Here is a 72,089-nt window from a genome sequence, read left to right as displayed (position 1 = left end):
TCATCCTCTTTTGCACATTGGATGTTTGTCAGTCTTTGCTGTGTGTGGTTTGTCGTGCATTCTATTGTGTTTCTTTGTTTTGGAGGCATCTGCAAAACGATGAATCTCCAAGTTGTTTATGGTGGTTGCACATCTCTTGACAATAAATTTACTTTGAACTTTGAGCTAGGAAAGTGGCCAAAGGAGTGGCTGATGGAATTGAATTCTCCCATTTTAGAGGGCCGGGAAAGGCAGTGTTTTCCACACAGAGCAGTGTGTATGTGGAAAAGGCTGCCAGAAGAAATGCTTGAGGTGGGTAAAAATACACTATTTAAAATAGATTTGGACAAGTTCATGGCAGGACAACTTTAGAAGGATGTGAGCCAAATGCAGTGAAATGGGAGAAGCTCAGGAAGACACCGTGGAATTGGGCTGAAGCTCCTGTTTCCATAACCTGTAACTCTCTGACTCTGCAGCATCCTCTCTAAACTGGAACACACTTTTGAAAGGTTAAATTCAGAATTCTATTCCATTGCATTGGTGTGACAGCTTTTGGAATAGCAACTAATCAGTCAATTTCAAAGTTTAAAGTACATATATTAGCAAAGTATGTACAGTATTCTATATACAGCCTTGAGGTTTGTCCCCTGACAGACAACCACAAAGCAACAAAACCGAATAAAACCCATGAAATAAACGGTCAAACACACAATGTGTAGGAGGAAAAAAACTGATGCAAAACATAAAAGTAAGCAAATTATATTCAGAACTGAAATTCATGAAAGTGAGTCACAGACACAAAACTAGTCATCACTGCAGCCAATTCAGGACCCCGTTGATTCCAGGTCGCAGACTCAGTTCAGGACAGAGATAAGTCAGCCTTGCGGAGTTTCAAGCTGAACACAGGCCTGTCTCTTGCTTATGTTATGTACCCGTGACACGTGACAGTGGTGTACTTGTCACGTGACAGGTGTTGAAGCTATACTGGACTTGAGGTAATGGTCTTGTGATGGTGGAGTGACGTCATTTTCCCACCAGTAGAGGTCATGTGACAGGTTTTTTTTACAGAGTATAAAAGGAGGACCCCTCCCTGTGAGGAGGGGCAGTTCGTGGCTGGATTTGCCATGCTGAATTCATGCCACTGCGTGATTTAATGTTATGACGCAGTTTAGTTGAAAGATGAAGTTTTATTTAATGCCTAAAGTTTAAAAGGTCATTGCCAGCTGTTTCTTTATAATACTGCTAGTTGAAAATCAGTGGAGAGTGAAGATCGGAGTTCGGGAGTTAAAAGATCGAGGAAAATCAATTTCGACGGTGAAACAGGTTCGACCTTGTTTGATCCTCATTCGGAAGGAATTCATTGACTGTACTTGTGTTAATCCCTGTGAGTAGCAGAAAGGATTGAGTACAGCTTTGTAAAGGAAAGGTCAGTACCTTTAAGCCGTTTCATTCTTCATCTTCCTAAATTCTTCGTGGGAAAAGTAGTTCGACTGGGAACTGCAACAACACGACGTGAAGGAGAATTTAAATCGTCTTAAAAAGTCTCTCCCTTAAATGGACTGTAAGCATTTTGAACTTTTGCAATACTACTTTGAAGAACTGTTTTTACAACATTGCTTTAAGAACTGTTTAAGCTTCATTGCTTTAAGAACTGTTTAAGCTGCCGCACAGCAGCTAATTTCCAGTTACGTGAGTGTTTTGTTTACTTTTGGGGGTTTGTTTTTCAGTGTTTAATAAACATGTTATTTGTTATAAAAAACCCCTGCCTCACTCATATATTTACTGTTGCTGAATCCGTAACACATACAACATGCAATTCTGTACTCAAGAAATTCTAAAGCTAATTATGACCGTAAGACATCAGAGCAGAATTAGACCATTTGCCCCATACAGTCTGTTCTGCCATTCCATCATGGCTCGTTTATTAGTCCTCTCAACCCAAAACACCTGCCAACTCCCACAACATTTCACACTCTTACTAATTAACAAATTATCGAGCTTTACTTTACTTTAAATATATCTTCTTCAGTGACAAATTAAGCAAACTACTGAATAAGTTAATCCTCCATTTCTTCATCCCTCATTATTACTTCTTCAGCATCATCACCCAGTTATCTGATATCCACTCTTGCTTCTCATTTACTATTCATATATCTGAAATTATTTTATATTGTTGGCTAGTTTTACTTCATATTTCATCTTTTCGCTCCTTATGGTTTTTCTTGCTGCCTTCTATTGTTTTTGAAACGCTTCCTTAACAAAAATTTTTGCTGTATCTGATGTCCTTCCTTCTGCTTTTATGACAGTGTCACTGTCTCACAACTCAACAAGCATTCCAGCATCTTCAATGCAGAAGCTAGCTGTATGAATGGAATGCTCTCGATCTGTCTGGATGTGCAAGTCCAACTGTGTTTAAGATGCTCCACGTGTTCCTGGAAGGAGGGACAGGCGTATCTGTTCACTACCCTTCATTTCTACCCCATGGAGGCTGCAATGTGCAGCTTCTACAAATACAAAGAAATTCCTTACCCTCACTAGAAGTATAAGAGCAGCAGTAACAGAGAAGCAAAAAGAAATATTTAAGTCTATCCTCTCTTGAAATTTGAACTTACCGGTGCCATTGATTTTCGGTTCATAATGACAGAACTCTCCATTGTTGAAGATTGTCACATCTACCATTCCACTGGATTTTTTTCCAAGGCTGTTCGAGGCTCTGCAGTAATACTGATGGGTCTGGAGGTCTGAGGGTTGACAAGGTAGAACCAGTTCATTGGTGTCTGAGATCTTTCGGTCCACAGTTGAGTTTTTTACATGCCATGTGTACTGAATTGGAAGGGATCCTTGGAGAGACTCACAGGACACTAACGCTGAGACCCCGAGATGTGAGACATTTGCTGGTGACAGATATCGAAGCACAGGAACAGACACGGGTTCTGTGGAAAGTAATTCAACAATCAGACACTAAATGAACATCTAAAAATCAAATTCTCTTCTGACTCTTTATTAGGCCCACCTGTTCACCTGCTTGTTAATGCAAATACCTAATTAGTCTATCATCTGGCAGCAACACAGTCCATAAAAGCATGCAGACATCATCAGGAGGTTCAGATATTGTTCAGGCAAAACATCAGAATGTGGAGGAAATGTGACCTTAGTGTCTTTGACCGTGGAATGATACTTGGTGCCAGAAGGGGAGATTTGAGTATCTCAGAAACTATTGATCTCCTGGGATTGTCATGTACAACAGTCTCTAGAGTTTACAGAGAATGGTGTGAGAAACAAAAACATATTCAGTGAGCAGCAATTATGTGAACAAAATACCTTGGTAATGAGAGAGGTCAGAGAAGAATGGCCAAACTGGTTCAAGCTGACAGAAAGATGACTGGAAATCAAATAACCATGTTTTATGACAGTGGTATGTAGAAGAGCATCTGAACACTCAACACATTGAACCTTGAAATGAATCGGCCATAGCAGCAGAAGACCATAAAGATACACTCAGTGGCCACTTTGTTAGGCAAAGGAGGTTCCTAAGGAAATGACCACTGAGTGTTTAAAGACACAACTTGTGAGTTATCCGTCACATGTTTGGAGGCTTTCAGGAGAAAATGAAATCATGACTGGGTTCAGTAACCTGCCGTAGAGAGAGAAACATTTGGCACTGATATTAATGCAGAGAGAGTGAAGGATGGACAGGGTCTGGATGAAGATCTTGTAATCTGTGCTGAGACAGAGCAGAAGGAGGAGGAGGCTGCTGTTCTTCAGACACATCCACGAGATTGGCATTTCTCCACTGTACAAGCTTAACCCTGAGATCAGCACATCATCACTAACCAGGACATCTAATGCACTGACCCTTCCCAGAGGAAACATGGATGAGACATTTACTTTATGGAAGGCAGAAAGTCAATCACTGAGAAACTTACCATCAGATACTTGTAAATGTACATTAAACATCGGATTGGCACCTGTTGTTTTAATTCCACAGCTGTACCACCCTGTATCTCCAGAGCGAAGATCCTCCATAGTAACATTAAATATTCTCCATTCCGGGTTATCTGTGATTGACACTCGTCCACTCCATCTGTGTTGCCCTTTTGTTTCCACTAAAACTGAACATTGACGAGTCCATCCACGGCACCAATACTTTGTGTGCGAGCAGTACTTTGCTTCATAGTGACAATCGATTGTGATCGCTCTTCCCACAACTCCTCTTACAGATTTAGTTGCCCACAATGCACCTGAAACTGAAGGAGGAATTTTCAGATTTCAGCTGAAAGCAACAACTTAATGCAAACAGATATCTTTGAACACAACTGTAAAAACATGTCCCTGTCACATCCAACACATGTGGCCCAAGATGCCACAGCCAATGATTTTGGTCTGAAGTGCAGTCAGTGCTGTTACTGTGTCAGAGCTCTCTCCCCTGTCTCAGTACCTTGTGGGTTCACTTCCCACTCCAGAGTCTTGAGCAGAAACCCAGGGCTGACCTTCCAGTACAGTCTGAGGGAGAGCCGCAATTTTGCGTTTTCAGTTAACACTGATCATGTTAGTCTTTCATATGTACACAAAAATACCAGTCAACTTATTTGGGATAGATGGAGCTGCTGTACATAAAGGTTTGTGTGTGTATGATTCTTGTATTCCAGGGTTGAGTCGGAGGTTGGTAGGATCATTTGAGGTTATGTTTCAATTCTCTCCATGACGCCAATGACCTGAATCTTCCTCAGTTACAGACAAGTTTATAAGCTCCAGAAAGAAACCCGTCACAATGTTTGAAACTGAACCCTCTGGTTCTGATGGGAAGTTTAAATTTTGTACCTGTCAAGTATTTCTATGTGTAGTTAGAAGGTGATGCAATAGTGGTCGTAACCTCTTTAGTGTCTAGAAAACCAGGTGTGATTTCAGTTTCTGCTGGGATAAATTGAGAATTTAAATCTAATTAATTATTTCTGGAATTAAAAGCCACATGTCAATAATGATAATAATTGAATACCAGACTGTCAAAATCTCATCAAGATCAGAAAGGCCTTTAAACACAGACATCTCTCACCCCTCCCCACCCTGGTTTACCTTTGGCTGCATGTCTAGTAATGTTCTTTACTAATTGCCCCACTGAAATGGCCCAGGAAAAACACTGATATCAAGAGAATAATGTCAATTTTCATAGTGATTCTTGCAGAGTGAGATCAGATTCCAGCAATGGTAGTCCTGATGTTTCCACTTAACAGCCTCCAGGACTTTTCTCCACCTGGACATATTCTTCCTGTTGCATGGACGTGGTGGTGCATTGAACCCAAGGCTGAACTGGAGGGGGGGAATGGCTGAGGAGGGAGACACTGCTGACGTAGCGAGTGTGGGAAGGGTTCCAAGGGGGATTTTTCCCAGAGTCTTGGTCTTGGTAGATTATTCCAGAACAAGGCGAGACTTAGAACTGATTGCTCTAAACACCATGGAGTGAGGTTACTTGTACACAAGTTGATCAACAAACTGGCACCTTCTAGTACTGGTCACAGGACTCTTATACTACTGTTTGATGGAATGCAGGTGTTCGTAATTATTGGAACCTGGGAATAGATTGGGAACTAACAAGGTCTTAAAGGCCAAATTCCTGACTAAGCCAACCAGGTGCCAGAAGGGACCATGACACTTACCCCACTTGGCTCCACACTATTCCCCTTTTCTCCTTATTTTCTTCCACCTCTCACCCACCTCCAAACTCCACCCCGTTTTCTCCTCATTCTGTTTGCCCGTCGTGCTTCACCCCTCCTCAGTCCTGACCACCTAGTGGACCCAGTCTCACGCCTCCCCCTCTCCTACTTACACTGTCACCCTCTCCACTCACACCTGATTCAGGGTCTTGACCCAAACGATTGACAATTCCACTCCCACTGACAGAAGCTGCTAGACCCACTGAGTTCCTCCAGGAGTGTACTCGCAACTCCAGTTTCTGACATCTTTCATGTCCACAGATATTCAAGTACTGTTCTGAAAATAGTGTACGATCCCCAAAGCAACACTGATTATGCAAATGTCCAGCACAATTTGTCACTCACCAGGCAGGAAACCAATCAGAATAATCGAAGTCCAAATTGTTTTATTCAGAGAGTCCCAGCCAGGACCTGTCTGTCCTCAGAGAGAAATAACTGTGAAATAAAAATGAGGAAGAAGGCAGCAGGAAGTTTGAACAAAAAACCAAGGGTGACACAACCAGTGTGTGGTACATGAGAATCTGGAAAGCTTTTGGCTGTATTTATCAAGATAGAAATACTTGAACAATATCTAAAGACTGAATGAAATGGTGAAAAGAGTTGAAATATTGGACACAAGCAACAGCAGATGTTCTAATCTGAAAGAACAGTAAAAGGCTGGAGGCATCCTGAAACGGGATTAATCTGAAATGTTGACCACTCTGCCTCCACAGATCCCACATGCCTCCTGAAGTTCATCCAGAAGTTTTATTTTTGCTTAAATTAAAATATACTCACTGGAGTTTAGCAGAATGAGGGGGGATGTCATTGAACTTGATTGAATATTGAAAGGCCTAGTGAGAGTGGATGTGGAGAGGATGTTTCTTGCAGTAAGTGAGTCTACTAGCAAATGGCACAGTCTCAGAGTACATGAACTTTCCTATAGAATGGAAATAAGGAAGAATTTCTTTAAACATAGGGTTGTGAATCTGTGGAAATCACTGACACAGATGGCTGTGAAGGCCAAGTCATTGGATATATTTAAAGTGGAGGTTGATAGGTTTTTGATTCGTAAATGCATCAAAGGATACAGGGGAAGGCAGGAGAATGGGGTTGAGAATGTGTAATTCTGAGCGTATGCCTTTTGGGTCTTAAGGTCTTCTAATACAGGCACCTGTCTGGTGAATCTCTTCTGCGACTTGAATTCTTGAATGCTCATTGATCGTCCTATACCAGACACCCCCCTTAACACCTACTTTACCATGTCCCTCTGTTCTGCATCTTGGGGAGTTATGGACTTGCACCCCAGGATTTGTACATCGTTCTCGACTTGCCTTGATAATGCAATCAAACATGAGGAAGACATGACGTGAGTCCTGATGAAGTGATTCAGCCTGAAAGGTCGATTGTTTACTCTTTTCTACGGATTCTGCCTGGTTGGTTGAAATCCACCAGTGATTTCCCTGTGTTGCCATAATTTTTGGGAACTTGCAGCTGAGAAGCGAGCAAAGTGGGAAATGCATGTGATGTAGAAGGGGCTTTTCATGCAAACTGAACATTCATACTTGGCTTCATTCTCTCTCCTCTTTGAACCTTGAAAGCTCATCTCTTCTGAATTGTATTCCATCTGTCAGTGCAATTTCGAGACCTCTAATGGGATTTCACTTTGCTTCAGTTAGATGTGATGGCAAAACCCACTGAATGGAATTACACATTCACACTGGTGTAAAATCCACATCAAATCCACTCTTAACGGAAATCAACTCCATTCGACAGTAAATGATCTGTGTGAGTAGCCAACTCCTGTAGTTTTTATTTCCCACAGAATAATAGAGCACTGTAAATAACACACACAAAATGCTGGTGGAACACAGCAGGCCAGGCAGCATCTATAGGGAGAAGCACTGTCGACGTTTTGGGCCGAGACCCTTCGTCAGGACTGTAAACAGACAGCTCACACTTGTCAAAGGAGAGAACATTTCTATCTTTCCTATCTCACTCCCATGGTCTCTCTGCCACCTGAAACTGCTCACCTTTGCTCACCTTCTCAGTTGCCAGCTTCACAATATCTCTGTTCACCTGGTTAGATCTTTCAATGTTACTCTAAGTGTGATCTATCCAGGTTTACGCTGTACGATTCCCTGGGGCAGATGAAGTCTGAGTAGGGCTTCAGTACAAGGGAAAACAAGTCTCACGTCACACATATTGGAGAAGTAATTCAGAATCAAATCTATGAAACCTTGACTATCTAAATCAATTCCATTGATGCTGCCTGACCTGCTGATTTTCTCCAGCATTTTCTGTGTGTTGCTTTTGATTTCATTGTAGTGTGAGGATTGAAGTGATCCAAGAGTGTGGCTGATTTATTTTAGTTGCTGACTTTGCTTTTGTTTATAAATGCTTAATTTCACATTGTATAAAATAGATAAATGATAAAATAATTCAGTATGCATGGAGAGCTTTTGTTAGACTTGTTTTAGGGGAAAACAGTGCAGTATATCAGCCGTGAATGTATATCTGCTTAAATTCTGTACATGTATAGTATGAGTGCTATTTCTATTGTGTTAGTCACTGCTGCCATCTGTTTAATGTTCACCTTTAGCAAAGGATGTGGTTATAACTTCTGTCTTCTTTATATGTCTTACCAAACATAATATAGAGAAGTATAAACAGATGTCACACATTGAGGGATCATTCCTGTCTCTACATTCAGACATGGCCCATGTGAGGAGCGAGAGCCACTGAAGTGGGTCGATAGTTCACAGACTTTTATGTGAACAGAGATAGAGGATAAAAAACAATAAACACAAAGCCAAGCAGGACTGTTAGCTAAAACTCTCAAATGAGAAACAAAGACAACACTGCGCTGAAAGGAATAACTGAGTGTAAAACGTATACTGCTTGTCTTCAGAGTCAGTTGACCCGATAGTCCAATTTCTCTGGCTAGGCCGAATGGAAGCAGGCAACGAAACGTTGCTGTGCTTTTCTCACGTCTCAACAAGCACTACGATGAAAAGAATGGACTTAAATGCCATCACAATTAAATGATAATTAACTGACACGTGCATATTCACCAGCACCACTGCTATCTCTGCTACGATGCTGAATCCATGTTGTGACAGTTCTGGTCTCTTCCTGCATTGCCCCATCTTGGAAAACTTCTCAACAATATGCTGATGAGAACAAGGGCAGAGATATCTCTGCCAACACAGATGCCTTGTGCAGGAAGGCACAGAGTCGAATGTACTTTCTAAGAAGGTTGGCGTCATTCAATGTCTGTAGTGAGATGCTGAAGATGTTCTATAGGTCAGTTGTGGAGAGCACCCTTTTCTTTGTGGTGGCGTGTTGGGGAGGAAGCATTAAGAAGAGGGATGCCTCACGTCTTAATAAGCTGGTAAGGAAGGCGGGCTCTGTCGTGGGCAAAGTACTGGAGAGTTTAACATCGGTAGCTGAGCGAAGGGCGCTGAGTAGGCTACGGTCAATTATGGATAACTCTGAACATCCTCTACATAGCACCATCCAGAGACAGAGAAGCAGTTTCAGTGACAGGTTACTATCGATGCAATGCTCCTCAGACAGGATGAAGAGGTCAATACTCCCCAATGCCATTAGGCTTTACAATTCTACCGCCAGGACTTAAGAACTTTTTAAAAGCAATTATTAATGCTTTTTGAGACGGTGATTTAGATGCATATCATATTTTTTTACTGAGTTAAGTATTGTATGTAATTAGTTTTGCTACAACAAGTGTATGGGACAATGGAAAAAAAGTTGAATTTCCCCATGGGGATGAATAAAGTATCTATCTATCTATCTATCTATCTATCTATCTATCTATCTATCTATCTATCTATCTATCTATCTATCTATCTATCTATCTATCATATAAAGCATCTTCAGCAATACATTTTTGTTTCAGCAACTAGATCAATAAACAATAACAATATAGCAAAAAGAAGTGAAAAGGCCATTGTGTTTAATCCTAATTCCAGTCCATTTCACACCTGTAAATACAACGGTGGGATTGAAAAACGTTTTCCATTCTGTTGTTGAGAAGTTATCCAAGAGCTGTAGTGTTTTAGGTTATTGACCGGACTGGACTTGGGATATGGTGAACTGTATTGAGCCCCTTCTCTTCGAAAGGATGTGCTGTAAATGGAGAGGGTCCAGAGCAGTTTCCCAAGAACAACCCAGAAAGGGTTAATGTATCAGGAGTGTTTGACGGCTCTTGGCCTGTATTAGCTGAAGTTTAGAAGAATCGCAGGGAGGGGAGGGTTCTCATTGAAGCCGCTTGAATAGTAAAGGGACAAAAACCTCGATATAGTGTAGGGAGAGGATGTTTCCCATAGCGGGAGAGTCCCTGACAGGAGGCTGCTGATATGTGGAATTCATTGTCACAACGTTTGTGGAGGTGGTGGGGGGCAAGTCATTTGGTACTTTGAAAGTGCAGGTTTATAGGTTTTTGATGAGTAAATATATGTCAAATTTGTGGGGACAATAGGATTGAGGGGCATAATAAATCAGCCATTATACAATGAGGAGCAGACTCAGTGGGCTGAATGGCCTAATTCTCCCCCTATATCTTATGGTCTGAAGTGATTGGACCATGCAGAGGGAGAGTGGAGCAGTGTGTTTACATGAGGCATACATTGGTACTTCCATTTATTCTGGTTTGTAAGACAAGTAAAGAGCACAGAAATTCTTATGGTACCCTTTGAGAATTGCTTTGGGATTTCCTGGCACAGGGAAAGTTTCTCTTTCAGAATTAGAATCAGGTTTATTTTCACTGTCTTCTGATGTGAAATTTGTTGTTTTGTAGCGGAGAAACACAAAGCAAGTTCCTTCCCTCAGAACATTAATGAGCTCAGGTTTCACAAGTCAGATCACTGCTTCTGGCGTTATCTGCAGCTGATCAACACCCATCAGATAACCCTGAACTGAAGAGGTCAAGAGCTCCAAGCAGACTCTGGTGTTACTGCTTCACATCCTCAGAGGGCAGGTGAAGGATATTATGTGACGTTCCTCCTTGTGAAGGGGGCATTTCAAAATCCAATATTGAAATTAAATTTATTATCAAAGTCCATATATCTCGCCATATACAACCCTGATTTAAATTGCAAAAATGCAGTTCACGTTCTCTGATTTTCAAGACCCTTTATTGTACATTCATGGGTGACAGTCACAGATCGGTACTGAGAAAAGTTACTCCTTCTATTTGCAGATTCACACCCTGATGACCGATGCAAGCTGCAATAGTTTGCAGCTCACTCATTTTATTCAGCACCAACTTTTATTTCCATTGCTTGACTCCTTTACGACCTTTGTACAGTGACCGGAAAATGTCATTCTAGAGTCTCGTTCTCACTCCATTTCTACAAAATGCATTGTGATAGGTCAGTAATCATGCACCTTATCAATGTTCAAAATCTACCTGGTAAGTTTATAATCAACTACATTAATGTCAGCATATCCTCCCCTGGGATTCATTTCCTTGCAGACATTCACAGTGAGACAAGGAAATACAACAGAATCAATGAAAACGACACACAGATATGGAGAAACAAACAATGTGCAAAAGAAGACAAACTGCACAAATACGATAAATAAATAAATATATAAAACCGCAAGCGTGAGTTGTAGAATCCTTAAAGGTGAGTCCAGAGGTTGTGTTCAGTGATCATTTCAGTGTTGGGGTGACTGAAGTTATCCACCCTAGTTCAGGAGCCTGATGATCCTGAACGCATTGACATGGGACCTGAGGATTCTGTCCCTCCTTCCCATTGGCAGCACTGACAAGAGAGCATGTTTGGATGATGTGGGTCCTTGATGATGGATTCTGCTCTCTTGTGGCAGGACTCCTTTGTAGATGTGCTCACTGGTGAGCTGGGCTTTACCTATCAACTGATCAGATCAGTCTTAACCAACCTCCACACAGACCGTCCCTGAGTAATGAATAGGTCTGTTTATACAGGTGCCTATAGTCAATTTTGCTCGTAAGTCAGAAAACACAATGGATATCACTCTGTATATTATCCATACCTCCATAGTATTGTAATGGAAGGCATCAACTGCATATAAAACTGAGACAAAAGGGTCATTCTGAAAAGTGGAGAGAAAGAAAACTAGTTCTGTTACTTGTAGGAACATAGAACATAGAACAGTATAGCACAGTACAGGCCCTTCAGCTCACAGTGTTGTGCTAATCTATACCCCATGATCAGTCTAGTCCTTCACTCCTACACAGCACATGACCCTGTATTTCCATACATTTATGTAGGTGCATATCTAATAGCCTCAAAATGTCCTTATCGTATCAGCGTCTAGTACCATGCCTGCAGTGTGTTCCAGGAACCCACCACTCTCTGTGTAAAAAAACTTATCTCTTACATCTCCCCTAACATCTCCTCCACTCACCTTAAATGGATCTCCTCTGGCATTGGTCATTGTCACCGTGAGAAAGAAGTGCTGCCTGTCCACTCAATCTATGCCTTATACACCTCTTCTGCATCACTCTATCAAATTATCTCCCACCTTCCTTTGCTCCAGAGAGAAAATCCCTTGCTCACTCAACATTTACTTTTCCTCATAAGACATGTTCTCTGATCAAGGAAGCATCTTGGTAAACCTCCACTGCACCGTCTTTGTTTCATTTCCCAATACCAAATCAAGTACAGCCTCTTGTACTTGTAGGCTTATCTACATAAGATGAATTGTGAGAAGGGAATGGCATTTTTACAAGTAACAGAGTGTGAAGAGGTATATTCCAGGTAGCTGTGAATATCCCTGGGATTATAATAGACATCGGTAGTAAAACTGTCACCAGAGATAGAGAGATTGAGAAAGGCGAGAGAAGTGTTGGAAATTATCCAGGTAAATTTGAGAGCAGCGTGGAAATTGGAGTCAAAGTTGATGATGTCGTCAAGCTCTGCATGGATGCAGGAAGCAGCACCAATGAAGTCACCGATGTAGTGTAGGAAAAGTGGAGGATGGACACCAGTGTAGGCTTGGAACATAGACTGTTCCACGTAGCCAACAAAAGGGCAAACATAGCTGGGACCCATGTGAGTGCCATGGAAACACATTTTGTTTGAAGGAAGTGGGAAGAGCCAAAGGAGAAATTATTAAGAGTGAGATTCAAGTTCCGTTAGACAGTGGAGAGTGGGGCTGGAGGGGAATGGTTGGGTCTGGTGTCCAGAAAGAAAGAGAGAGTTTCTGGACCATCCTGTGAGGGGAAGGATGTACAGTATATAGGGACTGGACAGCCAGAGTGAAACTAAGATGATGGGGGCCAGGGAACTTGAAATCATTCAAAGGATCCAGAGCATATGAAGTGCCACAGATGTAGGTAGGAAGGGACTGAACTAGAGGGGATAATGCAGACTTGAAGTATGCAGATTTGAGCTCAGTGGGGCTGGAACAATCTGAAACAATGGGTCCGTATGGACAAGCAGATTTGTGGATCTTGGATAGGAGGTGGCAACAGGAGATTTGGAGTGCAGGAGCTATGAGATTGGTGGCAGTGGATAGGAGATCGCCAGAGTTAATAAGGTCAATGATGGTGTGGGCTCCATAGTGGGATCTTGTTCAAGGGGTATGTAAAAGGAGGTGTCTGTGAAATTTTGCCCTTAAGTCAGAAAACGTAACAAATATCACTGAATATGGTATCCATACTTCCATGATATTGTAATTAAAGACATCAACTGCAAATAAAACTGAGAAGAAAGAGTAATTCTGAGAAGTGGAGAGAAAGAAAACTAGTTTTGTTATTTGTAGAAAGACAGAACATAGAACAGTACAGCACAGTACGGGCCCTTCCCTTCTATATTGCCTATAACATTCTATATTTGTACTAGACTCCAACACTTTGCCAACTATTGAGGTTAGGCTAACTGACCTATGATTTCCTTTCTTTTGCCTCCTCCTTCTGAAAGAGTGGAGTGAAATTTGCATTCTTTCAGTTCTCCAAGACCATGTCAGAATCAAGTGATCCTTGAAAGATCATGACAAATGCATTTGTTAACACTTCAGCAAATTCTCTCAGGTCTCTGGGATGTAGGCCATTTATTTCAGGTGATTTATCCACCTTAACACTTCTGAATTTGCCTTGCAATTTTCCTTTGTACTAGCAATGGCACTCAGTCCTGCTCCCTGACACTCACGGACCTCTGGCACACTGTTAGTGTCTTTCACAGTTAAGACTGATGTAAAGTAACCATTAAATTCATCTGCCATTTCTTTTTTCCCCATTACTACCTCAGCAGCATCATTTTCCAGTGGTTCAATATCAACTCTCACCTCCGTTTTACTCGATATAACTGAAGAAACTTACAGTACCCTGCTTTATATTATTGGGAACTTTGCCCTCATTTTTCAGCTTCTCCCTTCTTATAAGTTTTTCAGTTGCATTTTGTTGGGTTTTAATAACTTGCCAATCATCCAACTGCCCACTCAATTTTGCTACCTTTGCTTTTATGCAGTCCTTAACTTCCCTTGTCAGCCAAGCTTGTCTACCCCTGACATTTAAGAACTTCTGTGGGACATATCTATCACGCACCTTGTGAACTATTCCCAGAAACTTCAGCCACCTCTGCTCTGCTGTCATCCCTGCCAATATCACCTTCCAATCCACCTGTACAAGCTCCTCTCTCATGCCTCTGTAATTCCCTTTATTCCATTGCAATACTGATAGAGAAATGCTTCTCCCTCTCAAATTGCAGTATGATTTCAATCATATTATGATCCTAAGGGTTCCTTTGCCTTAAGTTCCTGATAAAATCTGGATTATTACACAGCACCCAAACGAAGATAGCATTTCCCCCGAGTAAGCTCAACCACCAGCTTCTCTAAAAAGCCGTCTCTTAGGGATTCAAGAAACTCCCCCTCTTGCAATCCAACATCAAACTACTTTTGCCAATGCATTTGTATATTGAAGTTCTTTTGCATATTGAAGGCTTTTTTTACCCTTGCAGTTTGTTAACGACACTCATAAAGTTTCAACATTTTCTGACCCTGTCACGTGTTTCTAAAGAAGTAATTCCATCTCTTACCAACAAAGTCAGAGAGCATTTAACTGGAGTAAGGAGAAATATGAGGCTCTCAGGCGGGAGCTTGGAAGCATAAACTGGAAACAGATGTTCTCTGGGAAACGTATGGAAGAAGTGTGGCAAATATACAGGGGATATTTACATGGAGTTCAGCATAGGTATGTTCCAAAGAGACAGGGAAAGGATGTTTGGGTACAGGAACTGTGGTGTACAAAGGCTGTTGTAAATCTAGTCAAGAAGAAGAGCTTACAAAAGGTTCAAAAAACTAGGTAATGATAGAGATCTAGAAGAGTGGTTGTAGATGGGTCATATTTTACATGGAGGTCGGTGACCAGTGGAGTGCCTCAGGGATCTCTTCTTGGACCCCTACACTTCATGATTTTTATAAATGAACTGGATGAGGAAGTGGAGAGAAGGGTTAGTAAATTTGCTGATGACACAAAGGTTGGGGTTCTTGTGGGTAGTGTGGAGGGCTGTCAGAGGTTACAGTGGGACATTGATAAAATGAAAAAACTGGGCTGAGAAGTGGCAGATGAAGTTCAACCCAGATAAGTGTGAGGTGGTTCATTTTAGTAGGTCAAATATGATGGCAGAATATAGTATTAATGGTAAGACACTTGGCAGTGTGGAGGATCAGCGGGATCATGGGGTTCTAATCCATAGGACTCTCAAAACTGCTGCACAGGTTGACTCTGTGGTTAAGAAGGCATGCGGTGCATTGGCCTTCAACAATCATAGGATTGAGTTTACGAGCTGAGAGGTAATGTTGCAGCTACATAGGACCCTGGTCAGATCCCACGTGGAGTACTGTGCTCAGTTCTTGTCGCCTTACTACAGGAAGGGTGTAGAAACCATAAAAAGGGTGCAGAGGAGATTTACAAGGATGTTACCTGGATTGTGGGGCATGCATCTGAGAATACATGGAGTGAACGCAGCCTTTTCTCCTTGGAGCGATGGAGGATAAGAGGTAACCTGATAGAGGTAAATAAGATGATGAAAGATATTGAACATGTGGTTAGTCAGAGGCTTTTACCCAGGGCTGAAATGGCTAGCACAAAAGGGCACAATTTTGAGGTGATTGGAAGTAGGTACAGAGGAGATGTCAAAGGTAAGTTTTTTATGCAGAGAGTGGTGAGTGCATGGAATGGGCTGCCGGCGACAGTGGTGGTGGCGGATACGATAGCGTCTATTAAGAGACTCCTATCTATGAACATGGAGCTTAGAAAAATAGAGGACTATGGGTAACTCTAGGTAATTTCTAAGGTAAGGACATGTTCGGCACAGCTTTGTGGGCCAAAGGGTCTGTATTGTACTGTAGGTTTTCTATATTTCTATGTTTCTAGACCACCAGCTATGCCTCCCTGCCTGTCTGTTCGATACAAAATATATCCTTTGATATGAAGTTCCCAACTATAACCTTCTTTCAGCCACACCTCAGTGATGCCCACAATGTCATTCCGACCAGTCTCTAATTGCAGCATGAGTTCATCCACATTTTTTCGAATACTACCTGCATTTAATTCCAGTACCTTCAGTCCTGCATTCTTCACCCTTTTGAATTTTGACTCTGTGGTACAATTTAACTTGTTGCACTCTCTGCATTTGTACTGAATCATTGGCTTGTCCTTCCTCACATTCATATTACATCCATCATCCACTTGTAAACTTGCTGACTCATCCTCAGGTCTATCATACTGTTTCTCATCCCCTGCCACATTAGTTTAAACCACTCCCAACAGCTTTAGAAAACATGCCTGAAAAAATATTGGTCCACCTCGGATTCAAGTGCAACACATCCCTTTTGTACAGTCACACCTGCCCCAGAAGAGGTCTCAATGATCCATAAATCTGAATCCCTGCCCCCTACTCCAAACTCTTCAGCTACACATTTATCTGCCACCTCATTCTATTCCTATCCTCAATGTCATGTGGCACAGGCTGAAATATCAAGATTACCACCGTTGTGGTCTTGCTTCTCAGCTTCCTTCCTAACTCCTTGTATTCTGTTTTCACCTCCCTCTTTCTACCAATGTTGTAAGTACCAATATGTAGCACAACTTCTGGCTGCTCAGCCTCCTTTTTCAGGATATTGCTGATGTGTTCAGAAACATTGTGGACCCCTGGTACCTGGGAGGCAAACAAACATCTGTGTTTCTTTATTGCATCGACAAAATTGACTATCTGTCTCCCTAACTTTAGATTCCCCTATTACTACTGCCTTCCTCTTCATTTCCCTATCCTTCTGAGCCACAGGGCCAGACTTAGTGCCAGGGACATGGCTGCTGTTGTTTCCCCCAAGTAGTTCTACCAAACCAACAGTACTAAAGATGATGTACTTATTGTTGAGGGGAATGTCCACAGTGTTGCGCTCCAGTATCTGACATTTTGCCTTCCCTCTATTGACAGTCACCCATTTATCTGTCTCCTGTAGAGTTGGGGTGACTCCCTCCCTTTAACTCCTGTCTATCATCTCTTCACTTTCCCGAACAAGCTGCAGATATGGAAATCCCATATCTGACACAAAGAACAGAACACCGCCCCTGCAGATATACCCATTATTCTTTCAAGAGTAAATAAGAAAAGTAATAAGAAATAAATGGACCTACTTACCGAGCTTCTGTCCGTTGTTGCTGAAGCCTGTCAAGCCAAAGTCTTACCACTCTGACTCAGACCATTCCAAAGATGACTGCTCTGCCGAGATGATACCACTCTTTTATGAAGATGAGCTTTTTCAAGTTCTGCTCTGGACCTGTGCAGAATGTTTCTACTGTGTCTGCTCCTCGTTCCAGTCAGAGATTCCTGCTGAAAAATGGCTGCTTTATCAAGCTCCACTCTGGACATTTGTGGGAGTGCTTCTACTGCATCTGTGCCACTTTCCAATCAGAGAAATTGGAGATATTTGAAGTGGAGGTATATTGATTCTTGATTGGTAAAGGTAACAAAGGTAATGAAGAGTTGGTGGGTGAATGGCCTTGGGAGGGCCTAATTCTGCTCTTATGCCTTTTGGTCATATGGGCTTCTAATACACACACCAATCTGGTGAATCTCTTCTGCAACATGAATTCTTGAGTGTTCAATGGTCGTCCAATGCCATAGGCCCTCTTTACCACCTACTTTACCATCTCCCTCAGTTCCAAATCTCGGGGAGGTATGGAATTGCACTCCCAGATTTGTACATCATTCTGGGCCTGCCTTGGTGACAATTCAGTCAAACACAAGAGAGGAGAAAGACATGACATGAGTCCTGATGAAGGGTGTCAGCCTGAAATGTCAACTATTTGCTCTTTTCCGTAGATTCATCCTGGCCTGCTGAGTTCAGCATTTGGCATGTGTTGCTATAATTTTTGTGAATTTGCTGCTGTGGGGGAAGCAAAGTAGGAAATAAGTGTGAGGTTGAAGGGGCTTTTCATGCAAGCTCAGCATACACACTTGGTTTCATTCCCTCTCCTCTCTAAAGGATGATTTTGCTCTTTGAAGGTATCTTTAAAGCTCATATTCCATCTGTCGGTGCAATTTCCAGAGCTCAGATGGGATTTCACATTGCTTCAGTTAGCTGTGATGGGAAACCTTCTGAATGGAATCATACATTCACAATGGGTAAAATCCATGTCAGATCTGTCCTTTAACCAAATAAATTCTATTTTGACAGGACATTAGCTGTAATGGTCTGAATCCTCGAGTATCTGTTCATTTCCATAGATTCTGCCCGACCTGCTGAGTTCCTCCAGTATTTTATGTGTGTTGCTTTTGATTTCATTGTAGAGCGAGGGTTGAGGTGATCCAAGAATATTCATCATTTATATTTTATGAATTTTAGTTGCTGACTTAGCAATTGTTTAAAAACACTTAATTTCACATTGATAAAAATAGAAATGATAAAAATAATTCAGAATACACAGAGAGCATTTGTGACTTTGGGTTTATTATTTTGGGTGTATAAGATAATGAGGGGCATTGATTGCGTGGATAGTCAGAGGCTTTTTTTCCCAGAGCTGAAATGGCTGGCACGAGAAGGCACAGTGTTAAGGTGATTGGAAGAAGTTGCAGTGGAGATATCGGGTACGTTTTTTACACAGAGAGTGGTGAGTGCATGGAATGGGCTGCCGGTGACGGTGATGGAGACGGATACGATAGGGTCTTTTAAGAGACTCCTGGAAAGGTATATGGATCTGAGAAAAATAGAGAGCTGTGAGTAACCCTAGGTAGTTTCTCATTTAAGGACATGTTTGGCACAGCTTTGTGTGCCAAAGTGCTTGTATTGAGCTGTGGGTTTTCGATGTTTCTATTACATTTGTTTTAGGACAAAACAGTACAGTATATTAGCCATGACTGTACAGGGTATATCTGGTTAAATTCTGTACATTGTACAGTATGAGTGCTGACTCTGTTGCAACAGTCACTGCTGTCATCAGTGTAATGTTCACCCTCAGTGAAGGATGTGGTCAGAACTTCTGTCTTCTTTACTTGACTTAACAAACAGATTTTAGAGAAGTGCCAATGGATGCTACATGTTTACCTATTGCTCTGGTCTCTTCCTGCATTGCTCCATGACTTCTTGGAAAGCTTCTCAAACTTCTCAAAACTCACCTCAAAATTTCTCAAATACTATGGTTCAATATGCTGATGAGATGCAAAACATCTTCAGCAAAGCATTTCTCTCTGAGCAGCTAGATCACTCAACAACAATAACAATTCTGTGAAGAAAAGTGAAAAGGCCTTTCATAATTGCTTTTAATCCTAATCCCAGTCCTGTGCATAACTGCAAATACAATGGTGGGACTTTAAAATGTTTTTCATATGGTTATTGAGATGATATCCTGGAACTGCAGCTTTAGAAGGCATTGGTCAGACCACACTTGGAATATAGTGAACAATTCTGGGCCTCTTGTGTATTAAAGGGTGGGTTGTAATTGGAGAGGGTCCCAGGAGTGAAAGGGTCAATGTATGAGGAGTGTTTGATGGCCTGGGCTTGTACTCACTGGAGTTTAGAAGAATGAGGGGTGTTGTCATTGAAACCTCTTCAATAGTGAAGGCCCAAAAGCTGGATGGCGTGTATGTGGAGAGGATGTTTCCTGAAGTGTGGGTGTCTCGGAGCAGAGGGCAAAGCCTCAGAATAAAAGACATTCCTTTATAACAAGGGTGAGAAGGAATTAATTTAGCCAGAGGATGCTGAATCTGTGGAATTCATTGCCACAGACAGCCATGGAGGCCAAGTCATAGCGTATATTTGAAATGGAGTTAGACAGGTTTTTGATTAGTAAGGGTGTCAAAAGTTAAGAGCCGAATGTGGTTGAGGGTGGAAATAAAACAGCCATTATAGAAGAGCAGACCAGACTGAATGGGCTGAATAGCCTAATACTATTCCTATGGTCATTCTATCTCATGCTCTTCTGGTCTTAAGAGATGGAATAATGAAGGAAGAGTTCAGTACAATTTGTTTACATGAGGCATCCATCAGTTCTTTCCTGAATCGGTTTTGTAAGAGAAGTAAAAAGAATACAAGTTCCAGGCATTTCCTTTGCGATTTGCTTTGGGATGTCTTGGAAAGGGAAAGGGTCCCTTTCAGAATCAGAATCACTGTCTTCTGATGTGAAATGTCTTTTTTGCAGCAGAAAAATCAAAGCAAGTTCATTCCCTCAGACCATTCGGGAGCTCAGGATTAACAAAACAAGATTTGCATGTCGGACCAGTGCATCTGCAATTAGCTTCGGATAATCAACACCATGAGGTAACGTTGACCGGAAGATGTAACAAGCTCCAAACAGAGTCAGGTGTTACTGCTTCCCATTCTCACACAACAGGTGAAGGATATTGTGTCACATTCCTCCTTGTTAGTGATGTATTTCAAAGTTCAAAATTCAAATTAGGTTCATTACCAAAGTATAATACATAAAAGTGCAGTTCACTTCTCTTATTTTCAAGACCCTTTATTGTACATTCATGGGTGACAGTCACAGATCAGTACTGAGAAAAGTTATGCCTTCTATTTGCAGATTCACACCCTGATGACCGATGCAAGCTGCAATAATTTGCAGCTCACTCATTTTAATCAGCACCAACTTTTATTTCCATTGCTCATTCTCCTTTAAGACTTTTGTACAGTGACTGGAAATTTTCATCCTGTGTCCCTTTCTCACTCTGTTTCTATAAAATATGTTACGAAAGGTCAATGATCATGCACATTATGAAATCTCAAAATGCACATGGTCAATTTATTAACCAAGTCTGCTAATGTAGGGCTCTCAGTACCATTATCTGTGGCATTAACTACTCAGGCCAACAAAATGGCTTCTCTGTATTGTTATAACGAAATGGTTTCTCTGTAATGTTACTTAATGTTGTTATGAGTGTCTGTTACAGGAATGTTTGGTATAACTGCGGATAAGGGGGGAGCTAACCAATGGAGAATTGTTATGCTGTCTTGTATGTGTGAGCTGGGTGGGAGTTTGCGGTCCTTTTCTGGAGGCAAGCGAAGAGGACGGACATGTGAGGAGCGGACAGCGGTTCCAGGGCAGCGGTTACTGGACGTCGACGGTTCGGACAGTGGCCGAAGGCTCGGAAGGTCATTGTGGATTGAACCAGAGGCGTGAGGTCCAAAGTATTAAAATATTATGTGCACAAATTTATAAACTTACTGATTTGGCGCCTTTAGTTTATCTATTTTGACTAACCGATCACTAACAAATAACCATAAAGTTGTAATTATTTAAAAGCCCCTTTTATTCCCACTTGCTGCCTCCTGCTTGTCAGCCATTTTGCTATCCATGCCAGTATCTTTACTGTAACACCACAGGATTTTACCTTGTTAATCAGCCTCATGTGCGGCACCTTATCAAACACCCTTTGAAAATCCAAATAAATGACATCCACTGCCTCTCCTTTGTCCACCCTCAAAGAAGTCTTGTCAGGCAAGATTTCCCTTCACAGAAACCATGGTGAATTTGACATGTTTAATCATTAGTCTCCAAGTACCTCAAACTCATCCTTAATAATGGACCCGAATACTTTCCCAGCCACTGAGGTTTGGCTAATTGGACAGATATTATACTGAGAACATGAGTTGTAGAGTCCTTGCAGGTGAGTCCATAGATTGTGTTCAGTGATCATTTCATTGCTGGAGTGCCTGAAGTTATCCACCCAGGTTCAGGAGCCTGATGGCTGCACTGTTCCTGAGACCTGAGGCTCCAGTACCTCCTTCCTGATGGCAGCAGCGAGAAGAGAGCATGCTTGGATGATGTGGGTCCTTTATGATGGACTCTGCCCTCTTGTGCTAGTATTACTTTGTAGATGTGCTCATTGGTAGGCTGGGCTTTACCAATCAACTGATCAGATCACTCTAAACCAGTCTCCATATAGAGCATCCCTGAGTAATGAATGGTTCTGTTTTTACAGATGCGACTTCATCAATATTGCCCGCAAAGCAGAAAACACACAATTGTCACTGAATATGTTATCCATACCTTCATGGGATTGTAATGGAAGGCATCAACTACATATAAAACTGGGACAAAAGAGTAATTCTGAAAAGTGGGGAGAAGGTAAAATAGTTCTGTTATTTGTAGGAACATAGAACTGTACAGCACAGTTTGGGTTCTTCGGCCCACAATGTTGTGCCAATCGATACTCCATGATCAATCTAATCCTTCCATCCTACAAAGCCTGTGACAGTCTGTTTCCAGACATAAATGTATGTGACTATCTGAGAGCCTCTAAATGTCCACATTGTATCAGCCTCTGCCACCATGCCAGCAGTGCGTCCCAGGAACTCAGCACTCTCTGTGTGAAAAAACTTGCATCTTACATCTCCCCTAGGACAAAGGACACTCAAAGCTGCTGCAGAGATTGACTCTGTGATTAAGAAGGCATATGGTTCATTGGCCTTCATTAACCATGGGACTGAGTTTAAGAGCCAAGAGGTAATGTTACAGCTAAGTAGGACCCTGGTCAGACCCCACTTGGAATACTGTGCTCATTTCTGGTCACCTCACTAAAGGAAGGATGTGTAAACTATAGAAAGGGTGCAGAGGAGTTTTACAAGGATGTTACCTGGATTGGGGAGCATGCCTTATGAGAATAGCTTGAGTGAACTTGGCCTTTCTCCTTGGATTGGCAAAGGATGAGATGTGACCTGATAGAGGTGTATAAGATGAGATGCATTCATTGTGTGAATTATCAGAGGCTTTTTCCCAAGAAATTCCCTAGGTAATTTCTAAAGTACGTACAGTTGGCACAGCATTGTGGGCCGAAGGGCCTGTATTGTGCTGTAGTTTTTCTATGCTCTATGTCTAAACTGCCCTCCACTCACCTTAAATGGATGTCCTCTGATATTGGTCATTGTCACCATGAGAAGGAACTGCTGCCTGTCTACTCAGTCTATGCCTTATACACCTCTTCTACGTCACTCTACCAAGTTACTTCTCGCCCTCCTTTGCCCGAAGAGAAAATCACTGGCCCACTCCATATTTACTTTTCCTCATAAGACATGTCCTCTGATCCAGGCAGCATCTTGGTAAACCTCCTCTGCACCCTCTCTGAAGCTTCCTCAACTATCCAACAATGAGGCAATCAGAACTGAACTAAATTCTCCAAGTGTGATTGAACCAGAATTTTATAGAGTGTAACGTTACCTCGTGGCTCAGTCTTGTTCACGTGTAGAGGTGTCCAAATGTCAGGAATTTTCAACCTGGGAATGAATTCAATAGTCTTTTATCATATACATCATACCCCCAACAGATCTGCTTTTTAAACTGACACTCTTCCACTCTTAACCCAGATCTGAGGAGTGGTCCCTGACCTGAAACTGTGTTTAATGAAAGGTCCCTGTTATGGTTATGGCTCCAAAACTATAAACAAATTCAACGGAAAATGAGAAAGCTAAGAAATGTGAATCTCAGTATGTGTTTATACCTTAAGTGAGGCGTGCACGTACATGTGGTATTATCCTGAAATAGGCAATTCTAGTCTTTTACTTATAAACCGTAATGAATTATTGCAACAAACAAGAATGCATAATCAATACTTACAATGTTGTTTAATGTTACACTGTCAAGCTGCAACTAGTGTATATCAACAGGTTGGAGCCCATATCCCAGAAAGGATGTGTTGTCATTGGAGAGAGTCCATTATTGAAAGTTTCCCTAGAATGATTCTGGGAATGAAGGGGTTAATATACGAGGAGCATACTACAGCTTTGGACCTGTACTCAATGGAACTTAAAAGAATGCATGGGGATCTCATTGAAAACTACCGAATGTTGAAGGGACTAGATAGGGTGGATGTGGGTAGGATGTTTCCTATGGTGGGGTTATCTAAAACTCAAGGGCACATCCTCAAAATTGAGGGCTGTCCTTTTAGAACAGAGGTAAGGAGGAACAGAGGTAAGGTAACTCTCTTTTGGCTGGAGAGTAGTGAACCTGTAGAATTTGCAGCCACTGCCAGCTGTGGAGGCGAAGTCCGTAGGTATAGTTAAGGCGGATTTTGAGAGGTTCCTGATCGGTCAGGGCATCAAAGAATATGACAAGAAGGCAGGTGTCTGGGTTGAGTGGGATCTGGGATCAGCCACGATGGAATAGCAAAGCAGGCTCGATGAGCTGAATGGCCTAATTCTGGTCCTATGTCTTATGGACTTATGGTGTTATCTCTTCTTTAGCAGAGTACCAAAACTGAACACAATATTCCAGGTGTCATCTCACCAGTTCTCTTGTACAAATGAAATATCATATTCCAACTTCTCCTCTCTGACTGATGCCTACAGTCTTCTTCACTGTGCTGTCTACCTCTGACTACACTTTCCAGGAACCATGTACTGAATTCCAAGATCCCATTGTTCTTTAACACTTCCTCGGGCCCGACCGAGCTCTGTGAAAGTCTGACTTGATTTGATTTTGGAAATGGAAAACTCAGCCCATAACTGAACTGCCCTTTTTTTGCTATTCCATAGCCCAAATGGCCAGCAGATCAAGTTCCTGTGTAGTTCTTCAAAATTCTGTTTACTGTCTGAAAAACGACCTGTCTGAGTGTCATCTACAAATGACGCATTTTTTTCATTGAAACTTTGGTCAACCCAACAGGTTGTTACATTCTGCTAATTGCTCTACCAGCAATCTGTGAGTCAGTGTACATCAGTGAATATCACAGCAAGGGGAAGCTGTATCTTGGGGTATGGCAAATACACAAGCGTAATTCATTTCAGAGTATGGGATGAGATTAATGATGGAGCAGTCATGGAGAATACAGCATGACAATCCTTTCAGTGTACGAATTGAATCTAATATCCTAAAAATAAACAGGATAAGAAGAAACTAGGCTTGCTCTCCTTGGAGCTTATGGGGTTAAGAGTGGATATGATTGAGGGGTGTAACATTATGAAATGTAGAGTGTGGATAGACAACAAGGAACTTTCCCATTCTCGGAGATGACATAGATTTAGAAGGGATTTGAATGAATTGTTTTTACCCAGAGACTGGTGGAAAAAGAGTCAAGACAGTGTTTGTGAAGTGCAGAATGACATCTTCAGTCACATCTACATAGAAAGCTTTGGGCCATGTGTGGGAAGATAGGGTTTATATACAGTGCTGAGTAAATGTCTTCAGCACATGTAAAATGATGCTGTAACATGAAGATGCTTTCAAAAATAATGAAATGAGAAGTTTCTAAATAACTCAAAAATGCTATAAACAGTAGGAAATAGAAAAAAAGTAAAAGAAATTCAGTATTGGGTATGACAACACTTTCCCTTTAAACATGCATCAGTTCTCTTAGATACACTGTTGAGAAGTTGTTTAATAAAGTTGTCTGGTAGTTTGTTCCAAGCATCATAGAAAACTTGCCACAGTTCTTAATTGGCTTGCTGACATTTTATTTGCTGATAAACACTTAATTTCACATTGTTTATAAATAGATAAATGATAAAATAATTCCGTGTACACAGAGAGGTTTTTTTGTTACTTTGAGTTTTTTTTACAGTTGTTTTAGGAGAAAACAGTGCAGTATCTTAGCCGTTAATGTATATCTGCTTAAATTCTGTACTTTCTATGGTATGAGTGCTGACTCTATTGCATCAGCCACTCCTGTCATCTGTGTAATGTTCACCCTCAGCAAAGGCTGCAGTGAGAACTTCCGTCTTCTTTATTTATCTTAAGAAAAAAAATATAGAGAAGTGCCAATGAATGCTACATAGAAATAAATGGTTCTGGCCTCTTTTTGCATTTCCCCATCACTTCTTGGAAAACATCTCAATAACTGTGGTTCAATATTCTGATGAGGACAAATGTAGAGACAGATCTTTAGTAAAGTATCTTTGTTTCAGCAACTAGATCACTGACCAACTATTTGGTGAAGAAAAGTGAAATGGCTATTTTACCGTTGTTTTTAAACCTAATACCAATTGTGTGCGCACTTATACAGTAAATACAATGGTGGGATTGTAGAACGCTTACCACTCTGTTGCTGACAAGTTATCCAAGAACTGCAGCTTTATAGGTTATTGGTCAGACTGCACTTGGAATATGGTGAACAGTTTTGGGCCCTTTATCTTCAAAAGGATGTTTTCTAACTGGAAAGGTGACCAAAGGAGGTTCCACAGAATGACCCAGCAACGAAAGGGCAAATGTACGAGGAACGTTCAATGGCTGTTGAGCTGTACTCACTGGAGTTTAGAAGAATGGTGGAGATGGGGGGAGGAGTTCTCATTAAATCTCTTTTACTGTATAGTGAAGGACCAGGAACCTGTGAAGTGTATGTGGAGAGGATGTTTCCTGTAGTGGGTGATTTCCTGACCAGCGGGTGCTGATTCTTTGGATTTCATTCCACAGAATGCAGTGGAGGACAAATCATTGGATATATTTAAAGCAGGGTTTGATAGGGTTCTGATTAGTAAGCGTGTCAAAGGTTATGTGGAAAATAGGGTTGAGGGGGATAATAAATCAGCCATTAAAGAATGAGGAACAGACTCAATGGGCTGAATGGACTCAGGTTAAACAGGTCCAGATTCACAAGTGGGAACACTGCATCTGGAATTATCTCTGGCTCACCGACATCCATCAGATAACCCTGAGCTGAAGATGTAATGAGCTCCAAACAGACTCTGGTGTTACTGCTTCACCTCCTCACATAGCAGGTAAAGGATATTATGTGATATTCCTCCTTGTCAGTGAGGCATTTCAAAGTTCAAAATTCAAATTAAATTTATTACTGAACATGGGCATCTCACTGTATTCTACCCTGATTATAATGACAATCATGCAGTTCAGCTTCTCTCATTTTGAATACCCTTTATTGTACATTCACGGGCTACAGTCACAGATCAGTACTGAGAAAAGTTACTCCTTCTATTTGCAGATTCACACCATGATGACCAAAGCAAGTTGCAATAATGAGCAGCTCACACATTTTATTCTGCTGCAAAATTTATTTCCATTGTTTGTTTTTCTTTAAGATCTTTGTACAGTGACTGGAGGTATTCATGATGTGTCGCTTTCTCACTCCATTTCTACAAGATGTGTTTTGAAACGTCCGTAATCACACACCTTATCAAATTTCAACGTATATATGCTAAATTTGTTATCAAAGTACATTTATGTCGTCACATACTACCCTGAGATTCATTTTCTTACAGTAGGTCAAAGAAATACAATAGATTCAATGAAAACGACACACAGATATGCACAAAAAACTATGTGCAAAGGAAGACAAAATGTGAAATACAATAAATAATAACTAAATAAATAAATTACACTCAGAATATGAATTGTAGAATCCTTGCAAGTAAATCCATATGCTGTGTTCAGTGATTATTTCATTGTTGGGGTGAGTGAAGTTATTCACACTGCTTCAGGAGCCTGATGGCTGAACTGCCCCTGAACCTGGTCATTTGGTATCGTACCTCCTTCCATTGACAGCAGCAGGAAGACAGTGTGTTTCAATGATGGGAGTCCTTGATGATAATCCTCCTTTCTTATGGCATTACTCCTCTGTAGGTGTGCTCACTGGAGAGCTGGGTTTTACCTGTTGATTGATCAGATCAGTCTTAACCAATCTCCATATTGACTGTCCCAGAGTCACGAATGGCTCTGTTTTTACTGATGCCTATAAGTCAATTTTACCCATATGTCAGAAAACGTGACTGATATCACTCAGTATGGTGTCCATACCTCCATGGTTTTGTAATGAAATGCATCAACTGCACATAGAACTGAGAAGAAAGAGTAATTCTGAAAAGTGGAAAGGAAGAAAACTAGTTCTGTTATGTGTAGGAACAGAGAAAATGGAGAAGTACAGCACAGTTCAGGCCCTTTGGCACACAATATTGTGCCGCTGTATACTCTATGATCAATCCAATCCTTTCATCGTACATAGCCCATTATACTCTGATTTTTTTGTACTTGCATGTGTATGTCTGTCTGAGAGCCTTTTTGATGTCCGTTTTGCATCAGCCTCTACCACCGTGCCTGCATGGTACTCCAGGGACACGCCACTCACTGTGTAAAAAACAACTACCTCTTACACTTCCCCTAAATGTACTTCCACTCACCTTAAATCAATGTCCTCTGGGCTTGGTCACTGCCACCATGAGGAAGAGGTGTTGGTGTCCACTCATCCTATGCCTTATACTGGACAATACTGATTGAAATTGAGTTTCATAGAGCTGTAACATTACCTTGTGGTTCGTAAACTCAATCCCTTCAACGACTGAAGTTCAGCACAACATTCACGTTGCTTAACATCCTTTCAACTTGAGCAGCAACTTTGGGGAATCTACGGACTTGAACCCCAATAAACCTCTGTACCTCTACATTGCTAATAATCCTGTCATTAACCTTGTAATCTTTGTTTAAGTTCGATCATCCGGTGCATCACTTCACATATTTCAGTGTTAAGCCCAGCAGCATCTCTACTTTTTGCGAAGGCTGAGGAAAGTCAATCTCCCACCCCCATCCTCATCACATTCTACAGGGGTTGCATTGAGAACATCCTCAGCAGCTGCATCACTGCCTGGTTTGGAAATTGCACCATCTCGGATCGCAAGACCCTGCAGCGGATAGTGAGGTCAGCTGAGAAGATCATCGGGGTCTCTCTTCCCTCCATCACGGACATTTACACTACACACTGCATCCGCAAAGGAAACAACATTATGAAGGACCCCATGCACCCCTCATACAATCTCTTCTCCCTCCTGCCATCTGGGAAAAGGCTTCAAAGCATTCGGGCTCTGAATGACCAGACCGTGTAACAGTTTCTTCCCCCAAACTATCAGACTCCTCAATACCCAAAGCCTGGACTGACACCTTGCCCTACTGTCCTGTTTATTATTTATTGTAATGCCTGCACTGTTTTTGTGCACTTTATGCAGTCCAGTGTAGGTCTGTAGTCTAGTGTAACTTTTTCTGTGTTGTTTTTTTTTATTACGTAGTTCAGTCTAGTTTTTTATACTGTGTCATGTAAACCATGGTCCTGAAAAATGTTGACTCATTTTTACTATGCACTGTACCAGCAGTTATGGTCGAAATGACAATAAAAGTTGACTTGACTTGACTTGACTTGACTTGAAACTCCACCTACTACTTCTCCATCCATCACTGCATCCTGTCTCTATCCTGGGAATGAACTGTACAGAATTCAATCTTACACATCACTCTTCTGACCAGATCTGCTTTCTAAACTGACCCTCTACCACTTTTATTCCAGATCTGAGGAGGAGTCCCTGCCCTGAAACTGGGTTCAGTGATAGTTCTCGGCATGAAACATCTATGCATATTCCTTTCCATAGATACTGCCTGATCTGCTGAGTCCTCCAACATTTGTGTGTGTTCCATCAGCATATAGGTGGAAGATAGAAAATCTGTCTGAATGGTTTCACAGCTAGCTCCCACACGACATCAGCAAAACCAAAGAGCTGATTATTGACCGCAGGAGGAGTTATCCAGAGGTCATCAGGGCAATTATAAAGCAATCATGAGATTTTTTTAAAATCTAGAGTTTTTAAAATTATCTTTCCTTGAGAAAAAGGTTGTGTGTATCCACCTAGATTTTTAAACATCTAGATGCAGTATGAAAATGAAAAATATTTAAAATGAGCTACCTCTTCACGTAGAAGTTTGTACATTTATTGAATATGCTGTCCGAGGGAATGGTTGAGACATGCACAACAGCAACTATTAAATGACACTTGGACAGCTCTCTGGATAGGGAAGGTTCAGTGGGATATGGGCCAAATGCAGGTGAATGTGTCTAGCTTAAATCAGCATCTCTCTCAGCATGATGGAGTTGGGATGAAGGGCTTATTTCTGTGCTGTACTGTACTCCACTCTATTGTGCATTCGAGTTCCAGTTACAGGTCAGCACTGAGAAAAGTATCTCCTATGATTTGTAGATTCACCCACCTGTGACTTGACCATTGCACCTCACAACAAGATACAACTCACTCATTTTAGTAGTGCAATTACTTGAGTCGAGTTACATGTTCTCCAAAGGGGTTATCTATTGGTTGGTCCTCATGTGTCGGTAGAGGCTGATCCAGGAGTCACAAATTCTGGTGTAATGTGGGCAGGACTAAGTGGTGGGTATGGTTAGATGTTGGGTCTTGGCTCAGTCTCTCTTTTCACACCTGCAGCTTGTTCTCTGCGACACAGTGGAGGTTTACACTCATATAATGCATTTCCCTCTTGAACAGATTTCCTCCAAGTGAATCTGTTAAGTGCATTGTCTTCCCAGTTTTTAGACATAATCTTGAATTTCTTCAGGCTGATTTTAATATTATCTTTAAAGCTAACTTTCCTTCAACTGGGAGTAAAGGATCTATCTGTTTGGGGAGATGTTTAGGCATCTCAATAACGTGACCTATCCATCGGAGTTGGTGTTGCTTTATCGTGATGGAGATGCTGCTTGTGTTGGCTCCTCCGGTATGCTGGTGTTAGTGTGTCCGTCCATCCCGCTGATCCTCAGGATCTGTTATCAGGTCCTTTGGTGACATTGTTCTAGGATTTTCAGGTGTCTACTCCATACAGTAATATAGGAAGTACAAAGTTTTTGCTTAGACCTGTAGGTCACATTTTTAAAACCATAAGACCATAAGACATAGGAGCAGAATTTGGCGTTTTAGCCCATCTAGTCTGCTCTGCGATTCTCTCATGGCTCATCCCCGATACCTGTCAACCGCATATACCTGCTTTCTCACCATGTCCTTCGATGCCCCGACCGAACAGGAAACAATCAAAGTCCACCTTAAATATACCCATGGACTTGGCCTCAACCACATTCTATGGCAGAACATTCCATAGATTTGCTAGTCTCAAGGGGAAGTTGATGCAAGCAGTGGTGAGCTGTGGTGGAGGCGTAAGCTAGGCCAGGTTGTGGCAAGTGGTGTCGAGATCGAAGCAGAGTCAAGGCAGATTCGTGACATCCCTGAGCGAGGGGAAAGTCTCAATGTCTGATTGATTTAAGCACCAGGCTGAATTGGAAAGTTTGCGCAGGGACTGAGTCATGGCGGTGGGGTTCGGACCGCAGAGTGGTTCATGAGTGAGAGACATAGAACACATAGAATAGTACACCACATTACAGGCCCTTCAGCCCACTATGTTGTGCCAACCCTCAAGCCCTGCCTCCCATATAACCCCCCACCTTAAATTCCTCCATATACCTGTCTGGTAGTCTCTTAAATTTCACTAGTGTATCTGCCTCCACCACTGACTCAGGCAGTGAATTCCATGCACCAACCACTCTCTGAGTGAAAAACCTTTCTCTAATATCCTCCTTGAACTTCCCTCTCCTTACCTTAAGCCATGTCTTCTTGTACTGAGCAGTGGTGCCCTCGGGAAGAGGCGCTGGCTGTCCACTCTGTCTATTCCTCTTAATATCTTGTACACCTCTATCATGTCTCCTCTCATACTCCTTCTCTCAAAGAGTAAAGCCCTAGCTCCCTTAATCTCTGATCATAGTCCATACTCTCTAAACCAGGCAGCGTCCTGGTAAATCTCTTCGGTACCCTTTCCAATGCTTTCACATCCTTCCTATAGTGAGGCGACCAGAACTGGACACAGCACTCCAAGTGTGGCCTAACCACAGTTTTATAGAGCTGCATCATTACATCACGACTTTTAAACTTCATCCCTCGACATATGAAAGCTAACACACCATAAGCTTTCTTAACTACCCTATCTACCTGTGAGGCAACTTTCAGGGATCTGTGGACATGTACCCCCAGACCCTTCTGCTCCTCCACACTACCAGGAATTCTGCCATTTACTTTGTACTCTGCCTTGGAATTTGTCCTTCCAAAGTCCTTCCACCTCACACTTCTACAGGTTGAACTCCATCTGTCAATTCTCAGCCCACTTCTGCATCGTATCAAAGTCTCTCTGCAATCTTCAACAATCCTCTACACTATCTACAACACCACCAACCTTTGTGTCGTCTGCAAACTTGCCAACCCACCCTTCTACCCCCACATCCAGGTCGTTAATAAAAATCATGAAAAGTAGAGGTCCCAGAACAGATCCTTGTGGGACACCACTAGTCACAACCCTCCAATCTGAATGTACTCCCTCCACCACAACCCTCTGCCTTCTGCAGGCAAGCCAATTCTGAATCCACCTGGCCAAACTTCCCTGGATCCCATACCTTCTGACTTTCTGAAAAAGCCTACCATGTGGAACCTTGTCAAATGCCTTACTAAAATCCATATAGATCACATCCACTGCACTACCCTCATCTATACGCCTGGTCACCTCCTCAAAGAACTCTATCAGGCTTGTTAGGCATGATCTGCCCTTCACAAAGCCATGCTGACTGTTCCTGATCAGACCATGATTCTCTAAATGCCCGTAGATCCTATCTCTAAGAATCTTTTCCAACAGCTTTCCCACCACAGACGTAAGGCGCACTGGTCTATAATTACCTAGACTATCCCTGCTAACTTTTCTGAACAAGGGGACAACATTCACCTCCCTCCAATCCTCCGGTACCATTCCTGTGGACAACGAGGACATAAAAATCCTAGCCAGAGGCTCAGCAATCTCTTCCCTCGCCTCGTGGAGCAGTCTGGGGAATATTCCGTCAGGCCCCGGGGACTTATTCATCCTAATGTATTTTAACAACTCCAACACCTCCTCTCCCTTAATATCAACGTGCTCCAGAACATCAACTTCACTCATATTGTCCTCACCATCTTCAAGTTCCCTCTCAGTGGTGAATACTGAAGAGAAGTATTCATTGAGGACCTCACTAACTTCCACAACCTCCAGGCACATCTTCCCACTTTTATCTCTGATCAGTCCTACCTTCACTCCTGTCATCCTTTTGTTCTTCACATAATTGAAGAATGCCTTGGGGTTTTCCTTTACCCTACTCACCAAGGCCTTCTCATGCCCCCTTCTTGCTCTTCTCAGCCCCTTCTTAAGCTCCTTTCTTGCTACCCTATATTCCTCAATAGACCAATCTGATCCTTGCTTCCTAAACCTCATGTATGCTGCCTTCTTCCACCTGACTAGATTTTCCACTTCACTTGTCACCCATGGTTCCTTCACCTTAACATTCTTTATCTTCCTCACCGGGACAAATTTATCCCTAACATCCTGCAAGAGATCTTTAAACATCGACCACATGTCCATAGTATATTTCCCTGAAAAAACATCATCCCAGTTCACACCCGCAAGTTCTAGCCTTTCTCGCCTCATAATTTGCCCTTCCCCAATTAAAAATTTTCCTGTCCTCTCTGATTCTATCTTTTTCCATGATAATGCTAAAGGTCAGGGAACGGTGACCACTGTCCCCTAGATGCTCACACACTGACAGATCTGTGACCTGACCCGGTTTGTTACCTAATACTAGATCTCGTATGGCATTCCCCTTAGTCGGCCTGTCAACATACTGTGGCAGGAATCCATCCTGGGCACACTTAACAAACTCTGCCCCATCTAAACCCTTGGAATTAATCAAGTGCCAATCAATTTTAGGGAAGTTAAAGTCACCCATCATAATAACCCTGTTATTTTTTGCACCTTTCCAAAATCTGCCTCCCAATCTGCTCCTCGATATCTCTGCTGCTACCAGGGCGCCCAGAGAATACCCCCAGTAGAGTAACTGCTCCCTTCCTGTTCCTGACCTCCACCCATACTGACTCAAAAGAAGATCCTGCTACATTGCCCACCCTTTCTGCAGCTGTAATAGTATCCCTGACCAGTAATGCCACCTCTCCTCCCCTTTTCTCCCCCTCTCTATCCCTTTGAAAGCACTGAAATCCAGGAATATTGAGAATCCATTCCTGCCCTGGTGCCAGCCAAGTCCCCGTAATGGCCACTACATTATAATTCCATGTATGTATCCAAGCTCTCAGTTCATCACCTTTGTTCCTGATGCTTCTTGCATTGAAGTACACACACTTTAGCCCTTCTACCTTACTAACTTTATACCCTTTATTCTGCTGATCTTTCCTCAAAGCCTCTCTATATGTTAGATCTGATGTTTGATCTGATGAGACGACCTGATGTTTGGATCACTTAAGCACTGGGCCGGATTGAAGAGGTCAGGGTGTTGGGACCGGAAGCAAGGCGAGGACTGGACTGCAGTGCCAGCTACAGTGATGCCTAGATTTGTGATTGTGGTCTTGTAACATTTACTCAGCTTAGGGATGAACTGTGGCTGTTGCCTGCTCCAGCTGCATTGATGTCTGGCTCTTTGTCATTGATGAGCCTTTGGTTCTAAATGCTAATTGTTTGAATTTTTTTATTCTAATGTATGTACTGTGCTTTGGCTGTTTGATGGTATTTTTCTTGGTATGTTCTTTTGAGATTTGTTTATTTTGTGGCTGCCTGTAAGGTGACAAATCTCAATGTAGTATACTTGCTTAGATAATAAATGTACTTTTTTTACACTGAACTTTGTATATGATTGCTATAAGAGTATGCCTGAGCTCTGGGGGCAATTGTTCTTTTTCACAGACCTTCAGGAGCAGGGCATACATGTTGTCCAGGAGTGCTGGTCCCCTTTCTTTGAAGATTTCTACTGGAATCCTATCAAGATGAATGGCTTCATTACTGTTCAGGCTTCTGATGACATCATGCACCTCTTTCATATTGGAAATCCACCACGTCTTCTATCACAGCTCTCTGGAGGATTTTCTTTGTAATTTCTGGTTCAGCAGTACTGTCATGGTTAAGAAGTTCTTGGAAGTGCTCCCTGCATTGTTCATTGACATCCTGCTGTTACTTCAGCAATTTCTTTCCCTCCTTTGAGTTCAGGAGTTTTAATCTGCAGTAACGTGGTCTGTAGACTTCTTTGGCGGCAATGAAGACACTTCTCGTGTCATTAGAGACTGACAATCTCTGGATTTCCAGATCTTTCTCAGTCCACCAAGAATCCTTTCACTCCCTCACCTCGTGCTGGACATTTTCTTTGGCTCTGGAGAAAGCTTCCCCTTTATCCTTGCTGCTGATATCGTTCTGCTCTGCACAAAAGGTTTTCCTTTACTTGGAGATAAGCTGTTCTATCTCTATGTCGTTACCAAACACACAAACCAGATGTTTCCTGGACTTTTACCCAAGGATGTTTTTGCAGATATTGAGGATGGTGGATTTAAGCAGACACCAGAGTACTTTGATATCCTCTGGATATTCCTGTTAGAGGTTTTCCATAAACAAGGCTTGACAGTGCTGTTGCACGGCAGTGTCAAGCAGGCACTGGAGATTTAGTCTTGGCCTGGTCTATTTCTTATGAATCGTAGTCTTTTTTCATGAGTCTGAAGGACATTAGAATTTTTCATGTGTCTGACGCTGGTTATTGTAGGAAAGGCAGATGAGCTCAGGGCATGGATCAACACCTGGAATTACGATATTCCAGCCATTAGTGAGACTTGGTTTCAGGGAGGTAGGACTGGCACTCGATAATCTGGAGTTCCTTCAGAGTAGGAGGGATTAAAGGTGTGGTGTTACTTGTCAAGAAAAATGTCACAGCAGTCCTAACAAAGTCCTAACAAGAGACGGTGCGATACTTGATCTGCTGTAAGTGAATGATGTCGGGCAGGGGACAACAGGTTTTGTAGGGGATCACTGGTGATAACACTGCCATTAGTTTCAGTGTAAGTATAAAAGATAGGTCTGGTATGCAGGTTGAGTTTCTAAATCTGTTGCAATGAATGAGGTGAACTCAAACGCAGGACACAGGCCCAGAAATTAAGTTAGGATGCAGACGAGGGCATGAGCATTGAACGGCAAACTGGAGGGTGTGCAGGAAAGCAGAAGGCAGGCAGAACTATCTTGACATGGAGTGTAGAAAGGAAAGCGGCAGTAAATAACCTTTCTTAGCATGGAGAGACGGAGTTACACAGTTAAACCTCAGTGCTGAAGTAAAACTTAGAATACTTACCTTGAGTTTCACAGGGAACCCTTGGAAATGAGGTAGAAATTGGAAAATTATCTTGACACGAAGAGACTGAGTTTCACAGGTAAATCACGGTACTGAAGCAAAACTTAGAACACACAATCCTAAGCGGCCGGGAAACATTAATTACCACACTGGCAAAACCAAACATCTGGCAACTAGTGGGTGCAAAGCCGAGGTTCTTATGCTGCAGGTCTAGAAGAAAACCAGGTGTGCCGCCGTCAAAGGGAATTAGGAGAAAATGGGGAATTAATGGTCGGGACCATGACAAAATCAGAGAAAAGCCAATTTTGATGGTATCAGAAAGGATCTAGCAAGAGTGAATTGGGGCAGCATGTTTTCTGGGAAAGGTGACTTGGTAAGTGGGAGGCCTTCAAAAATGAAATTTTGAGAGTACAAAGCTTGTATGTGACTATTGGAATAAATGGAATAGATAACAGGTATTGGGAACCTTGGTTTTCAAGAGATATTGAGGCGCTGGTTAAGAAAAAGGGATTTGCTTAGCAGGTAGGAAGTATAAGGAATGAAAGTGAATACTTAAGAAAGAAATCAGAAGGGCTAAATAAAGGCATGTGGTTAACTTAGCTGACAAGATGAAGGAGAATCCTAAGAGATTCTACAGATATGATAAGAGCAAAAGGATTGCAAGGGACAAAATTGGTCCTCTGGAAGATCAGAATGGTAACCCATGCATGGAGCCAGATGAATGGGGGGATCTTAGATGCAGTTTTCATCTCAGTATTTACTCACAAGACAGACACAAGGCTTATAACATTCATGCAAAATGGCATCAACTTCTTCGACTCTATACAGATTACAGAGAAGGAGGTGTTTGCTGACTTGAGGGATGGTAGGGAGGACAAATCTCCAGGGTCTGAGAAGGTGTTCCATCGGACCCTGCAGGAGGCAAATGCTGAAATTGCTGGGGCCCTAGCAAAAATAATTGAGTCATCCTTAGTGACAGGTGTGGTCCCAGAGGATTGGAGGATAGCCAATGTTGTTACGATGTTTCTTTCCTCTCTTTTCTATAAATGTATACCTCAGATAAATATGTGGAGATTTGTGGCACAGTCAGTCCATGTTGACAGGAACATCTCTGACTCCATCACACTGAGCACTGGATCCCCACAAGGCTGTGTGCTTAGCCCATTGCTGTTTACACTGTTAACACATGACTGCAGCCAGATTCAAGGAGAACCTGATCATTAAATTTGCTGATGATACCACAGTGGTGGGGCTCATCAGCAAAAATGATGAAACAATGTACAGGGAGGAGGTCAAACACATTAGAGAGCTGGTGCAGTGACAACAACTCGATCCCTAATGTCACCAAAACCAAGGAGATGATCGTTGATTTCAGACGGTCTCGCCTGAGCACACACCCCTCAGCATCAGCAGCTCCACAGAGGAGAGAGTGGAAAACATCAAGTTCCTTGGGGTGCAGATCTCGGACAATCTCACCTTGTCCAGGAACACCACTGGGATTGTGAAACGAGCCCAGCAGAGATTGCACTTTCTGAGGAAGCTTAAGCAAGCATCACTCACCACTAACATCTTAACTACATTCTACAGAGGCGTGGTTGAGAGTGTCCTGACCTTTTGCATCACAACCTGGTACTCCAGCTGCAGTGCTGCCGACAAAAAAGCCTTGCAGAGGGTGGTTAGGGGAGCAGAGAATTTTATTGGGGTCTCCCTACCTTCTGTCCAAGACCTCTTTCAGAGTCTATGCCTCCAGAAGACACGGTGCATCATTAAAGACCCTTCACACTCTCTCCATGAACTGTTTGTTCTTCTGCCATCAGGTAAACGTTACAGGAGCATCAAAACAAAAACCACAAGGCTACTAAACAGCTTCCTCCCACAGGCAGTCAGACTGCTAAATAGCTGCTCTACCTGACTCTGCTTTGGACACTCTTAACTTGCACTGGACACTTATAACTTGTTTTTGACTGACATGTGGCTGTTGTGTTTTACTATTTATTGTTATGTTTATTATTTAGTGTTGCGTTTGTTATGTTATGATTGCACTGCCCCTGGGAAACGCTGTCTCATTCTGCCCTGCAGAGCTGATGTACGGTTAGAATGACAATAAAATTTTTGAATCTTGAATCTTGTCATTGGAGAGAGTCCATTCTTGAGAGTTTCCCAAGAATGATTCTGGAAATGAAGGGGTTAATATATGAGGAGCATTTTGCAGCTTTGGACCTGAACTCAACGGAACTTAAAACAATGCATAGGGATCTCATTGAAAACTACCGAATATTGAAGGGCCTAGATAGGGTGGATGTGGAGAGGATGTTTCCTATGGTGGGGTTATCTACAACTCAAGGGCACATCCTCAAAACTGAGGGTTGTCCTTGAGAACAGAGGTAAGGAGGAATTCCTTTTGGCTAGAGAGTAGTGAATCTGTGGAATTTGCTGCCATGGACAGCTGTGGAGGCCAAGTCCGTAGGTATAGTTAAGGCAGATTTCGAGAGGTTCCTGATTGGTCAGGGCATCAAAGAATATGGCAAGAGGCAGGTTATAGGGTTCAGTGGGATCTGGGATCAGCCATGCTGGAATGGCAAGGCAGCTTCAATGCGCTGAATGGTGTAATTCTGGTCCTATGTCTTATAGACTTATGGTGTTATATCTTCTTTAGCAAAGTACCAAAACTGAACACAATACTCCAGGTGTCATCTCACCAATTGTCTTGTACAAATGAATCATCACATTCCAACATCTCTACTCTGACTGATGCATAAAGTCTTCTTCACTACCCTGTCTACTTCTGACTACACTTTCCAGGAACCATGTACTGAATTCCAAGATCCCATTGTTCTTTAACACTTCCTCGGGCCCGACCGAGCTCTGTGAAAGTCTGACTTGATTTGATTTCGGAAATGGAAAACTCAGGCCATATCTGAACTGCACTCTTTTTGCTATTCCATAGCCCAAATGGCCAGCTGATCAAGATCCTGTGTAGTCCTTCAAAATTCTGTTTACTGTCTGAAAAACGACCTATCTGAGTGTCATCTGCAAATGACACATTTTTTTCATTGAAACTTTGGTCAACCCAACAAGTTGTTACATTCTGCTAATTGCTCTACCAGCAATCTGTGAGTCAGTGTACATCAGTGAATATCACAGCAAGGGGAAGCTGTATCTTGGGGTATGGCAAATACACAAGCGTAATTCATTTCAGAATATGGGATGAGATTAATGATGGAGCGGTCATGGAGAATACAGCATGACAATCCTTTCAGTGTAGGAAATGAATCTAATATCCTAAAAATAAACATGATAAGAAGAAACTAGGCTTGCTCTCCTTGGAGCTTATGGGGTTAAGAGTGGATATGATTGAGGGGTGTAACATTATGAAATGTACAGTGTGGATCGACAACAAGGAACTTTCCCATTCTCAGAGATGACATAGATTTAGAAGGGATTTGAATGAATTGTTTTAACCCAGAGACTGGTGGAAAAAGTGTCCAGTCAGTGTTTGTGAAGTGCAGAATGACATCTTCAGTCACATCTACATAGAAAGCTTTGGGCCATGTGTGGGAAGATAGGGTTTATATACTGTGCTGAGTAAATGTCTTCAGCACATGTAAAATAATGCTGTAACATGAAGATGCTTTCAAAAATATTGAAATAAGAAATTTCTAAATATCACAAAAATACGATAAAGAGGAAGAAATAGTAAAAAACTAAATAAATTCAATATTGGGTATGACAACACTTTGCCTTTTAATAGGCATCAATTATCTTAGATTCACTGTTGAGAAGTTGTATAATAAAGTTGTCTGGTAGTTTGTTCCAAGCATCATAGAGAACTTGCTACAGTTATTAATTGGCTTGCTGACATTGTATTTGCTTATAAACACTTAATTTCACATTGTTTATAAATGGATAAATGATAAAATAATTTAGTGTACACAGAGAGGTCTTGTTACTTTCTTTTTTTTTACAGTTGTTTTAGGAGAAAACAGTGCAGTATATTATCCGTTAAAGTATATCTGCTTAAATTCTGTACATTGAATAGTATGAGTGCTGACTCTATTGCATCAGCCACTCCTGTCATCTGTGTAATGTTCACCCTCAGCAAAGGCTGCAGTGAGAACTTCCGTCTTCTTTATTTATCTTACCAAACAATATATAGAAAAGTGCCAATGAAATAAATTGTTCTGGCCTATTTTTGCATTTCCCCATCTCTTCTTGGAAAACTTCTCAAAAACCATGGTTCAATATTCTGATGAGTACAAATGCTGAGATCCAAAACATCTTTAGCAAAACATCTTTGTTTCAGCAACTAGATCACTGACCAACAATTTGGTGAACAAAAGTGAAATGGCTATTTTAGCGTTGTGTTTATACCTAATACCAATCGTGTGCACATTTATAAATACAATGGTGGGATTATAAAACGTTTACCACTCTGTTGCTGATAAGTTATCCAAGAACTGCAGCTTTATAGGTTATTGGTCAGACTGCACTTGGAATATGGTGAATAGTTTTGGGCCCTTTATCTTCAAAAGGATGTGTTCTAATTGGAAAGGTGACCAAAGGAGGTTCCACAGGACGATCCAGCAATGAAAGGGTTAATGTACAAGGACCGTTTGATGGCTGTTGAACTGTTCTCAATGGAGTTTAGAAGAATGGTGGAGCTGGGGGGAGGGATTCTCATTAAATCTCTTGTACAGTATAGTGAAGGACCAGGAACCTAGGTGGAGTGTATGTGGAGAGGATGTTTCCAATGGTGGGAGATTTCCTGACCAGAGGATGCTGATTCTTTGGATTTCATTATCACAGAATGCTGTGGAGGACAAATCATTGGATATATTTAAAGTGGGGTTTGATAGGGTTCTGATTTGTAAGTGTGTCAAAGGCTATGGGGAAACTAGAGTTGAGGGGGATAATAAATCTGCCATTATAGAATGAGGAACTTGGGGTTCCTTAGTGACAGGTGAGGTCCCAGAGGATTGGAGGATAGCCAATGTGGTTACCATGTTTCTTTCCTCTCTTTTCTATAAGTTTATACCTCAGATAAATATTATGTGGAGATTTGTGGCATATATGACTATATGATACATGATATATAAGTACAATTTCTAAAATACATCTCATGCAAATGTTTGTTTGATGATGAACTTCAATAAAAAATAAATTACAGAAGAATGGCTCTAAAAGTAATTCAAGAAATTATACTGTAGGTCAATGTTCCTGACATCAATAGTGGGAAAGTAATTAGAAGGTATTCTAAAGGGCTGGAAATATGAGTATTTGGATAGACATGTACTGATTAGGTATAGTGAGCATGCCTTCATGCATGGTCAATCATGTCTAACTAATATTATAGAGTTTAGCTAGGAAGTTACCAGGAAAGTTGATGATGGCAAGACAGTTGATGTTGCCTATATGGATTTTAGCAAAGCAGTTGACAAGGTCCCACATGGGAAGTTCAGCAAGAAGATTCATTTGATCAGCATTCAAGATGAGATATTAAATTGGATTGGTCTTTGGCTTTCTGCAAGAAGCCAGAGAGTGATAGTAGATGGTTGCATCTCTGCGTGAAGGTCTGTGACTAGTGGAATGGCACAGGCATCGGTGCTGGGTCATTGATGTTTGTCATTTATATCAAAATCTGGATGACAGTGTGGTTACCTGGATCAGCAAATTCTCAGATGACACTGAGAATGGGAGTGTAGTGGACAGCTCTGAAGATGATCATGGCTTGCAGAAGGTTGTGAACCAAATGGAAACAAGGGCTGAAAAATGGCAGGTGGAGTTTAATGCAGACAAGTGAGAGGTGTTGCACTTCAGTAGGACCAACCAGGGTAGGTCTTACACAGTGAATGGTAGCAGATTGAGGAGTGTTGTAGAACAAAAGAATCTGGGAGTAAAGGTCAATAATTCATTGAAATTGGTGTCACAGGTAATAGGGTCATAAGAAAGCTTACAGCACATTGGCCATCATAAATTTTTAAAAAATCAAAATATCGAGTACAGGAGATGGGATATTATGATGCAGTTGTATAAGAAATGGATAAGGCCTAATTTGGAGAATTGTATGCAGCTTTGGTCACTTACCTCCAGGATGGGTGTAAGCAGGGCTAAAAGAGTACAGAGAAAATGCACACAGATGTGGCCAGATCAGGAGGTCCTGAGTTATTTGGAAAGACTGAATAGGTTACGATTTATTTTTTGGAATGTAGAAGATTGAGAGGAGATCTGATAGAGGTATACAAAATTATTAATGATAATGATAGGGTAAATGCAAGCAGGCTTTTTCCACTGAGGCTGGGTGGGGCTACAACTAGATATCATGGGTTAAGGGTGAAGGATGAAAGGTTTAAGGTTAACATTCGGTGAAACCTGTTCACTCAGAGGGTCGTGATAGTGTAGAACGAGCTTCACAGCAAGTGTGCAAGCAAGCTTATTTTCAACTTTTTTGAAAAGTTTTGGATTCATGGATGGTTGGGATATGGAGTGTGATGGTGCTGGTGCAAGTAGATGGGAGCAGGCAATTTAAATGCATTGGCATGGGCTAGATGGGCTGAAGGGGCTGTTTATGTGCTGGATTTTTCTATGAATATGACATGGAGGACAGGTCTGTCTACAATCTGTCCAACTGTCACCTTTGCCAATCATGACCTTTCTCATGGCAGTCCCTAGCTCAGACAATGACATATCAATGAGATACCACGGTGCAGATCAGGCATGATGCCAAGATGCCTTGAATTTGTTTTTCTGGTGGAAGAGAGTGCTCATGATGGTAAAATTGAACTCAGCACATGTGGTGAGTAGTTGTACATTTGATATTATTCAGTACTCAGCATAACTTTCCATTGGTCGTTGTCATCAAGACCATTGTACAGTGACAGCAATTGTGCTCAAATTGAATAACATTGTGGTATGCTCTGTGTAATAATATTCCTAAATACATAAGGAAAATATGTGTCTATCTGAAATGAAATCTGCCAATGATGGAAATACTCAACAGGTCAGCAGCAACTATACAAGGAGAACAACAAAGCTAATAATTCAGGTCAACCTGTTTCAATAAAATCATTCCATTGGGATGTCTTGATCTGATTATTTGATGCCTTCTCCAAAAAATTTCCAGCCATTGACACCTTTAGGATAATCTAATACATTGAATTCATGAATGAAGTCATATTCTAAACAGAATGAATGGATGCATTTTTTTTGAAAACAGAACTTTATGAAGAAGCATTTTCATTAATATGTTTATAACTGTTTATTGAACTAACCAACAGTGAAGACAATAATTTTAATCTAATATATCAGATTTTAACATGAAAAAGGATCTACTGCTTTCCTGACGTATATGATGAATAAACTTTTCTCGGGCTTCAAGTGCGTACAGGTATAGATTATAACCAACCTTTCTGTGACAAACTCTGCCATCTTTTTCAAGGATGATGAAGAAGATCCCTGAAGAAGATGGCAGAGTTTATCATAGAAATGTTGGTTATAATCAATACCTGTACCTGGATGGAAGCCCGAGAAGAGATGTTAACATGGTAAAAGAATTCTGAGCAGTTCATGATCATAAAAACTTTGAAAATTCATAGTGGGTTTATGCAGGAAATCTAGAAAAGATGGCATAATATTAAGATCAGTGTGAGTGAAGTGTTGCAGGTGGATTTCTATTAAACAAAGCAAATATCTTAAAGCATGACAAGATTATTTTGTTTTATTTCACCTTCATTAAGTCAATGTTTTAATTATGAGAGATTTATTCTATATAAAAGTTCCACAAAGCTTGAACAGTGACATTTAATCTTGCTCGAAAACTCCCCCACAGTCAGTGTAGTCTGGGAACATTCACTTTATCTCATGGACTAGGCTGTGAGGATCTGATTGATCATGTCTCTGTAAAAGCAAAAGTGAAATTATCAGATTGATTGACACCAGGAACTATGCAATACTGTGTGATGCTGTGTGCCTGTGATGTTGCATTCAGGAGATGTGTATGCAACAGCTTGTGCATTGGGAATAAAGTGAACGTTGACTTTGATTTACATTTCGTGCGTACACCACGCAACAGAATTCTATGTGAAGCACAGTGTCCAATATATTTTCTTGTCAAGTACTGGACTTGAATCATCACATGGACAGTGTGTGAAAACCTACTTACAGTATATCATCTTTATGCAACTTTAGTTTGACAAAAGGTTAAAAGTTCATATGTGAATGCTTTTTTTTCTTTAAATGATTGGCATATTTGAATGAATTTGGAATGAAATTGGATGAGAGGTAACTTGATAGATACGTACAAGATGATAAGACACAAAAAAATGAATCCACTGCCAGAGACATTTTCCAAGGGCAGAAATGTTTAACATGAGGGGGCATAATTCATGGTGATTGGAGAAATCCATTGAAGGAATGTCAGAGGCAAGTTTTTCTTATATAGACAGCTGTGAATGTATGATACCTACTACCAGGGTTGGTGGCGGAGGCAGATACATCAGCGACATTTAAGAAACTCTTACAAAGATGCATGGATCACAGAAAAGTTGAAGGCTATAAAGGAGAGAAAGGTTAGATTGAACCTAGAGTTGGTTAAGAGATCAGTGCAACATGGTGGGTCAAAGGGCATGTACTGTGTTGTAATGTTCAATGTTTTATGTTCCAATTCATGGAAACCATTTGGGAGCATCTACTGACCTAGACTTACCTTTTTGTCTCTCGTGAACCATGTGACAGCGATAGTCCAGATCCCCAGCAGAGCAAAGAACAGCCAGCGTCCCACTTTCCATATCATGTAACTGAACGAAGGGGAAGAGATACAGAATCAGTGGCAGGAGAGGATACACCTTTGCATTTCAAATATTTACCTCCTGGTTCCTCTGTGAAATGAGTGAAGTGGAGCAATAAAAGCAGCAAGGCCAGGATAGTTCAGCTGGGAGATTAATCTCATGCTGGACTGAGGGAGGAAAGATAACCTATGATCATCATTTGGAACCGTAATTGCTGAAATACGACTGCAGATATGTCGCAACAGTAGATTTGGAGATAGATTTAGCAATGGCAAGAAAGGAAATAATGAGGTTGGGCAATGATGAGTCGGAGGTTAATCTAATGTCATTGAAATGGTCCATAGTGGTTAACACAATAATTTACAATAGTGTGTATTGTGAGAAAATCCACGCATTCCATGAGGAGGACATATGGACTCCTTAGAGAAAACATTAAAATTGAACTCTGACGCCCCAGGCTGTTTTCCCTTGGTGCTCCAATCTCCTTCCAGAGTCCAAAAACATATCTGTTGTTGGTTAGTTGCTTGTTGTAAATTATCCTGTGATTAGGCTAGGGTTAAATTGGGGGTTGCTAGGCAGTTTGTTTTGAAGGGCCGGAAGGGCCTATTCCATGTTGTATCTCAATAAATGGAATAAATTAAAAAATACAGTGGTAGATGTGGTAATGGAGGAATCAAAATCAACAATGCACATGGGGCTCACTCATAACACAATGGTTAAAGAGCCCATGAAAGAAATTTGAAAATTTGAGCAGTTAGAGCAGGGGTTCCAACTTTTTTTTATATGAGGGTCCAACACCATTAAGCAAAGAGTCCATGGACCCCAAGTTGGGAACCCCTGATTTAGAGGGTAAATCAACCAAAACATGTGGGAAAAGTAAGATGAAATGAGCAAAGTGTACTTTATGATGATAATAGAGAAGGAAACAAATAAGAAGAAAACCAAATATGTAAGGGAAAAACAGATAGAAGACAGAACAGTACAGCAAAGTACAGGTCTACCAGGATCAATATAAGACTGCAAAACTTACATGTTCAAACAGAGTGTAGGAGACAGCAAAGTGTGCAAATACAAAAATAAAGAAATAATAATAATTAAGTAAAAAATAAATACTGAGAATATGAGATGAAGCGTACTTGAAAGTGAGAATATTGGTTGTGGAAAAAGCCAAGGAGAAAAGGTGCAGGCTATTCAATCTACTTATGTTTCCTATCATCTTGTACACCTCTATCGTCCCCTCTTATTCTCCTTCCATCTAAAGAGGAACTACATAGCTCACTCAGACTATCCTCATAAAATATATTGTCTGTATCAGGAAGCATCCTGGTAAATCTCTTCTCAAGCTACTACATCCTACGATAATGAGGCAAACAGAACTTATGCTTAAGTTATTAAATGTTTAGGGTAAGAAGATTATCTTTGATCTCAGGTTTGGCACCTATATTAGAAAATCAGGAATATTCAGTTTCCACTACATGATTACATTCAAGTTAATCATGTCAAATGTGTTTAACATCAGTTAAAGAGAAACAAATTTCTCTCCCAACTGACTCTATTTGGAAGCAGTAGCAGTGAAACCACATGTAGAGAGAACCTCATACTTTACATTTTATCAGATGAAGATTCTTCCCTTTGTTCAGTTGTCATCGATTCTTTTACGATTTTTTTACAGAGATAAATTGGCCCTGTTAAAAGAAAAGAAAATAAGATTTCAAACAAGCGAAGATCTACATATGCTGGAGATCCAATAAACACACACAAAATGCTGGAGGAAGTCTGCAGGCCAGGCAGGTAGAAAGGGTGCTGTGAGCCGGATGGATTTGAACCTCAGACCATTTGCCGGTGCTGATGCCACTACACCACCGGTCGGCTCGGTTAATCGGTCGTTGGGAATTGACGCAGGATTAGGTTAGGGTTAATTGGGTTTGGTGGGGTTTGCTGAGCCTATGTGGTTTGAAGGGCCAGATGGGCCTACACCACACTGTATTGCTAAATGAATAAATATATATATTTTAAATGTCTCACTTTTATATTGTTCTCTCATTCTCTTCCTCTTATCCAAGTCTGGCTTTCTGCATTTGCTCTGCTGACAGAAACCTCGACCATTCTCAGAATTGGTCATTAAACTCTGGCAGCAATTTTCTATGCATATAATTTCTCTGATTCTCTTGCTGGTGGGAGAGTCTCTACCCCTACAGTGAGCACTCAGGTATTTAAATAAAGCTTTTCATTTTTGAAACATTTGCTCAAACTGCAGAGAGTAACAGACCAAAGTACAAGAATGAAATGATGATCAACATTCTCCTGGAATTGTCCCCATTCCGGACCCTGCAGCTTGTGAAACATCCCCTTCAGCGTGAACTCCCTCTGTCCCTCAGGGAACATTTCGTGCATTAAAGAGATCTATTGTGAATCAATTAGATCCAAGGAAATGTGTCATGTTCAGTAAAAGCAGCAAAGCTGAGTATTAGAAATAGTTTAGAACTCAAAACAAAAGAAAGTAGTTGATTAAAACATTGAAAATATAGAACTTGAGCAAGTTTGTAGGGCAAATATATATCAATATGAAAACTTCAATAGATATGTGAAGAGACTAATTAAAACAAATGTAGGATATCTAACAGACAGAAATGGAAGGATTTATAATGGAAACAACCAATTCAACCACTGGTTTTGTCTTTCGTCCTTCACTACATTTCTTCTACCAATGTCAGGCTAATTGCTCAATGATTTCTTCTTTTCTCTCCACCTCCTTTTAAAATAGCTTGTTTAGCTTCTCTCCAATCCATTGGAAAATTTGAAATGGCCAGAAATGCATTTGTAGTTTTCTCATGCCAAGTCCTTATGTTCTCTGGGAGGTGGAGTATCAGAACCTGGTGATTTATTGGTTTTCCGTCCCATCTGCTTTCCCAACACCATTCCCATATGATTGGTGAATACCTACCTTCTGCCTTTCAACAGACCCTATGACATCCAATATTTCTGGGAAGGTAATTAATTCCCATATCTCTTGATCTCTCTCTCCCTCTGTGAAAAATAACTAAATCACGACTTTCTGAGGGAAGAAATCTCTCCTAATCCCAGTCTTAAATGGCTCACCCTTTCATTACTCTAAGACTTCATGCACTATCCTGTATTCCCTGGCATTGGAAGCATCCTACCTGATTCCGTATCACCCTGATAAAATATTGCAGGTTTCTATGAGATCATCTCTCAGCCTTCTAAACTCCTGCAAATTATTCTCTGATTTTATGTCCCTTGTGACATTCCAGAAATCAGTCTGCTGATCCTTTGCTCACCTCCTTCCATTACAAGAATATCTTTCAATGAACCAAATCTGTACACAATGCTAGTGGCCAGGATCAAGGAACAAGATGATGTCTGACTGATTTAAGTTCCAGACCAAATTGGAAAGGTCAGTATGAGCTGAATCGAGGCACCACGTCCCAAGCATGAGAGCATATTGAAGCAGGAGGGCCTGGGTCTGAGACTGAGGATTAGCCGATTTGAGCACCATGCCAGATTGAGAAGGTCATGGTGTCAGGCCTGGTTAGGGACAGGCTGATTTGAGGCTAGCTGGACCGCAAGGTTTACTCATCTCTGCACTGAACTGAAGCTGTGATCTGCAACTAATGGGTGCTAGCTAGGCTGCTGTTGCTTTCATGGCTGTGGACTCACTTTCATGAACTTCAGTCCTGAATGTTATTTGCTTATTATTATTGTTTGATTGATTTGCTTTTTTTCCGCACATTGGGTATTTGACATTTTTGTTTAATGGGTTTTATTGGGTTTCTTTGTTTTGTGGCTGGCTGTAAGGATATGAATTCCAAGGTTGTATATGGTATACATACGTCGATAGTAAACGTACTTTGTACTTTTGCCACAATTGATAAAATCCCTGCATCTTTGCAATGTTTGATGCTTGTTCCTTTACTGGAATCTTCTCTCTGAAAGTCCAAATACAATTTGCATTCTTTATGCCCTGCAGCATCTGCAAGTTTACCTTCAGTAAAAGATGTACAAGGACACCCAAAACTCATTATATTCCCCCTTTTCTATTCTATTGCCATCCTGGTAATTATCTGCGTTATCATATTGCCACAGTCTTAACAATACTTACTTTCATTGCCCGTATATTTCTGATTCAAGCCTAGTGGTTGAGTGGTTGAATGACTGCAATATTACCCTACCCTGTCCAATAATGCTTCTGTCCTGAAAACTGTTCATCACAATTAATTTGAGCTCAGCTTTTCTGCACTTTTGCCTGGAGACTCAGTGAACTGGGACACACAGTTTTAAAGTCACATCTCACAATTCCATTTAGCAGGAAAAGGAATGTAGTTTTTCAGGACACAGACTTTCATCATCTATGTGATTTCTGTACTTGTTATCAAGATACAAATGCTTTGATTTTATGACTCAGCCTGTTTTCTATAAAATCCAGCACAGATTATTATTTATAAATTCAGGCAGGGCAAACATGGATAAAGTCTTCAAGGAGCACAGCCACGAGAAAGCAGCATCTATTATCAAAGACTGTAAAGCCAGACCCTCTTCTCATTGCTGCCATTACGGAGGAGTTACAGGAGCCTTCGGTCCCACATCACCAGGTTCAGGAACAGTTATTACCCTTCAACCATCAGGCTCCTGAACCAGCCTGCATAATTTCACTCACTTTAACATTGAACTGATTCCCCAGTCTATGAATTCACCTTCAAGCATTTTTGCAACTCACGTTATACATAACCACATATATATATAATGTTCTCGACATTATTTTTTAATCCATCTATTGATCTGTTTGTCTGTCTTGTTAATTATTTAATCTTTTGTATCTGCAGTTTTTCTTCTTTTGCACATTGGTTGTTTGTTCATTTATGATTGTGTGTATTTTTTCATTAATACAATGCATTTATTTATTGATATACAGTGGAGAATATTCCTTTCTGGCCCTTCGAGCTACGCCTAAGTTATTCCTTGTCTAATCATGGGACAACTTACAATCTACCAACCAGTATATCTTTAGACTGTGGGAAGAAACCAGAACACCTGAAGGAAACCCTTTCCTCAGTAAGTTCTGTTTTATTTATTTGTAGCTACTGCAAATGCTTGCAAGAAAATGGATCTCAGGGTAGAATGTGGTGATCGATATGTACTTTGATAGTAAATTACTTTGAAGTTTGAAGCAGTTTATCTTAAAAGGGCTATCTTAATGAATGGCCAGAAATATTTGCAGATGAGACACATTCACACACAGCATGTGAGAGCAGATCAGAGGCAGGAGACCCTGTGGTGAGCGACTCACATTTGAACTGCTATGCCAGAAAGATTTTCCATTCTCTGAAAGATGGTGACCACTTACACTTCATGCTCCTGAGTAAGTTCCAACAATGCTATATCCAACATGCATCAATCATTCAGTTGTACTCCATCGACCATCATAAAGAATCAAACCCTGCACCACTTACCCATGCTGTTGACTTCAATCACAATTCTGCAGATGCTGACACTGTTGGAGATGGACACTCTGACCATTTCACTGGATTTTTCTCCTTCAGTATTTGAGGCATTGCAATAATACAGATGGTTGTTGTATTTTAAGAATTGACAATGTAGATCCAGTTTATTGGTATCAGAGATATTGAAATCCACAGATGTGTTCTTTTCATACCATGAGTACTGAATGGGAAGGGATCCATGGACAGACTCACAGGACACTGACACGGAGTCCCCACAACTTGAGCCACTTGGTGGTGAAAATTGAAGCAAAGGAACAGACACGGGTTCTGTGGAAAAGAATCAGTGAACATCTGAAAATCAAACACACTAAAGATTTCAGCAGCTCATCTACCTCTCTGTGTCCCTGCATCCTCGTATCTGCCTGAACTACCATGCCTGCCATCATTACAGAAGGCAGCAGGACTCAAGATCAGGACAGCAGTGATGACACTGAGGATGTGTCAGTGTGAAGTTCCAATCTCTCTCAGCAGCATGGAGGCAGTGTACAGAGGCATAGAACAGTCTGATTTTGGAATGGCAGCAGTTGTGGGTGTCCTGGAAAACTCTCATAATGTGAAAACAGGTCATTGTCAGATACATACAAAATGAATGCAGTCTTTAAGGAGAGAATATAATTGTGATTGGTTACAGTGACTTACAGATGGAAGGGAACCCATTAGTATCGATATTAGTATTGAAGCTAACAGGGAATCAGAGACTGGAGGACCAGAAAGACCATGAGACACAAGAGTAGAATTAGGCCAATCAATCCATTGAAACTGCTCTACCATTCAATCATAGCTGACTTATTATCCCTCTTAAATTATTCTCCTGCCTGCTCTCTTTTGTCACCGTGTATGGATATGGCCCAAGTGCAGAGTGAGACACACTGAAGCGGGTCGATGTTTCACAAACTTTTATGCCAACAATGTTAAAGGGAAAAAGAAAACAATAAACGCTAGGCCAGACGGGGCATAAAAACATAGAAAACCTATAGCACAGTACAGGCCCTTTGGCCCACAAAACTGTGCCGAACATGTCCTTACTTTAGAAATTACCTAGGGCTGTTGATTAAACTCTCAAGTAGAAAATGAAGCCTACACTGTGGCTGAAATGAACAACTAAGAACTAAACAAATACCGCTAGTCTTCAGGTTCAGTTGACTCAACAGTCCAATTTTTCAAGCAATATGGAATGCAGAAAGTGAAGTGTTGCTGTGTCCAAGTCATGACAAATACTTCCACGGAATGAATGGAGTTAAATATTATCACAACGAAATAATTATTAGCTGACGTGCATATTCACGAGCACAATTGCCGAATCTGCTGCGCTGCCAAACCCGTGCTTGTGACACCTTTAATGCTCTTACGAATCAAGAACCTATCAACCTCCACTTTAACTGTAACCAATGATTTGTCCTCCACAGTAATAAATCCCCCAGATTCACCAAACTGTGGCTAAAGAATTACCCCCTTATCTCTCCATTAAAGGGTCATCCTTCTATTCTGAGTCTAGTTTTAGATACCCACAGAAAAGGAAATAAGCTCTCCACATCCAGCAGGCTCTTCAATGCCTGATAGCTTTCTATGAGATCCTCTTCCATCTTCTAAACTACAGCAAACACAGCCTTTAACAACCCTTCTCATACATTAGGGGAGTGTGACACCATCTAGAAATTAATATCTGGATCCCTTTAGAATTGATGTACAAGACAATGCTTCCTGTAAGTGGCAACACAAGTGGATATAATGGTAATGAAAGCATTCAGTACATTTGCCTTCTTCATTCTATATGTTGGAGACTAAACCTGACAGGACATTTTGTAGATTTATAACATTTTGGCTAGGTTACATTTAGAACATAATGTGTACAGAATATGACCAATTATATTTTATTGGTAAAGAACACAATGACAAGAGAAAAAGATGTTTTATTTATTTAGCCCTAACCCTAACCCTGTTAATTGCTATAATAAAAATCCACATAGACAGCATTGTCCCTGATTACTTGCTCACAGCTCTTCACAAGTAATGATTTTTATTTGATTTGGAGTCATCACTGTCACTGCCCACTAATGTCTCAGTGTGTTTCCACATTCCTGAGTCAATAGATTACTGATCCAGTCCCATTCCAGGCAGGGGAGCACAGGATCAATGATGAGTAACTTACTGGAAGTAATTATGTGAGAGAGGATTTACCTGAATTTGCAAAGGCAAGATCTGATTTTGGAGAGTCAACATGACTTTGTGCATGGGAAATCCTTTCTCAAACAATATGACCAAACGGACTAATGAAGACAGGGCAGTAGAGTTTAGCACATGCAATTTAACAAGGCCTTTGACAAGATCTTGAATAGTAGACTAATCTGTAATGTGAGATCACATGGTAAGATAGCTGAATGGATACTGAATAGGCTTGGTAGAAGAAGGATTGTGGTAGTGGGGTGTTGGTTTTCTGACAACATTAGACTTCATCACCAGTGGTGTGCCACTGGAATTTGTTAATCACTGTCATTTGTCATTAATATTAATAATTTGGAATGAAAATGTAGGTGGCATGAGCAATAATTGGTGGATGACACTGTAGTGCGGTGGACAATGGAAAGAGTTGTCAAAGTTTACAATCAGATCTGGAAAATGAACCAATGTTCAGCCCCATTACTCTGTGCTAGCAGGGACCCCAACCTGAGCCTGTCACATCTCACTGCAGTTGACTCAATGTGTAGAAAGAAAACTCATGCAAGCCATTAAAGTATGCAAATTACATTCAGAATTGAGTCACAAACACAAGGCCAGACATCACTGGAGCTGATTCAGCAGACTGTTAATTGTAGGTCACGCCCTCTGTTCAGGACAGAGAGAAGTTAGCCTTGTGAAGTGTCAAGCTGAACAAGAGGCCTTTCTCTCGCCTACGATGGGCATTCCTGTACTCAAGAAATGCTGAAGCTAATGGTGACCATAAGACAATGGGAGCATAAGACATCGAAGCAGAATTAGGCCATTTGGCCCATACAGTCTGCTCTGCCACTCCATTGTGGCTGGTTTAATATCCCTCTCAATCCAAAACACCTGCCTTCTCCCATAACCTTTGATGCCCTTTCTAATCAACAAATTATCGAGCTTTGCTTTAAATACGTCCAATGACTTGGCCTCAACAGCCGTCTGAGGTAACAAATTCCAGAGATTCACAACGTCTGGCTAAAGAATTTTCACCTCATATCTGTTGTAATGCACGTCCTCCTCATGGAATCCTCCTCATGGAATGTGTGGGATTTCCATGGCTGCTTCTGTTTTCTCCCAAAGTCCAGAGAGGTACCAGGTAGGTTAATTGGTCATTGTAAATTGCCCTGTGATTGGGTTAGGGTGAGTTGGTTTCAGAAACATAGAAACAAGGAAAACCTAGAGCACAATACAAACCCTTTGGTCCACAAAGTTGTGACAAATATGCCCCTACCTCAAAAATTACTTGGCTTACCTATAGTGCTCTATTTTTCTAAGCTCCATGTACCTATCTAAAAGCATCTTAAAAGACCCTTTCATATCGGTCTCCACCACCGTTATCGGCAGCCCGCAAAGTTTTGTTAAGGTTTGCTGGGCTGGTGTGTCTTGAAGTGTCGGAAGGGCCTAATCTGCACTCTATTGCTAAATAAATAAAATTAAATGACGTTGTTGTGTTCTGAGACTGTGCCCTCTGGTCCTGCACATCCCCACTATAGCAGAACACCCTCCCCAAATCCACTGTATCTCAGCCTTTCAGTAATGTTCAGGTCTTTTTGAGATCCCCCTCATTCAAATTCAAATTCAAAGTAAAAATGTAATATCAGAGTACAGACAGGTCACCACATGCAGCCGTGAGATTCTTCTTCTGCGGGAATACTTAGAAAATCTACAGTACAGTAATTGTAAACTGGATCAATGGAAACAAACTGTGCAAACTCTAACTTTATTGCCCCCAAACTTGGCCACAAAGCCATCAATACCAAACCATTGACATAAAACGTGAAAAGAAGCCATCCCAACACAGACCACTGTAGAACACCATGAGTCACTGACAGGCAAACAGAAAGGAACCCTTTATTCACACCCTGTCTCCTATCAGTCAACCAATCTTCTATCCCTGCTAGAATCTTTCCAGTAATACTGTGGCTTCTTATCTCATTTTGCAGCCACATCTGTGGCATCTTGTCAAATGCCTTCTAAAAATCCAAATAAGCAATGTGTACACACTCTCCTTTTTCTAACCCGCCTGATATTTCCTCAAAAATTTCCAACAGATTTTTTAGGCAAGATTTCCCCAACAGGAAAGCATAATTTATCATGAAACTGCAAGCACCTAAAAACTCATCCTTTGAATTGAACTCCAACATCTTCACAAACATGGAAGTCAGGCTAACTGGTCTATGATTCCCTGCCATTTATCTACCTCTCTTCTTAAAGAGTGGAGTGGAATTTCCAATTTTTCAGACATACAAAACCATTCCAGAATCTAGTTATTCTTGAAGAGTCACTACTAATGCCTCGACAATCTCTTCAGCTTCCTCTTTCAGGCTCTAGCTTGCAGTCTATCTGATCCAGGTGACTTATTTGCCTTCAGGCCTCTCAGCTTCCCAATCACCTCACCCTAGTAACAGCAGCTACGCTCACTTCTGCACCCTGACATTGCTGAACTTTTGTCACACTGCTTGTGTCTTCTTCAGAGACAAATTATGCAAAATACTGAATAAGTTTGTCCTCCATTTCTTCGGCCCTCATAATTACCTCTTCAGCATCATTACCCAGTGATCTGATATCCACTCGTGCTTCTCTTTTACCCCTCATATCTCTGAAAACCTTCTGTCTCCACTTTTATATTGTTGGTTAGTTTTCCTTCCTATTTCATCTTTTCTCTCCTTATGGTTTTTCTTGTTCCCTTCTGTTGTTTTTAAAAGCTTTCCAATTCTCTAACTTAACACAAATTGTTTGCTATATCATATGTCCTTCCTTTTATTTTTATGACAGTGCGACTGTCTAACGCCACAACACCCATTCCAACAAAATTAATGCAGAAGCAAGAAGTATGAATGGAATGCTCTCAATTTGAAAGTTTAATTAAAGGATGTGGATGTGCATGTGCAAGTTCAACTGTGTTTGAGATGTTCCACATCTTCCAGGAGGAAGTGCCAGACTTAACTGTTCTCTGCACGTTATTTCTACCTGATGGAGGCTGCAATGTGCAGCTTCAACAAATGCAAAGAAATTCCTTACCCACACTAGAAGTATAAGAGCAGCAGTAGCAGAGTAACGAAAATAAATATTTAAGTGTATCCTCACTTGAAATTTGAACTTACCGGTGCCATTGATTTTCGGTTCATAATGACAGAACTCTGCATTGTTGAAGATTGTCACATCTACCATTCCACTGGATTTTTTTCCAAGGCTATTCGAGGCTCTGCAGTAATATTGATGGGTCTGGAGGTCTGAGGGTTGACAAGGTAGAACCAGTTCATTGGTGTCTGAGATCTTTCGGTCCATAGTTGAGTTTTTTACATGCCATGTGTACTGAATGGGAAGGGATCCTTGGAGAGACTCACAGGACACTAACACTGCGGCCCTGAGATGTGAGACATTTGCTGGTGACAGATATCGAAGCACAGGAGCAGACACGGGTTCTGTGGAAAGGAATTCAACAATCAGACACTGAATAAACATCTGAAAATCAAATACACTACTGACACTTTATTAGGGACACCTGTTCACCTGCTTGTTAATGCAAATCCCTAATTAGTCTATCATCTGGCAGCAACACCGTCCATAAAATCATGCAGACATCATCAAGAGGTTCAGATATTGTTCAGGCAGAACATCAGAATGGGGAGGAAATGTGATCTTAGTGACTTTGACCGTGGAACATAACTTGGTGCCAGAAGGGAAGATTTGAGTATCTCAGAATCTATTGATCTCCTGGGATTGTCATGTACAACAGTCTCTAGAGTTTAAAGAGAATGGTGTGAGAAACAAGAAATATCCAGTGAGCAGCAATTATGTGAACAAAATACCTTGTTAATGAGAGAGGTCAGAGAAGAATGGCCAGACTGGTTCAAGCTGACAGAAAGAAGACAGGAATACAAATAACCATGTTTTATGACAGTGGTGTGCAGAAGTGCATCTGAACACACAACACATTGAACCTTGAAATGAATTGGCCATAGCAGCAGAAGACCATAATGATAAACTCAGTGGCCACTTTGTTAGTCATAGGAGGTTCCTAATGAAATGGCCACTGAGTGTTTAAAGACACAACTTGTGAGTTATCCATCAAATGTTTCGAGGCTTTCAGGAGAAAATGAAATCATGACTGGGTTCAGTAACCTGCTGTAGAGAGAGAAACATTTGGCACTGATATTAATGCAGAGAGAGTGAAGGATGGACAGGGCCTGGATAAAGATCTCATAATCTGTGCTGAGACAGAGCAGGAGGAGGAGGCTGCTGTTCTTCAGACACATCCACGAGATTGGCATTTCTCCACTGTACAAGCTTAACCCTGAGATCAGCACATCGTCACTTCCCAGGACATCTAATGCACTGACCCTTCCCAGAGGAAACATGGATGAGACATTTACTTTACAGAAGGCAGAAAGTCAATCACTGAGAAACTTACCATTAGATACTTGTAAATGTATGTTAAACATTGGATCAATATCTGGTATTGCAATTCCACAGCTGTACCATCCTGTATCTCCAGAGCGAAGATCCTCTATAGTAACACTAAATATTCCCTGTACCGACTTATCTGTGATTGACACTCGCCCACTCCGTCTGTGTTGCCCTTTTGTTTCCACCAAAACGAAACATTGGATAGTCCATCCAAGGCACCAATACTTTATGCGCGAGCGGTACTTTGCTTCATAGTGACAATCGATTGTGATCGCTCTTCCCACAACTCCTTTTACATATTTCTCTGCCCACAATGCACCTGAAACTGAGAGAGGCATTTCCAGATTTGAGGTAAAAGGAACAACTTAAGTAAACAGACATCTTTGAACACAACTGTAAAAACATGTCCAGGTCACATTCAACACATGTGGCCCATGATGCCACAGCCACTGATTTTGGTGTGAAGTGCAGTCACTGCTGTTACTGTGTCAGTGCTCTCTCCCCTGTGTCACTACATTGTGGGTTCACTTCCCACTCCAGAGTCCTGAGCAGAAACCCAGGGCTGACCTTCCACTGCAGTACTGAGGGAGAGCTGCAATTCTGAGTTTTCAGTTAACACTGATCATGTTAGTCTTTCATATGTACACAAAGATACCAGTTAACTTATTTGGGATGGATGGAGCTGCTGTACATAGAGGTTTGTGTGTGTATGTTTCTTGTATTCCAGGGTTGAGTCGGGGGTTGGTAGGATCATTTGAGGTTACGTTTCAATTCTCTCCATGATGCCAATGACCTGAATCCTCCTCACTTACAGACAAGTTTATAAGCTACAGAAAGAAACCCATCATGATGTTTGAAACTGTGACCTCTGGTTCTGATGGAAAGTTTATATTTTGTACCTGTCACGTATTTCTATGTGCAGTTAGAAGGTGGTGCAATAGTGGTCATTGGTACTTTAGTGTCTAGAAATCCAGGTGTGATTTCAGTTTCTGCTGGGATAAATTGAGAATTTAAATCTAATTAATTATTTCTGGAATTAAAAGCCACATGTCAATAATGATTGAATACCAGACTGTCAAAATCCCATCAAGATCAGAAAGGCCTTTAAGTACAGACATCTCTCACCCCTACTCACCCTGGTTTATCTTTGACTGCACATCTAGTAATGTTCTTTACTAATTGCCCCACTGAAATGGCCCAGGGAAGACACTGATATCAAGAGAATAATGTCAATTTTCATAGTGATTGTTGCAGAGTGAGATCAGATTTCAGCAATGGTAGTCCTGATGTTTCCACTTAACAGCCTCCAGGACTTTTCTCCGCCTGGACATTTTCTTCCTGTTGCACAGACGTGGTGGTGGATCAAACCCAAGTGCTGAACACGGGCGCGGATGCTGAGGAGGGAGACGCTGCCGTCGTAGCGAGCGTGGGAAGGGTTCCAAGGGGGATTTTTCCCCAAGTCTTGGTCTTGGTAGATTATTCCAGGACAAGGCTGGACTTAGAACTGATTGCTCCAAACACCATGGAGTGAGGTTACTTGTACACAAGTTGATGAACAAACTGGCACCTTCTAGTACTGGTCACAGGACTCTTATACTACTATTTGATGGAATGCAGTTGTTCATAATTATTGCAACCCGGGAATAGATTAGGAACTAACAAGGTATTAAAGGCCAAATTCCTGACTAAGCCAGCCAGGTTCCAGAAGGGACCATGATACTTCCCCCACTTGGCTCCACATTATTCCCCTTTTCTCCTTATCTGCTTCCACCTCTCACACACCTCCAAACTCCACCCCTTTTCCTCCTCATTCTGTTTGCCGGTCGTACTTCACCCCTCCTCAGTCCCGACCACCTAGTGGACCCAGTCGCATGCCTCCCCCTCTCCTATTTACACTGTCACCCTCTCCACTCACACCTGATTCAGGGTCTTGACCCAAGTCATTGACAATTCCACTCCCACTGACAGAAGCTGCTTGACCCACTGAGTTCCTCCAGGAGTGAACTCTTAACTCCAGTTTCTGACATCTTTCGTGTCTACAGATATTCAAGTACTGTTCTGAAAATAGTGTACGACACCCAAACCAACACTGATTATGCAAACGTCCAGCACAATTTGTCACTCACCAGGTAGGAAACCAATCAGAATAATCAATGTCCACATCGTTTTACTCGCAGAGACCCAGCCAGGACCTGTCTGTCCTCAGAGAGAAATAACTGTGAAATAAAAATGAGGAAGAAGGCAGCAGGAAGTTTGATCAAAAAACCAAGGGTGATGCAACCGGTGTGTGGTACGTGAGAGTCTGGAAAGCTTTTGGCTATATTTATCAAGATAGAAATACTTGAACAATATCTAAAGACTGAATGAAATGGTGAAAAGAGTTGAAATATTGGACACAAGCAACAGCAGATGTTCTAATCTGAAAGAACAGTAAAAGGCTGGAGGCGTCCTGAAATGGGATTAATCTGAAATGTTGACCACTCTGCCTCCACAGATCCCACATGCCTCCTGAAGTTCATCCAGAAGTTTTATTTTTTGCTTAAATTAAAATATACTGACTGGAGTTTAGCAGAATGAGGGGGGATCTCATTGAACTTGATTGAATATTGAAAGGCCTAGTGAGAGTGGATGTGGAGAGGATGTTTCTTGCAGTAAGTGAGTCTACTACCAAATGGCACAGTCGCAGAGTACATGAACATTCCTATAGAATGGAAATAAGGAAGAATTTCTTTAGACATAGAGTGGTGAATCTGTGGAAATCACTGACACAGATGGCTGTGAAGGCCAAGTCATTGGATATATTTAAAGTGGAGGTTGATAGGTTTTTGATTCATAAATGCATCAAAGGACACAGGGGAAGGCAGGAGAATGGGGTCGAGAAGGTGTAATTCTGAGCGCATGACTTTTGGGTCTTATGGTCTTCTAATACAGGCACCAGTCTGGTGAATCTCTTCTGCAACTTGAATTCTTGAATGCTCATTGATTGTCCTATACCAGATGCCCTCTTTAACACCTACTTTACCATGTCCCTCTGTTCTGAATCTCGGGGAGTTATGGACTTGCACCCCAGGATTTGTACATCGTTCTGGACTTGCCTTGATAATACAATCAAACACAAGGAAGACATGACGTGAGTCCTGATGAAGTGATTCAGCCTGAAAGGTCGATTGTTTACTCTTTTCTACAGATTCTGCCTGGTTGGTTGAAATCCACCAGTGTTTTCCCTGTGTTGCCATAATTTTTGAGAACTTGCAGCTGAGGAGGGAGCAAAGTGGGAAATGGGTGTGATGTAGAAGGGGCTTTTCATACAAACTCAACATTCATACTTGGCTTCATTCTCTCTCCTCTTTGAACCTTGAAAGCTCATCTCTTCTGAATTGTATTCCATCTGTCAGTGCAATTTCGAGACCTCTAATGGGATTTCACTTTGCTTCAGTTAGATGTGATGGGAAAACCCACTGAATGGAATTACACATTCACACTGGTGTAAAATCCACATCAAATCCACTCTTAACGGAAATCAACTCCATTCGACAGTAAATGATCTGTGTGAGTAGCCAACTCCTGTAGTTTTTATTTCCCACAGAATAATAGAGCACTGTAAATAACACACACAAAATGCTGGTGGAACACAGCAGGCCAGGCAGCATCTATAGGGAGAAGCACTGTCGACGTTTCAGGCTGAGACCTTTCGTCAGGACTGTAAACAGACAGCTCACACTTGTCAAAGGAGAGAACATTTCTATCTTTCCTATCTCACTCCCATGGTCTCTCTGCCACCTGAAACTGCACACCTTTGCTCACCTTCTCAGTTGCTAGCTTCACAATATCTCTGTTCACCTGGTTAGATCTTTCAATGTTACTCTAAGTGTGATCTATCCAGGTTTACGCTGTACGATTCCCTGGGGCAGATGAAGTCTGAGTAGGGCTTCAGTACAAGGGAAAACAAGTCTCAGATGTCACACATATTGGAGAAGTAATTCAGAATCAAATCTATGAAACCTTGACTATCTAAATCAATTCCATTGATGCTGCCTGACCTGCTGATTTTCTCCAGCATTTTCTATGTGTTGCTTTTGATTTCATTGTAGTGTGAGGATTGAAGTGATCCAAGAGTGTGGCTGATTTATTTTAGTTGCTGACTTTGCTTTTGTTTATAAATGTTTAATTTCACATTGTATAAAATAGATAAATGATAAAATAATTCAGTATGCATGGAGAGCTTTTGTTAGACTTGTTTTAGGGGAAAACAGTGCAGTATATCAGCCGTGAATGTATATCTGCTTAAATTCTGTACATGTATAGTATGAGTGCTATTTCTATTGTATTAGTCACTGCTGCCATCTGTTTAATGTTCACCTTTAGCAAAGGATGTGGTTAGAACTTCTGTCTTCTTTATATGTCTTACCAAACATAATATAGAGAAGTGTAAACAGATGTCACACATTGAGGGATCATTCCTGTCTCTACATTCAGACATGGCCCATGTGAGGAGCGAGAGCCACTGAAGTGGGTCGATAGTTCACAGACTTTTATGTGAACAGAGATAGAGGATAAAAAACAATAAGCACAAAGCCAAGCAAATGAGAAACAAAGACAACACTGCGCTGAAAGGAATAACTGAGTGTAAAACGTATACTGCTTGTCTTCAGAGTCAGTTGACCCGATAGTCCAATTTCTCTGGCTGGGCCGAATGGAAGCAGGCAACGAAACGTTGCTGTGCTTTTCTCACGTCTCAACAAGCACTACGATGAAAAGAATGGACTTAAATGCCATCACAATTAAATGATAATTAACTGACACGTGCATATTCACCAGCACCACTGCTATCTCTGCTACGATGCTGAATCCATGTTGTGACAGTTCTGGTCTCTTCCTGCATTGCCCCATCTTGGAAAACTTCTCAACAATATGCTGATGAGAACAAGGGCAGAGATATCTCTGCCAACACAGATGCCTTGTGCAGGAAGGCACAGAGTCGAATGTACTTCCTAAGAAGGTTGGCGTCATTCAATGTCTGTAGTGAGATGCTGAAGATGTTCTATAGGTCAGTTGTGGAGAGCGCCCTTTTCTTTGTGGTGGCGTGTTGGGGAGGAAGCATTAAGAAGAGGGACGCCTCACGTCTTAATAAGCTGGTAAGGAAGGCGGGCTCTGTCGTGGGCAAAGTACTGGAGAGTTTAACATCGGTAGCTGAGCGAAGGGCGCTGAGTAGGCTACGGTCAATTATGGATAACTCTGAACATCCTCTACATAGCACCATCCAGAGACAGAGAAGCAGTTTCAGTGACAGGTTACTATCGATGCAATGCTCCTCAGACAGGATGAAGAGGTCAATACTCCCCAATGCCATTAGGCTTTACAATTCTACCGCCAGGACTTAAGAACTTTTTAAAAGCTATTATTAATGCTTTTTGAGATGGTGATTTAGATGCATATCATATTTTTTTTACTGAGTTAAGTATTGTATGTAATTAGTTTTGCTACAACAAGTGTATGGGACATTGGAAAAAAAGTTGAATTTCCCCATGGGGATGAATAAAGTATCTATCTATCTATCATATAAAGCATCTTCAGCAATACATTTTTGTTTCAGCAACTAGATCAATAAACAATAACAATATAGCAAAAAAAAGTGAAAAGGCCATTGTGTTTAATCTTAATTCCAGTCCTCTTCACACCTGTAAATACAAAGGTGGGATTGAAAAACGTTTTCCATTCTGTTGTTGAGAAGTTATCCCAGAGCTGTAGTGTTATAGGTTATTGACCGGACTGGACTTGGGATATGGTGAACTGTATTGAGCCCCTTCTCTTCAAAAGGATGTGCTGTAAATGGAGAGGGTCCAGAGCAGTTTCCCAAGAACAACCCAGAAAGGGTTAATGTATCAGGAGTGTTTGACGGCTCTGGGCCTGTATTAGCTGAAGTTTAGAAGAATCGCAGGGAGGGGAGGGTTCTCATTGAGGCCGCTTGAATAGTAAGGGGACAAAAACCTCGATATAGTGTAGGGAGAGGATGTTTCCCATAGCGGGAGAGTCCCTGACAGGAGGCTGCTGATATGTGGAATTCATTGTCACAACGTTTGTGGAGGTGGGGGGGTGAGGATGTCATTTGGTACTTTGAAAGTGCAGGTTTATAGGTTTTTGATGAGTAAATATATGTCAAATTTATGGGGACAATAGGATTGAGGGGCATAATAAATCAGCCATTATACAATGAGGAGCAGACTCAGTGGGCTGAATGGCCTAATTCTCCCCCTATATCTTATGGTTTGAAGTGATTGGACCATGCAGAGGGAGAGTGGAGCAGTATGTTTACATGAGGCATACATTGGTACTTCCATTTATTCTGGTTTGTAAGACAAGTAAAGAGCACAGAAATTCTTATGGTACCCTTTGAGAATTGCTTTGGGATTTCCTGGCACAGGGAAAGTTTCTCTTTCAGAATTAGAATCAGGTTTATTTTCACTGTCTTCTGATGTGAAATTTGTTGTTTTGTAGCGGAGAAACACAAAGCAAGTTCCTTCCCTCAGAACATTAACGAGCTCAGGTTTCACAAGTCAGATCACTGCTTCTGGCGTTATCTGCAGCTGATCAACACCCATCAGATAACCCTGAGCTGAAGAGGTCAAGAGCTCCAAGCAGACTCTGGTGTTACTGCTTCACATCCTCAGAGGGCAGGTGAAGGATATGATGTGACGTTCCTCCTTGTGAAGGGGGCATTTCAAAATTCAATATTGAAATTAAATTTATTATCAAAGTCCATATATCTCGCCATATACAACCCTGATTTAAATTGCAAAAATGCAGTTCACGTTCTCTCATTTTCAAGACCCTTTATTACACATTCATGGGTGACAGTCACAGATCAGTACTGAGAAAAGTTACGCCTTCTATTTGCAGATTCACACCCTGATGACCGATGCAAGCTGCAATAATTTGCAGCTCACTCATTTTATTCAGCACCAACTTTTATTTCCATTGCTTGACTCCTTTACGACCTTTGTACAGTGACCGGAAAATGTCATTCTAGAGTCTCTTTCTCACTCCATTTCTACAAAATGCATTGTGATAGGTCAGTAATCATGCACCTTATCAATGTTCAAAATCTACCTGGTAAGTTTATAATCAACTACATTAATGTCAGCATATCCTCCCCTGGGATTCATTTCCTTGCAGACATTCACAGTGAGACAAGGAAATACAACAGAATCAATGAAAACAACACACAGATATGGAGAAACAAACAATGTGCAAAAGAAGACAAACTGCACAAATACGATAAATAAATAAATATATAACACCGCGAGCGTGAGTTGTAGAATCCTTAAAGGTGAGTCCAGAGGTTGTGTTCAGTGATCATTTCAGTGTTGGGGTGACTGAAGTTATCCACCCTAGTTCAGGAGCCTGATGATCCTGAACGCATTGACATGGGACCTGAGGATTCTGTCCCTCCTTCCCATTGGCAGCACTGACAAGAGAGCATGTTTGGATGATGTGGGTCCTTGATGATGGATTCTGCTCTCTTGTGGCAGGACTCCTTTGTAGATGTGCTCACTGGTGAGCTGGGCTTTACCCATCAACTGATCAGATCAGTCTTAACCAACCTGCACACAGACTGTCCCTGAGTAATGAATAGGTCTGTTTATACAGGTGCCTATAGTCAATTTTGCTCGTAAGTCAGAAAACACAATGGATATCACTCTGTATATTATCCATACCTCCATAGTATTGTAATGGAAGGCATCAACTGCATATAAAACTGAGACAAAAGAGTCATTCTGAAAAGTGGAGAGAAAGAAAACTAGTTCTGTTACTTGTAGGAACATAGAACATAGAACAGTACAGCACAGTACAGGCCCTTCAGCTCACAGTGTTGTGCTAATCTATACCCCATGATCAGTCTAGTCCTTCACTCCTACACAGCACATGACCCTGTATTTCCATACATTTATGTAGGTGCATATCTAATAGCCTCAAAATGTCCTTATCGTATCAGCCTCTAGTACCATGCCTGCAGTGTGTTCCAGGAACCCACCACTCTCCGTGTAAAAAAACTTACCTCTTACATCTCCCCTAACATCTCCTCCACTCACCTTAAATGGATCTCCTCTGGCATTGGTCATTGTCACCGTGAGAAAGAAGTGCTGCCTGTCCACTCAATCTATGCCTTATACACCTCTTCTGCATCACTCTATCAAATTATCTCCCACCTTCCTTTGCTCCAGAGAGAAAATCCCTTGCTCACTCAACATTTACTTTTCCTCATAAGACATGTTCTCTGATCAAGGAAGCATCTTGGCAAACCTCCACTGCACCGTCTTTGTTTCATTTCCCAATACCAAATCAAGTACAGCCTCTCCTCTTGTAGGCTTATCTACATAAGATGAATTGTGAGAAGGGAATGGCATTTTTACAAGTAACAGAGTGTGAAGAGGTATATTCCAGGTAGCTGTGAATATCCCTGGGATTATAATAGACATCGGTAGTAAAACTGTCACCAGAGATAGAGAGATTGAGAAAGGCGAGAGAAGTGTTGGAAATTATCCAGGTAAATTTGAGAGCAGCGTGGAAATTGGAGTCAAAGTTGATGATGTCGTCAAGCACTGCATGGATGCAGGAAGCAGCACCAATGAAGTCACCGATGTAGTGTAGGAAAAGTGGAGGATGGACACCAGTGTAGGCTTGGAACATAGACTGTTCCACGTAGCCAACAAAAGGGCAAACATAGCTGGGACCCATGTGAGTGCCATGGAAACACATTTTGTTTGAAGGAAGTGGGAAGAGCCAAAGGAGAAATTATTAAGAGTGAGGTTCAAGTTCCGTTAGACAGTGGAGAGTGGGGCTGGAGGGGAATGGTTGGGTCTGGTGTCCAGAAAGAAAGAGAGAGTTTCTGGACCATCCTGTGAGGGGAAGGATGTACAGTATATAGGGACTGGACAGCCACAGTGAAACTAAGATGATGGGGGCCAGGGAACTTGAAATCATTCAAAGGATCCAGAGTATGTGAAGTGCCACAGATGTAGGTAGGAAGGGACTGAACTAGAGGGGATAATGCAGACTTGAAGTATGCAGATTTGAGCTCAGTGGGGCTGGAACAATCTGAAACAATGGGTCTGTATGGACAAGCAGATTTGTGGATCTTGGATAGGAGGTGGCAACAGGAGATTTGGAGTGCAGGAGCTATGAGATTGGTGGCAGTGGATAGGAGATCGCCAGAGTTAATAAGGTCAATGATGGTGTGGGCTCCATAGTGGGATCTTGTTCAAGGGGTATGTAAAAGGAGGTGTCTGTGAAATTTTGCCCTTAAGTCAGAAAACGTAACAAATATCACTGAATATGGTATCCATACTTCCATGATATTGTAATTAAAGACATCAACTGCAAATAAAACTGAGAAGAAAGAGTAATTCTGAGAAGTGGAGAGAAAGAAAACTAGTTTTGTTATTTGTAGAAAGACAGAACATAGAACAGTACAGCACAGTACGGGCCCTTCCCTTCTATATTGCCTATAACATTCTATATTTGTACTAGACTCCAACACTTTGCCAACTATTGAGGTTAGGCTAACTGACCTATGATTTCCTTTCTTTTGCCTCCTCCCTCTGAAAGAGTGGAGTGAAATTTGCATTCTTTCAGTTCTCCAAGACCATGTCAGAATCAAGTGATCCTTGAAAGATCATGACAAATGCATTTGTTAACACTTCAGCAAATTCTCTCAGGTCTCTGGGATGTAGGCCATTTATTTCAGGTGATTTATCCACCTTAACACTTCTGAATTTGCCTTGCAATTTTCCTTTGTACTAGCAATGGCACTCAGTCCTGCTCCCTGACACTCACGGACCTCTGGCACACTGTTAGTGTCTTTCACAGTTAAGACTGATGTAAAGTAACCATTAAATTCATCTGCCATTTCTTTTTTCCCCATTACTACCTCAGTAGCATCATTTTCCAGTGGTTCAATATCAACTCTCACCTCCGTTTTACTCGATATAATGAAGAAACTTACAGTACCCTGCTTTATATTATTGGGAACTTTGCCCTCATTTTTCAGCTTCTCCCTTCTTATAAGTTTTTCAGTTGCATTTTGTTGGGTTTTAATAACTTGCCAATCATCCAACTGCCCACTCAATTTTGCTACCTTTGCTTTTATGCAGTTCTTAACTTCCCTTGTCAGCCAAGCTTGTCTACCCCTGACATTTAAGAACTTCTGTGGGACATATCTATCACGCACCTTGTGAACTATTCCCAGAAACTTCAGCCACCTCTGCTCTGCTGTCATCCCTGCCAATATCACCTTCCAATCCACCTGTACAAGCTCCTCTCTCATGCCTCTGTAATTCCCTTTATTCCATTGCAATACTGATAGAGAAATGCTTCTCCCTCTCAAATTGCAGTATGATTTCAATCATATTATGATCCTAAGGGTTCCTTTGCCTTAAGTTCCTGATAAAATCTGGATTATTACACAGCACCCAAACTAAGATAGCATTTCCCCCGAGTAAGCTCAACCACCAGCTTCTCTAAAAAGCCGTCTCTTAGGGATTCAAGAAACTCCCCCTCTTGCAATCCAACATCAAACTACTTTTGCCAATGCATTTGTATATTGAAGTTCTTTTGCATATTGAAGGCTTTTTTTACCCTTGCAGTTTGTTAACGCCACTCATAAAGTATCAACATTTTCTGACCCTGTCACGTGTTTCTAAAGAAGTAATTCCATCTCTTACCAACAAAGTCAGAGAGCATTTAACTGGAGTAAGGAGAAATATGAGGCTCTCAGGCGGGAGCTTGGAAGCATAAACTGGAAACAGATGTTCTCTGGGAAACGTATGGAAGAAGTGTGGCAAATATACAGGGGATATTTACATGGAGTTCTGCATAGGTATGTTCCAAAGAGACAGGGAAAGGATGTTTGGGTACAGGAACTGTGGTGTACAAAGGCTGTTGTAAATCTAGTCAAGAAGAAGAGCTTACAAAAGGTTCAAAAAACTAGGTAATGATAGAGATCTAGAAGAGTGGTTGTAGATGGGTCATATTTTACATGGAGGTCGGTGACCAGTGGAGTGCCTCAGGGATCTCTTCTTGGACCCCTACACTTCATGATTTTTATAAATGAACTGGATGAGGAAGTGGAGAGAAGGGTTAGTAAATTTGCTGATGACACAAAGGTTGGGGTTCTTGTGGGTAGTGTGGAGGGCTGTCAGAGGTTACAGTGGGACATTGATAAAATGAAAAAACTGGGCTGAGAAGTGGCAGATGAAGTTCAACCCAGATAAGTGTGAGGTGGTTCATTTTAGTAGGTCAAATATGATGGCAGAATATAGTATTAATGATAAGACACTTGGCAGTGTGGAGGATCAGTGGGATCATGGGGTTCTAATCCATAGGACTCTCAAAACTGCTGCACAGGTTGACTCTGTGGTTAAGAAGGCATGCGGTGCATTGGCCTTCAACAATCATAGGATTGAGTTTACGAGCTGAGAGGTAATGTTGCAGCTACATAGGACCCTGGTCAGATCCCACGTGGAGTACTGTGCTCAGTTCTTGTCGCCTTACTACAGGAAGGGTGTAGAAACCATAAAAAGGGTGCAGAGGAGATTTACAAGGATGTTACCTGGATTGTGGGGCATGCATCTGAGAATACATGGAGTGAACTCAGCCTTTTCTCCTTGGAGCGATGGAGGATAAGAGGTAACCTGATAGAGGTAAATAAGATGATGAAAGATATTGAACATGTGGTTAGTCAGAGGCTTTTACCCAGGGCTGAAATGGCTAGCACAAAAGGGCACAATTTTGAGGTGATTGGAAGTAGGTACAGAGGAGATGTCAAAGGTAAGTTTTTTATGCAGAGAGTGGTGAGTGCATGGAATGGGCTGCCGGCGACAGTGGTGGTGGCGGATACGATAGCGTCTATTAAGAGACTCCTATCTATGAACATGGAGCTTAGAAAAATAGAGGACTATGGGTAACTCTAGGTAATTTCTAAGGTAAGGACATGTTCGGCACAGCTTTGTGGGCCAAAGGGTCTGTATTGTACTGTAGGTTTTCTATATTTCTATGTTTCTAGACCACCAGCTATGCCTCCCTGCCTGTCTGTTCGATACAAAATATATCCTTTGATATGAAGTTCCCAACTATAACCTTCTTTCAGCCACACCTCAGTGATGCCCACAATGTCATTCCGACCAGTCTCTAATTGCAGCATGAGTTCATCCACATTTTTTTGAATACTACCTGCATTTAATTCCAGTACCTTCAGTCCTGCATTCTTCACCCTTTTGAATGTTGACTCTGTGGTACAATTTAACTTGTTGCACTCTCTGCATTTGTACTGAATCATTGGCTTGTCCTTCCTCACATTCATATTACATCCATCATCCACTTGTAAACTTGCTGGCTCATCCTCAGGTCTATCCTACTGTTTCTCATCCCCTGCCACATTAGTTTAAACCACTCCCAACAGCTTTAGAAAACCAGCCTGAAAAAATATTGGTCCACCTCGAATTCAAGTGCAACACATCCCTTTTGTACAGTCACACCTGCCCCAGAAGAGGTCTCAATGATCCATAAATCTGAATCCCAGCCCCCTACTCCAAACTCTTCAGCTACACATTTATCTGCCACCTCATTCTATTCCTATCCTCAATGTCATGTGGCACAGGCTGAAATATCAAGATTACCACCGTTGTGGTCTTGCTTCTCAGCTTCCTTCCTAACTCCTTGTATTCTGTTTTCACCTCCCTCTTTCTACCAATGTTGTAAGTACCAATATGTAGCACAACTTCTGGCTGCTCAGCCTCCTTTTTCAGGATATTGCTGATGTGTTCAGAAACATTGTGGACCCCTGGTACCTGGGAGGCAAACAAACATCTGTGTTTCTTTATTGCATCGACAAAATTGACTATCTGTCTCCCTAACTTTAGATTCCCCTATTACTACTGCCTTCCTCTTCATCTCCCTATCCTTCTGAGCCACAGGGCCAGAGTTATTGCCAGGGACATGGCTGCTGTTGTTTCCCCCAATTAGTTCTACCAAACCAACAGTACTAAAGATGATGTACTTATTGTTGATGGGAATGTCCACAGTGTTGCGCTCCAGTATCTGACATTATGCCTTCCCTCTATTGACAGTCACCCATTTATCTGTCTCCTGTAGAGTTGGGGTGACTCCCTCCCTATAACTCCTGTCTATCACCTCTTCACTTTCCCGAACAAGCTGCAGATATGGAAATCCCATATCTGACACCCAGAACAGAACACCGTCCCTGCAGATATACCCACTATTCTTTCAAGAGTAAATAAGAAAAGTAATAAGAAATAAACAGACCTACTTACCGAGCTTCTGTCCGTTGTTGCTGAAGCCTGTCAAGCCAAAGTCTTACCACTCTGACTCAGACCATTCCAAAGATGACTGCTCTGCCGAGATGATACCACTCTTTTATGAAGATGAGCTTTTCCAAGTTCTGCTCCAGACCTGTGCAGAATGTTTCTACTGTGTCTGCTCTCTTTCCAGTCAGAGATTCCTGGTGAAAAATGGCTGCTTTATCAAGCTCCACTCTGGACATCTGTGGGAGTGCTTCTACTGCATCTGTGCCACTTTCCAATCAGAGAAATTGGAGATATTTGAAGTGGACGTATATTGATTCTTGATTGGTAAAGGTAACAAAGGTAATGAGGAGTTGGTGGGTGAATGGCCTTGGGAGGGCCTAATTCTGCTCTTATGCCTTTTGGTCATATGGGCTTCTAATACACACACCAATCTGGTGAATCTCTTCTGCTACATGAATTCTTGAGTGTTCAATGGTCGTCCAATGCCATAGGCCCTCTTTACCACCTACTTTACCATCTCCCTCAGTTCCAAATCTCGGGGAGGTATGGAATTGCACTCCCAGATTTGTACATCATTCTGGACCTGCCTTGGTGACAATTCAGTCAAACACGAGAGAGGAGAAAGACATGACATGAGTCCTGATGAAGGGTGTCAGCCTGAAATGTCAACTATTTGCTCTTTTCCATAGATTCTGCCTGGCCTGCTGAGTTCAGCATTTGGCATGTTGCTATAATTTTTGTGAATTTGCTGCTGTGGGGGAAGCAAAGTGGGAAATAAGTGTGAGGTTGAAGGGACTTTTCATGCAAGCTCAGCATACACACTTGGTTTCATTCCCTCTCCTCTCTAAAGGATGATTTTGCTCTTTGAAGGTATCTTTAAAGCTCATATTCCATCTGTCGGTGCAATTTCCAGAGCTCAGATGGGATTTCATTTTGCTTCAGTTAGCTGTGATGGGAAACCATCACAATGGAATCATACATTCACAATGGGTAAAATCCATGTCAGATCTGTACTTTAACCAAATAAAGTCTATTTTGACCGGACATTAGCTGTAATGGTCTGAATCCTCGAGTATCTGTTCATTTCCATAGATTCTGCCCGACCTGCTGAGTTCCTCCAGTATTTTGTGTGTGTTGATTTTGATTTCATTGTAGAGCGAGGGTTGAGGTGATCCAAGAATATTCATCATTTATATTTTATGAATTTTAGTTGCTGACTTAGCAATTGTTTAAAAACACTTAATTTCACTTTGATAAAAATAGAAATGATAAAAATAATTCAGAATACGCAGAGAGCATTTGTGACTTTGGGTTTATTATTTTGGGTGTATAAGATAATGAGAGGCATTGATTGCGTGGATAGTCAGAGGCTTTTTTTCCCAGGGCTGAAATGGCTGGCACGAGAGGGCACAGTGTTAAGGTGATTGGAAGAAAGTGCGGTGGAGATAACAGGGGTACGTTTTTTACACAGAGAGTGGTGAGTGCATGGAATGGGCTGCCGGTCACGGTGATGGAGACGGATACGATAGGGTCTGTAACGTTCTCGCTCGGGTGTGATGTAACGCCGAGGTAAACGTCGAGATAAACCACAATCAATGCAAATGAGGCCGCAGTAAGATTAACCATTTACTGTTCACTCTTCACATTAACGTATGGTGAAAACTGTTGAAAAACAATACAAGATTGGTACAGTGTTTGTTTCCTTCTAAATATCACATTTACATTGTGAATACTTGCAAAGGTAAAACTACAATAACTACATTACATTAAAGTGCAGCATACA

The 72,089-nt window shown here is 41.4% G+C and overlaps 1 protein-coding gene and 1 long non-coding RNA gene across 2 annotated transcripts in view; both read right to left on the bottom strand.

Moving 5' to 3' along the window:
- Positions 1 to 12,113, bottom strand: part of LOC140717009 (polymeric immunoglobulin receptor-like) — a 21,634-nt gene extending 9,521 nt beyond the window's left edge. Inside the window, exons 1-4 of the mRNA XM_073030204.1 lie at positions 12,084 to 12,113; positions 6,036 to 6,105; positions 3,906 to 4,226; positions 2,869 to 2,912 (exon numbers count right to left, since the gene is read on the bottom strand). Coding sequence (XP_072886305.1) covers positions 2,869 to 2,912; positions 3,906 to 4,226; positions 6,036 to 6,105; positions 12,084 to 12,113 — 465 coding nt within the window. The remainder of the gene's footprint in view (positions 1 to 2,868; positions 2,913 to 3,905; positions 4,227 to 6,035; positions 6,106 to 12,083) is intronic.
- Positions 12,114 to 43,768: 31,655 nt separating this feature from the next.
- Positions 43,769 to 46,533, bottom strand: LOC140717042 (uncharacterized). The gene is made up of 3 exons (XR_012096427.1): positions 46,460 to 46,533; positions 44,772 to 44,862; positions 43,769 to 43,963 (listed from the first exon to the last, which is right to left on the bottom strand). It is a non-coding gene; the product is annotated as an uncharacterized lncRNA (long non-coding RNA).
- Positions 46,534 to 72,089: the final 25,556 nt, after the last annotated feature.

The sequence above is a fragment of the Hemitrygon akajei genome, chromosome 27 (genome assembly GCF_048418815.1).
Source record: "Hemitrygon akajei chromosome 27, sHemAka1.3, whole genome shotgun sequence".
In the NCBI taxonomy this organism is placed as follows: Eukaryota; Metazoa; Chordata; class Chondrichthyes; order Myliobatiformes; family Dasyatidae; genus Hemitrygon; species Hemitrygon akajei.
The sequence above is the reverse complement of the archived record's forward strand: the minus strand, read 5'-3'. Positions and strand labels throughout refer to the sequence as shown.